Consider the following 72,089-nt stretch of genomic DNA (forward strand, 5'->3'; position numbering starts at 1 on the left):
TCTGGAAGATATTGACCCCAATCTAAGACCAAATATAGGTTGACCAAAGCTAAGCCCTTACCCTCAACAAAGTCCTCTACTATGAAAAAAAATATCTGTTACAGCTTATAAACAACAAGGACCACCAGAGATGAATAGATCCAACTGACTCCTTCATGGGGCATTTTCTTTTGAAAACGCTGCATTAAAGATAACACTCTTGGAAAATGTTTTTTTTTTATGCAGACATGGCTCTCAGAATCCGTGGAATGTATTTATTTATTTGGACCGTGGTCCAGTCGGTGTACTGGGAGGCTTTTAATATTCTTTACAGTACAGTTGTCCTCCATAAGATATTACATTTAATCTTTACGACAAATTATATTTGTATTATGCAGTGTAAGAAATAGATGGTGTCCTTTAACTGGGGGAAAAAAACATAGTTTCTCAAAATGCTCTTAAACATGTTACCCCATGCAGTGTGTAGAATTATTTTTGAGCTTGCTTGTACTGTTGCATGGTGATTATATGCTCTCTCAACCCAATTGTCGAAACCACGGGTGCTGCACAGGCAAAAGGCGACTGCTAGATTACCTCACATTGCACTTCCGACTATGTCCTCTCATAGTGACATATTACCACAAAAACACACAAATCAATTCTGCTGACAGGCCTAAGAAGCAAGGACAGATGTGACCCCATAGCACTTCTCCTGCCATCCCATCTGACCTTTTGTCCTCCTGATGTTTAACCTGTCAGTTTCAATCCGTGACGTTCAACTGCATGGCCTTGCCCTGCATCGAAGAAGTAGCACAATTAATCAGTTTTTCTCTCGTCCAAAGTTGAAACACCACTAAAACAAACCTACTTGATGCCAAGTGCAGCTGATGATCTGGAGAGCAGCAACCTGCCTGGCATCCTGCCCTGTACAGCTTGTACAGCTGGGCTGTATTCTAACCAAAGTTTTAAAAGTACATCATATATTGTTTTTTGATAAGGATCGATGGGGTCTTCCAATTAATTCTACTCTATTTTCTTCTAACTTGATAAGTCTGCCTTAAATGTCGGACATAAATTGTGTCACAAATCGAAAGCCATATTTTTGGGGGTTAAAGTTTCTTCAACAACATATTTGTGTTATTATTAGCAACATTGATATAATGCATATTAATGTTTTAATCTACATTGCACAGTAGTCTGTTGTTCTTTTAATGGGCAGTAATACACTTAAATGCAGGTACCTGACCAACTGGAATTATTTGTTCAAAACACTGAAGCAAGAACATTTTATGATTTACAGATTTGTTTCCTGTTGGAGTTTTTAAATGTTCAACAAAAATAAGGCCTGGATTTTTGCACGATGCAACTATGCATTACATTTTAGTTTTTAAACCTGCTTGAGAGGCATGTTGGCAGACATGAAGAGTTAAATAAGATTGCAATTAAGCAATTGTGAAAAAAAAAAAAAAAAAGGAAGCATGCGTTCTTACCGCTACCTTACATCTATTTAGTTCAGTACAGCAAGTTCTGGGACGCAAATGCTACCATGCAGACAGTTTTATCATATGTCATACTCACCTGTCACTGTTATGACCCCTGGCTACAATGGTACTATTCATTAGTCTGGCCTGAGGTTTACGGGTTTATTTATGATGTGACAAGATTAATTCATTGTACTTTACAACATGTTCACTTTACCATGCACAACACTTCATCACGAACCAAGGAAGAGTGAAATAAAGCATATATAGGGGTCAGGAAAGTTGTAATATATGTATGTACCTCTGTGTGTGCAGCTAGTTTTATTTTTAGATTTTATAATCTGACAGCTTCACTCTGCGTGCAGCGTGTGTTGATTCACCAGCCCATGTTTGTGCAGTACTAGTTGTGTTTGTGCATTATGAGTATAGTTTGCTGAGAATAGCCTCTTTCTTTCCCTTGGGATTATACAACCTAAATATAGAGAGGGAGGCCTGATCTGCCAATGTGCTTTGCATTAGGACTGACGCAACAAAAAGACGGTGAGTTAAGGTCAGCCATGTGTCAAATGGTAGTATGGGCAACATTGCTCGCAGGGGCTGTATGTGCAAGGAATCCTGATTCACTATTAAAGGCTTTGCAAATGAAAATCAATTTTTGTTCTTATATTTTGATTATAATTTATAGTTATCTAACTATAAGAACTTGGAGTTTTGGTTTTGTTACCAATATCCACTAAGTTTTGTTTAGCCAGAATTACTTTTCTTGTGGTAAAACTACCCTACGTATAAGGTCCTTACCGAGAAAAGCATATGTATTTCGTAATTCAGTAGCCCATGAATCTTCATAAATAGTCATTATACTTCAACAATTAAATTAAAACAATGTATTGAGCGAAAGGAAAACATACTGTGATGACTTTTACAACAAGCGAAAAACACCACATCTCAAACTTATTTACAAACAATAGATTTCAATAAAATAAGTAAACACGTTGAAACTGTCCTTTGACCCAGTAAACAAGGATTAAGAGAAACAAGACACCCAGACTAAATCTCATACCATCAGTTGAAAGCACAATGCCAAAGGGCAGCAGTTTTTAAGGGCCTGTTGTTGCACAGAAGTTAACTCTTACTATAAGCTTTCGTCACTATAGTATGGGTAACAATTACGTTAAATGACTTGGAACAGATTGTCCTGAAGGGAGAGCTGTTGTGACAGACAGACGTCCTGACAAGCGCTGCTGTAAATTAACTTGTCATGGGAAAGAAAATATTTATGTGATCTAAAGGTGTGAAGAATGTGCTGTCGGGCAGAATCCTACACATTTATGTAACCCTTTCACAAAGCCTAAAGCCTCCATATAGTCAGTGTGCGAGTCAAGCGTTGTAAACAGATCGTTTTTTTCACGGGTTTTTGCAGACTCTAGTAAACGACACGTTTCAAAAGAGGTATCACTTATTCTGCAACAGCTAGCTAATTGGTGACAAATATTTTGAATATTCTTTGCAGCTGAGGTTACCAATGACACATTTTCTGTTTTGAACTGAGCAGGTCGAGCTAATTTCTCAAAAAGACGATGCACCTTTAGATCTCCTAAGTCCAGCGGTATGTGTTTGTTGGTTGAAAGAGTTTCTTCCTCATGATCAAAACAGGTGTCAAAGGTCGAGTCTTGATAGCATATAGAAAAGAGGTGCATGTTTGTGACCTTTCTGCATAAACAACCCTTGCATAAGCCTCAGCGTGAAGGCATAAGCAGAGTTGTGTTTGTGTGTTTGTTTGCGTGCATGTGTTGACTTTGGATGTGCTGGGACATTTTGTGTTTGAGTTGAATGCATGTGCGGAACAAAAAGTTTATTTTTATTGTGTGCATTTGCGTGTGAGCGCTCTCCCCTTATTCCATACCATAGCAATGGTGCGCCTCCAGCATAGCGGGGCAGCACTCTTATCCAGGCCAAGTTACTTTTAACCTTTACGGCCGCAACTGTGGCTTCCCTGAAGCCGAGAGTTAGATTTCAATGTTCAGCTTTCTTCAAAAGCAGTTTGCGAGGGAATGGGATGACCACAACACTGCCTAAAAAGGCAATGAGACTAAATTAGGAAAGATAAAGATAAAGACAGACATTATTGCTGAAAATGCTAGAAATATTTTTACTGATTCTGAAAATGTCTCAAATGTTCACGTTGTCTTCTGCAAAGATTGTTTCCTTCTACAAATGACGCATTGCACTCAAGTGAACTTTTGTTATCCTTCTGATGTCTTTAAGAAAAGTATGTACAATATGTGCTCCTTGCTTCGGGATGAATGTTTGCTCCATGTAAACCTGTCAAACCCGTCATATCTGTTCTATGAGCGCCTCACGCTCCTCTCTATAGTAACGGTTTGTTATCTCTCTTTCTATCGAGCTGTCAACTGGAACCAAGCAGCTGGGAATGTTGTTTAGCGATATGCCTCGGGAAATCGACACCTCAGAGCTTCAAAGATCACCAACACCACTTGATGACAAATGAATAAAGATTTAAAGATGCTGTAGACATGCACGATAAAGAGTGATAAACGACACTGATAGCATTAGCATAATACGCACTTGACTCAAAGCTCTGAAGACATTTTATAAATAACTTATGAGTTATTGAATGATTACGTTGTTTGCAATGCATCATGAATATGAGGATGATAAAAAATAAATGCTAACCTGTCTATCTTAGATATTGTTACATTCTCTAACATTCGAAAGCAGAGGTTCGCAGCTTATCAAGCAACATTAATATTTGCCTGCAAGCATTCATGTGGTGATGTGTTTGGCAGTTAAATACCAGTGTAATTGCTCTGGAGTATTAAGTGAAACATAGATTGAAACTGTTTAATGTGTGTTGACACGTTATTTTGCACCTTGGAGATGTGTTAATATGTGGCTTGCAATAAAACGTGTTATGTAACTCATAAATGCAAAGTGTGACCGGCTCAGCGGGAACACATTCGCTTCACCTTTATTCCAATTAGTTTAATGCATTGCATGGTTGAATTAAAAAAAAAAAAAATTGAAAACAATATTATGTTTCATGTATAAACTGCGCATTTTAGTACTACAACTTGGGAACAGATAGCAATGCTCAGACCAATAAAGAACATCACATCTTCTTTTATTGTCAATGTTGCTTCCAGATTCAAACGTAAAGCTTAAAACTCATAAATCATGAAGTTAAGTATTCCAGGAAGGACATTCATTGAAAGTTATTATTTTCCCACTGATACATTTCTAACAAAACACACATTATTCTACAGTTAATCTTATTTTATATGCAGTCTGAACTTCTAACAAATACACAGAAGGGCCATCCATTCATCCATCTCATTTGTATCACTGTCAGAAGTTTAGTTCAGTCTTTGTCACTTCTCACCGTCAGAAAGGAACTGTTCCTATGAGACCAAATATTTAAAATTGCATTCAGAAGTGCTGAGTACATGTCTCTGCTCAGGGTAACAATTGTAGCACAAAGGAAAAACAATAAAAGGGAGACACAGACAGTTGTCAAAATGTTCAGACTCCATGATTGACAATAATTATACGTTTTTAAAATGTGAAAAAATGTGAAAACAATACAATACAAATCTTACTTATGACATTATTCTCTGCAATACTTTTTTGATTTGATTTCATTCGTAAAAAAGAACAGATAAGGCATATTCTGTATATTGGAGCTGCAATTGTTTTTTGTTTATCTTTATTTGTAAATGTAATGTGCAAATGTGCATTCATATATTAATTAAGTTACTCTGCACATGTTTATTTCCCCTTAAATTTAATTCTGAATTGTAGTTGCAAAATAAAAGAAAGGACGATTACCTGCCTAATCCTGAAAAGCAAGAACAACTTTAGTTTGGATCATTAAATTCACCTGTGGGGAATAACAACAGCAGTACAAAGCCAGCTAACGAAACAGGGGTGGCCTGATTAGTAATTCAGAAAAAAGAAACATTATCGTGTAGCTGCCAATATGGGAACATAAAGATTTGGCCCACTAGCAAACAATCGTTTCTGATCCACAATAGCTGCACACAGCTGGGGACAGGTTAAATGGCTGTAAAGCAACCCCTCATAAAGTTCACAACCCTGGAAAACCGCAGGAAGGCAATAAAGCATCAGAGAACACGCTGTTCTGCCATCCAAAAGTAGCTCAGAGCAGGACGGGACAGGTGTGAACTTTGCTCAGACTCACTCTGTTCCCTCGCCAAGCGTGCAATTATATGATTTCATTATATCTGTTCATGTATAGACCCAATGTTAAGATTCAACGCAAACTGAGGAGCAGGGTGTACAAAAACAGGGATTTGTTATTCTTCCTCTGGAATATCACACTGTGTGGTAATGAGCCAACGTTGGAAACACAATGCAATTAGATTAGATTAAATGTGAGGTTATGTGTGTAGATATTATTTTAAAACATTCAATAAAACTATTTTCTTACGATAGTGAGTTCCACTTTTTTGTATATTAATAATAGTCACAATCACAGCAATGATAAAGATAATATGTAATTCTGTTATCAGACGTGTGCCTTTGTGTCTGTTTCTAGATTATTTTGTGAACTTGTTTGTGTCTAATGTTTCTGAAGAGGAGACTGAAGGTTGGGCAATGTTTTGACATCACCTGTTTGACTTGCATGTTTCCTCACGTTCACTTTTGGGACGTCAACCCGTCAGACACGATAAGTAACTGTTAAGATAAATGGTTTTGTTCCTCACGTGTCTGTTATTGGCCCTTTGTGTTCATGTAACAAATGAAAGGTTGAACATATTGCATTTGTAATTTTTCAGACATATTTGCGCAAGATGAGTTGAGAAATGTAAAAGCTCTGGGAAAAGGGAACATATGCTGAGTCAGCCTGTTTTTTTTCCCCTTTCAAAATATTTCCCTTGTGAATTTCCAAGAAACCAATGTGGAAACTGTTGCCTGCTCACAAGATCATCCACCATCTGAGCGCACAATTTCAAACTCAATGAGAGCAAGAGATCACATGACACGCTGAGCACTTATACTGTATAAAGTAAAAATGTTTTCCTCACTCCATGTCTAACTGATTTCAACATATATTTGTATAACGTACATGGACAATTTGTCTCTGTGATGCATTGAAGACAAAAATACACTTCTCTGTACTGTCTGAAACAGAACAATGGTTTATTGTGTTTATTTTTAAATACAGATACATGTTGTAAACAATACAAAAATAAAATAGAAATCTTATCAATAACTGTTACCTCATGCAGGAATCCAAGATTAGTTTGTTTATATTTTTGCTAATGATTTTTTTTAATAAGTGGCTGCCATTTTGAGCTCTCAAACATGCTCCACTGTCAGACTGTACGCCCTTTTCATGGCAGACATTTCATACCAGGAAAAACACAGATGTAATTAATCACATCTCTAACGACTTCATTGCATTTAGTTGCGCCAGTTTCATTGGCCATTCAATGGATACCATTTAGATTTGATAAATTAATTATAAAGCACAGTTATACGACTAAAATGTATACATTCCACTTCATTAGTTCTGTTTGTGAGCCCCTGTATAAGACACGCTGTCACACAGCCATGACTTACTGGGAAACAAAAAACAGGGCCATTGTTCATGTTATCTGTAACACCGGTGCTTAGTGACAAGTCTAATTGTTTTCCATGAAAAATGCCTATTGCATTTCAAAATAACGTCATTGGCTGAGGTAACAATGACGGACACACATAAAAAATGTACTTGATAAAGTGTGATGGAAAAATAACGTTGAGATGACACTTACAGAGAAGCATGATAACTACTTCTTAGTATTTCTCGGGCAAATGAACATTGTTGAAGAGCAAATGTTCAAAGTGCACATTACCACAGTGCTGTGCATTTACTCTGCTGGCTTTGCATGACATTGCCTGTATTTATTTTTGCTTGTTTATGTTTTTCCGTACCGTATGTATCACAACTAAGGAAGGAATAATATGCAAACTCTAAAAGGAACAGTGACAGTATACTGGTTTTATCGTCATCTGTTCTTGTTTTGATATGCGTGCCCTGTCCTGCCATGACTTGCTTGTAAGGCCATCTAGCCAACTCCCTTCCAACTCCACCCAACAGCACAAAGAGGTTAAACCTGAATTTGGGAACATTGTTTTGATGTCAAGAAGCTATAGCAGCTCATGCTGCACAAGAGGGAAGCAATACCTCTTAAGCCACACATTAAAATGTAACAAATGTGTCAATTGATGCTGTCAAATGTGATCATCTAAAAGCCTGTCTACCTCAAGGATCATGACAGATGGTTACCTATAATGGTCTTTTCATATGTAACAGTTAATCTTCAAAGCTTTTCACATAAAACATGCAATTAACTAATCAATTTTTTAGTCTGTGTTGGCTTTAAGGGAAACCCCCTATCAGATAACACAAACAAAAATATACTCCCAAGGTTATCTGGAGTTCCTTTCCTGCCTTGTTTACATCTTAAACTTCCTGCAGCCCACTGAAAGTTCTCTTCAAGCAACAACGAGCACAGAGGATGAGGGATGTTTACCACACAAAGGGCACAGTCACACAAATAGACCACAATAGAGAGGGAGGGTTGCATGACTCCTGAAAAACTCAAATAGCTGTCGTGGTAGTAAGTAACCATAAACATGTCGCAGTAAACTGTTCAATAAACTCAGTCTTAACCAAAGTATCGCTACAAAAAAACACTGCAACATTTTCATTTGTTGCTATTTTACTTGCATTTTTATTACATATTTTATTGCATATAAATATGTTAAATATAAATGAAGAGACTGCCTGTCCAGGTTTTTTTTTTGCAAGTCTTGAAACATCTGCATTACATAGTTACCCTTAAAGAGTACAATTGAGCCACTTTGGTTTACAAACACTTTCAAACACAAATCCTAGCATTAAAATGTAATGACTATATTACAGGAAATCCCCTTCAATATTGTCTTGATATGTCAGAAACAGTCATGGGAATAAGCTTGTGATGGTTGTCCACTGTTATGAAGGAACATGTACACTTTCATTATTACACAAGGTATTGAACCATCTCCCTCTTGACCCTTTGTTGTCACATGCTTGTGTGGTGGTCACCCAGCGGGGCTTTAAATTATGTGCAGGCTCTTGCTGTGCAGCGGTGCCATGAACCGGGGTATCACCGTAAATCCGAAACCAGTGGCCCCTGACCCTTTGTCCTTATGAATAATATGTCCTGGGTAGGCTGCATTCCTAAAGAGGCTTTGATCCGTTGGGATACAAACACAGCTTCCATCATCCAGAAGAAAAACAAGATGTTCCCAAGGGAGCCTTCACCCTAACCGCTATGATTCCAGCAGTGCTGTTTCATTTTCCTCTCTTATGTCCAATTTCTCTGAAAAACAACCAAATCATATTGAATATGCATTTTATTATGATCATGGAAAAAAGACCCCATATCATACATTTTGAAATGTTGGAAATTCAACAATTTGTCACAGAATAACTGTCCAGAACAAATGCATAATTTATGTCTTGTTCATGTTTTGGTTTGTTTTGGACTATTTTTAGTCAGTATAATAAATCAAACCGACAGCTTGGATTAAGGTCATGCTCTTCCCTCATTTAATAAACATTTTAGTTTCACATGTTTTTTCCAGAAGAGTGACAAACTCCAGACACTTGACCCACATACTCCCTTACGTGTAGTTCTGGTTCATCCGGTGCATCTTCCTAAAAGTATTATCAATGCCACTTATTTAAAATGTGAGATGTCTCAAATTAGGGATCATTTGTGACCTTCAAACAAAGAAATGTATATTAAAAGTTGAATTATTCAAATATCATGTCAACAAAATGAGAGGAACCAACTACTATTGTTGCGTTCACACTTGGGTATGTTTGGTAAAAACATGGCATAATGAGCACTTTTATACGTCAATCTTTCCACCAAAACCACACACAAACAAACCTTCTGACCTCATTTAGAATGTTGACAACTTTGAGGATCCTGTTAGGTCTATCATGTGGAAAAATAGAATAAAACATGTAAGATACACAGCCACATCAGATACACAAAGGCTTAGCCAAGGATAAGTGTGATTATGAAAGATAAGGCATATCCATCTTCGTTCTGTGGTGCAACAACGTGTCTGTGCACTGTTTGTCTGAGGAGGTTACAGAGGCAAGAATTGTGTCCGCTAAACATCAAATGGGTGAAGAAGTCATAAACAGGCAGCAATGAATAAATAAATCTGGCTGTGCTGAAACTAACTCTTGCATGAACTTGTGCATTGTGTTTTGTTCGTTAACCCTCTCTTCTTAAGAGGTCTATGACTTTAAAGAGGTCACATTGCCCTGTCAGCAGATAAAATAAGTAGTGTTAAAGAATCAATTAAGTCTTGTTTTTAAGTGTGTAACATGCTGTGACCCTGAAGCTATAAGTTTACTTATTGAGCGAGTAATCATGGACCCTTTTTCATGTTATAAAACCATGTGTCATAAACAATTCTATTGACAGGGTTATTTGGAAAAAGCCGAGCAACTTCGCATTAGAGGAAATGAGCAATGCAGGACATTGCATTAGAGTATAGTCAATGGCTCAACTCTGACATTTGTTTCACTCAGCTCTTGCTTTAATGTTGACATGATAAATACACCGACATTCAAAAGAACACACAAGTTGTGTATGTCTCCGTGAAAAGCAGTCAGACCAAATTATTCCCCTGCATGCGATCCCAACCACATTAAGGCAGGGCTGGCTTATCCCAGCACAACCCCTGAATTTCCATCCGACACAGATGTTCTATTTGTTTTCATTGCATAACACTAGTAATCCAACAAAGACTCCTCTCTTGGCTGCCTGGTTTCAAGTAAGCTCCAATCTAGAGTTTATTTCCACACCTAGGGCTCCTCCCACACGTTTAATATTTAACTTAATGTGAAGTCAGATCTTCTGTTTTTTTGCTTTCAAGAAAATCCGGCAGTAACCAGAAATGGGTGCATGTGTTCAGACGTTAACAAATGAATGAATGTGAACACATCTTGTACATTAGCTAGTGAGCTTTTTACTAGGGTTGAGATCAATGTTTGATTGAGGATACTGAGCAAAACATGTTGAAAATGGGCTTATATGATTAAGAAAATATGGTTTGAAGTGTTGTGTTTAAATGTTATAGTGTGGTAAGAATAGTACAACCAAAATAGTGTGGACCTATATAAGATATAAGACTATGACCTCAAAAACAACTTTAATATGAGAGTTAACTGAAGGGGACAAGGCGTTGCCAACTACGTCCCATTTTCCTGATGGGGCTCCAACATGACAGTTTTAAATAAAAAGCCACATGCACTCAGTTATTCATGAACACACTGTTCCTTAACCTCTCCAAATATAGAATGACAGGACACGTGTTAAAGCAAAACACAAAATCAACTCGAAGCCTTAATTGTCTTCAGTGTGTTGGTGAGCCTCTATTTTGTGGCATGTACATGCTAGCTGTGCAACCCAGATCATATTTTCCACTGTCTTTGAAGCTGCATTAGCTATTAGCACAAGCATAATAAAGCTGCACTACAACTTTCTGTTTATAAGACCCTGCAGCCTCTTTTTCTTGGCACGCACAAGGTATTCAGGTGTCTGGATAAAGACTGACTGAAATTATCTTGTGCAAAAGAGCCAATAAACGCCTGTCACTCTCCTCTACATTAAACAAATGTCTTTCTAAGTCAATACGCTGACCATCCTGCCTGCCTCTAATTCAATGCAGCAAGCATTTTATAGCAGCCTTATTGAACACATACAATCGGTTGTTTTGACACAAAACACCAGGAGGGAGCAGTAAAAGTGAGCAACAGGGGAAGACACCATGTTTACGATGGTGCTTTTTGATATGTGGTGGTGGTTTTAAGGCCTGGCTGAGACTCTGCTCTCAGCGAAGGATGGATGAGAGCCTGCTCCACCAGGGAAGCCGCAGCATATCCAGTTACACTCAGGCAGAACTGACTGGCTGCCAGTCCGTCTGAAGGGAAACCAAACGGGGACAAACTGTTTTCTCACTCTCATTCCAATCATCTGGCAACCATCTATTATTACTTCACTGTCATTAGTGGTCACATGCTTTTTTGACTATGGAAAAAAGTTTGTTTACTTTAGTGTGTGTGTTTTTCACATAAGTCAACAACAAAATATATTTTCTATGTTTAAATTATCTTTTAACCAGAAGAGCCTCATGCCTATCTACAACATGTGATCCATTTTACAAATCCAAGCCTGACCTGACCTGTGACATCATGTCTAAGATAACTTTCAAGAGTTGAGTTTTGCGCACAGAGAATGTGATGTTGAGTCTGAAATTAAAGAAAGGGGTATTTTGCAATACTTTCCGCACCAGAAAATCGAATCATCATGGTTGTTATTGCAGTCTCATCGGTCTTCCCTGACTGGATTTCCAATGAATACATTGGTCTACTGCAGACACAATATCTAACCTCAAATATACCACCATAAGGGAAAAGGAAAAAAAATAAGGTCTGGAGTCAGTGGTTTTCCCCTGATAAAGCTTCTGCAGAAATCTGTCCTAGCATTCATTAAATCTCCCTTTTAAACAGTGGGCTCTTTAGGTAGGAGGTAGTTACTGTGTATTTATAATAAGGTCAAATTAAAACATTAGATAGATCATTAGAAGGTCTTTCCTGCACTGAGTTTGTAATGTTGTAACATACACATCATAAAGCTTTCATTTCTTTGGACCACACACACTATGTGGGCACAGTTGAGGAACAAAAAGACAACATGCGTCAACGTAATGTATAATGTAAACACAAGGTTTATTGCAAATGTGCAGTTGTATCCAAACACCATAGTGAAGAACTTTTTAAGGATACTTTACAGCAACAATACCGTTATCTTTACAAAACACGTATACACTTTAGCATTAGGTACAAACAACACTTCTCCCTGTGACGTTGTACACATGGTCCTGGTTGCTTGGCTTCTGTTGCAAGACCAAAAAAAAGAAGGCAAAAAGTCTTTGGTAGCTAGAACACAACAATAACAGAGCTCTTTGAGGAAATGTGTTCCTCTCTTACTACGAACAGGCACTGTTGTCATGCCATTGTTTTCAAGTTGGCATCCGAGCGAGAACGTAAGAAACAGACCAGATACTGGACGACGCTGCTAAAATCAGGAGTGCATCTGCTGGCTCTTGTGGTTGCTCACCATCTCCACTGCTCTTCCTCCTGGACGTTTCAACTTTAGGTACATTGCAGTTACATTTATCTTTTGCTGTGAAGAGCTAGGCGTACATGGTGGGCAGATATTCCTGTCCAGTATTACAAAATAAATCTGTACAGTGCCTTTTTAGAAACCACTGATTTTTGTTCGGAATCACAAACAAAAACAGAAGATATTGCAGAATTACATTTCCCCCATAAGCAGCAAGCCCCAACTGCAGGCAATACAAGATTATATTTCATGAATTATTACAGTATATTCAGTGTACTGCAGCGGTCCACCAGCTCTAACAGGCTATACTGCATTAACCTCCACCTCTTAGCTTATCCTGTTGATTATTCTTGTTATGCTTAGATGTACATGAATACATGAGCAACACATTTTAGGCACAAGAAAGGTCCCTGTTAAGGGGCTGAAATATGCGGTTGGGAGTCCTTCAAACTTGTGTTTTTTAGATCTGAATCCACCTGATGTGGCTCTTCTTGTTGACACATGGAGGACCGTCTCAGGTTGGGTCTCTTCCCCAACACCTTTTCAAGTTAGCACCTGCAGGGCTAGCCCAATCCACACCTCTTCACTCCCAATTGCTAGAGCAAAGGGTGTTTGTAGGAAGGGTTTCGGCTAGGCAGGGAAAGCCCACCCTGCCGTCTGAAAGCAAGCGTCAGCCCTCTCTATTCTTAGCGCTTTTGTCTACATAGAGAGACTACGACAAAGAGTTTGAAGGTATCAGAGAGCGGGCCTGACTGGCACACCAGACAGAGCATCTCAAGTTCTGTGTTGTGCTGATCAGTGTCCTTTTGTGTCCCATCGATCGTTTACAGCCCCGGTGCTTCGCCCTTCATTTTCACGAAGGGTTGTCGGTGGCAGCAATTTCTTAACGATTAGGTTCAAATGGAGGTCCATTATTGTAAAGAGACGGTGGCTCTGCCCGCCCCAAAGCAGAGCCACTTATACAGCAGAGCCAGCGATGCGAGTACAGGGCAGATGCTGGTCTGGGGTCAGCTGGGCGCTCAGGTTGTCCAGCGGTAGCAGCACGTCTGTGGGGATGCGGGACTGGAACTTCTCCATCTGCTCTGGACTGGCCAGGTTCTTCAGAAGGTAGTTCTCCCGCTCCAGCTGGTTGTTCTTCTCTGCCAGCTCTTTGATCTGCTCTTTGAGGACCTCCACCTCCTCTCGCACGGCATACATGAGGTGGTTCTTGACAAGATCCTGTCATAATAGAGAAAAATAGTTGGATCAGTTTTGATATAAAAACATGAGGAAATGTTGAGGCTGATGTGCTTGGCTTTGCAGGTAATCCATGCTAAAAATATATGGCGTTTGCTGTCAGATAATTTCTGTATATCATATTTTTTCATTTACTGGCATAAAAGCCTTTGAATCAAGAGTGTTTTTAATTATTTTGTGCTGCAACAATGTTATCAATCAGTTGTTGTTTTTTTACTTATTGCTGTCATTTTCTGCACTTGTTTTCTGTGTTGTCATTTTAATATAATAAACCGTATTCTTCAAGAACATTCAACAAGTGCTGCTTTTGTGCAGAATGTATAGCATGTATTATAACTGCTCTGATAAACATAACAGTTTCTTTCAGGACAAAATCCAATCTATGAACTAGGATTTGAACACTAAATATATACATGTATTGTATAGTATAGTATAGTATATTGCAACCCATTCTCAAGTGTTTGTCTGGTGTGTGTGTTTGTTATCTGGGCTTACCATCGCCTGTTCAATCTTGTTGTCGATGGCCACAACGCTAGCACCAGAGGCACTGCAGAGAGAGAAAAAAAAGAGCCATAAATGAAAAGTTCAAAGCCACAACTGCCTCACTCATTGAAAACACTCAACACAAAACTTTTAAGAAAACAAAGAAATGTTGCTGTTTCACCCAGATAGCAGGCCTCTGGGAGTAAAACAGAAAGTGTGCAAAACAGAAAGGAAAACTGTTCAACCTGCTTCCATGAAATTCATTTTTATGTATTATTATATTTGTTTTTAATATAAACTGCAAGTGTATTGCTTTGAGGTTAAAATAGCTTTTTAGGTGATAACGAGCACACATATTGTTAGGTGAGACAGTAGTTTGGCAAAATATGTTCAAAGTCCAAGCAAATAGCAGCAGAGAGAAATATATTTGGGCACAGGGCATTAAGGCATTTTGTAAATAAAAACTTCATCACACATTGCACACGATGTGTTTTGATCCGCTTTATGAAAATACAGTACCGTTAGTTGGAGGCCTGCAGTAAAGTTTGAGTAAGTTAATTATCCGATTTATAACTAATCTAACGCATTAATTATAAATAATGTATTTTCTAAGTTATTGCGGCTGTGTCAGATATTTACCTGTTGTCAAGTTTGACCGATACAACATCTCCTCCCACAAACGAGGAGAAGAAGGAGATGGAGAAGTTGTGCAGCTGATACACGGCCACCTCCATGTCGGTTTTACTGAACATCTCCGTGCTCATGTTGAGTACCAGACTCGTTTGGATTACGCTTCTCGCCAGGTTTGCGACTGGTTGGTCACCTAAGTGATATCCGGAATAGTTTCGTCAATAGTATCGATGCACTAACTTGCTGCTGCTGTTTAGGCGCAGTGCTGTGCTGTGTCGGGTGTGAGCTTCGCCGGTAAAAACAAGCGACTGTCTGATGCTATTTCTGCCACCGGCTGATATTTGTATGACTTGCCATCTGACGTCATCTGACGCGTGCATATTTTAGTCAGGGTTGGCGGGTCGGATAGTAAGGTGCCTTTGAGTGCCGTAGGAAAAACTACATTCAGGACCCGGACCTTTATAAAAACATGCCACATTAACTTCTCACACAAATCCATGGGAGATTAACATAAATTAAGATTAGTTTGATTCAGTTCCTCTAGTATTCAAAAGGCTGATTCTGGAAACATTTGGTTATTTGGAGACTTTTACTTTATTTTACTTTTACTCTGTGGAGGCTACTAGAGGTGATTTTTCTATTGTGCTTATGATATAATGCAGAAAACAGATTACATGTAGGCCTAACACATACATGTAAAACCATATCATTTGATGCAATATAGTATACAACCTACAACTAATTTAATGCATTAATTTTAAGAGAACTGCTTTGTTTGAAGACTAATAGTGTGGGCGTTTGATTTTACCATATATGTTGTTGACACACAACTCAGATGCTACAAGAGTACTGCCATTACTTGAGCTTTATGCTTTTACTTTAATTGAAACTTTAATTCGGAACTATTTTTGTCATTAATTAAAATCTTATGGGCTCGGAACAGTCTCATAATACACACATGCACACAGAAGGATTCACACTTGTATTTCATGATCCGCAAAATGATCCACACTTGTGTTTTTCAATGCACACACAAATGTGTTCCGTTTCATATACATGTAAATACAATCCAAACACAGAAAAAAGTTTTACATATGTATTTTTGATCCACAAATATTTGTTTTCCGTTTAAATCCTCTGAACCTACAAACACAAACCGCTTTCTGTGCATGGATCGCTGTGCATTCGTGTGTGTTTTTTTTTAGACTCCCCTGACGGTCAGCCGATTCGTACTTGTAATTTCTATCATCTATAGCTAATCAGATGTCTCCTCCAGTCTAAGCCAATCACATGAGCGCGCTGCCACGAGGGTAGATTTCTTGCATTCATGACACTTACGCATTTTGCGCTGTCCGGTCAGCTCGCTAAACATAGGGCGGAGCATCAGGTGATCATGCAGTGCTGCGTGTCTCCGTCAGACTCAGCAGCTGATCTGATCTCTCTCTCGCGTCCGGTTACACTTCACTCGCGTTTATGTCCATATCGATCAGATCCAGCTCTCCTGATCAGCCTTTATAGAGAGCACCGATCAAACTATTTAGAGTGAATATCGGCCGATAATGACCGGCGGGGCTCCCCCCGTTGACAGTTCACTGTCTAGCACTGGCTTCGTAGTGCACTGATCGATTAGGCTAAGCTAACCTGTAGCTGCTCCCTCCACACTCACAACAACTTCATACAGACATAAATAAAGCAGCTGTATTCGCCATACAGGAAACACAAATTTAAAACGGTTTTGCCCGCCGTTTTTGTGTACACACAAGCATTCATCAATGGTTCGGAAAGTGGCGCTGTAACAATGTACTGAGAGTGGAGGTGTCCTGAGATTAGCTCCATGGACCTGTCAGCTCCGGACTGCGCAAAATGCGTACATGAAGCGCTACGTCATGAACGCAAGAAATCTAACCTCGTGGGGGCGCGCTCATGTGATTGGCTTAGATTAGAGGAGACATCTGATTGGCTATAGATAGAAAAAATTACAAGTACGAATCGGCTGGACGTCAGGGGAGTCTCAAAAAACCCACACACGAATGCACAGCGATCCAAGCACAGAAAGCTGTTTGTGTTTGCAGGTTCAGAGGTTTTAAACGGAAAACAAATATGTGTGGATCAAAAATACACATTTAAAACTTTTTTCTGTATTTGGATTTTATTTACATGTATATGAAACGGAACACATTTGTGTGTGCATTGAAAAACACAAGTGTGGATCCGGAAATACAAGTGTGAATCCTTTTGCGGATCATGTAATACAAGTTTGAATTCTTCTGTGTGCATGTGTGTATTATGAGACTGTTCTGAGCCCATACAATCTTATTTAAAATAGAGTTTCCATCACTGTGTTAACAAATACTACAGATTATACATATAAAAAGGGATATTTCTAAAATGAGATATATATTATATTTATCTATAGATATAAGGGTTTGATTGACAGCTGAGGATTGATCAACAACTAATCAAGACAACAAAATAAAGAATTATTAATAATAATTACAAAACATATAATAATATAAAGTGTTAACAGTCAACTCTAAGTATCTTTCCATTTTTTTTCAGGCCATGACAACGGTACCATGAAGTTGCATAAGATATATTATTAGTAAACAACATCGACGCTTGAAAGAACGAGTTGACGGGGAGCATTTGAACGCACCATCCCTTATGCCCTGCTTATGAACTTTTCCTCTGCCATTGCCACATTGGTTTCTGCAGTTAACGGTTAACGGTTAACCCACAAGACGTAAACATATTCGATGCAACAAACAACATCATAACAACCTCCAACACAAATGTAATTACATGGTCTGCATGAATAGGTCACTCGTATATTGCCTACAGAAGTCAATATGTCAACCGAGATGATGCATGCTGCAATAATTTGTATCATCTGATGTTCACGGGAATCAATGAACTTGTCATAGAAGCGATTGTGTGCAATCTAAAAGGATTAGTTTAATAGTTTTGTATTTGCCTGGTGTACAGTTTCACAACTCAGAAAACGTTTGCAAACTATGCTTATTACTTACACTGTTGTTGTAGCAATCAAATACATTTGTTCCCATCACTTTACTGTTGTTTGTTACTGTCTGTATGCTGCACACGGTACTCTGCAAATGTACTTTTCCACGCTCTCCTGGTACATTTCCCCTCAGTCTATGTCTGACCTCTATCGGTCTCTACTGGTAGACCTGCAGAATACACCGGCCCGTTGGGGAAGTTATTAATGACTATAGGCTGTTCCTGGACACAGTGTTACCGACGGAATTTTCCGTCACCTTTTCCTGCCTTCAGACATAAAAAAAAATCCAGGTTGTTTTTATAGCTTGGACAATTATGGAACATTTTCAATGGGCAATGTAGACTCGTTCTTTTATTTATTCATTAACAGTGTTCACATGTTTTTAGCGTAAGGCTTGTTTTTTTAGTTTTTTTTTTTTTATCAAATTCATTGATGTAAAGTGTCTTTAGTGAAGGGTATTTTTATTATATGTACATATGTACATATGTACGTATATGTATGTATGTATGGCTCGACCAAAAATCGTTTAAAAATGTGCTATATAAATAAAACTTGATTTGATTTGATTTGAAATTCTAGATCACCCTAATGTGTGGAATAGCAACAAAGCAATTTAGGACTTTTCTGGGTAACACAGATATATATATATATACCACCACATATAGTATACAGTTTCAATATCCATTGATTTGGAGGGCATACAAGACCTACGCAAAACATAAAGCACTGTTCTCTTTTTGTATGAGATCTTCATATTCACATAGTCTATTGAACTTGCAACATTAATGAGCATTCTGCAGACTGTTATCAACCATTTGTAGTAGAAACCGACCTCTGGGAAAATACATAACTGCTGTTATCTTTCTTTTCACAGGAATTTCCACTGAGTATTGGCAGCTCTATGGAGCAATAGATGTTGTTTTCAGTGAGGCGTTCATGCAGGTTTTATTAGCTTTAATATAATTGCTCGGCGCCTCTTAGCTGTCATATTACGTTCCATTTTGCTTTTACGATTATCTGATCCAATACTGATAATAATCCAATTAAATTGCTATTAGAGAGCCTCTGTTGCACAACATTGTTTTCTTCCAAAGCACCAACAACATGTAGAATATTACCCGCTGCTCAAATGAACGTTTATGGAAATTCTCTGCTGAGTGGGTCCGCAGAGAATAGTAGCCATTAAATGTGGTTAATTGCGTAACCCATAGACTCTAAATACACAATTATTGGATATATTGAATTATAGATTTCATAACACAAATACATGTTTTGCGCATTTCCTAAAGGTCACACCACACAGAAACATTAAACACGAACATCAAATGACCAAAAGCCTGCATCTTTCTGACTCTTTCTCGAGCAAACTATGTTGTACCACATTTTTGGAGTGTTCCGTTGTGTAACAAAATAATTAGAGTGGAAAGGCTGACTTTTAGTAGGCCTAACAAGCCTAAGCAGAAAGCACATGGACTGTGCATTAGGCCCCATAGTGCCTGTCGTCTCAGATTTTGTACTGTGAAAGTACAGCTGCCAGGTTTAATATCAAGCTCTGCTCTGGCGATGAGAGGCTGGTGAATTACCTTACCCTGCTGTGATAGTCCCACTTAGGAAGGGGAAGTCACACCGATTGCCTTTGGCTCTGCTGAGATGCACAGAAAGAAACTACAGACAGTGGGGAGCCTTCATGCACGGTACAAGTAAAACATACCTAATAAGCCACATGTTGTAAGAAGACAGTGTAAACTAGAATGTACACAATCTTTCTACCTGCTCTATTTACAGTTTAAATATTGCTCCAACAAAAATCCTAGCAAGTGTCGGACATTTTCACAGAACATAAGCAATTAGTATCTGTATCTCATAGCTTGGCCAGTGCCACACTGTGACCTACGCCGTCTTTTCAGGAAATAAAGCCCTTTAGATTTCTGAGAAACTCATTCTGCCCGACCATGGAGGGAACGTGCCCAATCCTGTGAGTCACTGCAGGGCTAGGCGATGGGCCACAATTTATATCCCAGGAGCCTTTATAATACTGTGATTCATCTGCACCATTGGCTGAAGAGAAACGAAGCAAAGACATGCAGCCAATGTCTCAGCTTTTGTTGTGAGCAGATGTTGAGGGTTTTGACACAACAAATTCAACATGAACACATTATAGCTCAAAAACAAAGACACTGGTCATCAAATTGTGATGATGGTTTCCTTTTCTTTTTACTGCAAGTGTCCCACATGCGCTCTCAGAATTAGGAATACATGGCGTGTATGAGAGTGTGTCCTGAGAACACGCAGCCCTGCCATAACCTGCAGCCAGAGGCCGTCTCAGAGGAAGCTGTCGGTGAGGGCAACAGGAGCGGTAACAACCAATGAATACTGAACACTATACACACACGAGGACACCCAGAGGCACTCATTATTATCACATCACCTATAAGTCTCCTGAGTGAATCGAGGCACATGGCCTTGGTCTTGCTCCTGAGGTTTTTCAATAAATGTAACAGGCTGTCAATTCCTGCCCTTGGATTGCATGTATAACCTCATGTGATAGGTGTATCAAACATTAAGTGCATGCAGAGGATGTTGACAGGACTGGCATTGTTATTCAAGGGCAGCCTGCTTTCAATCCTGCAGCCAGCAATCATTAGAGATGCAAAAGTTGTCTTTCAACAACATGATCATCAAGGTTATTTGAGAGAAAATATGATATTCAGTGACATAGCAGCTTGTTAAACACAGAAGCAGAGATGTTACAGCTTCATTTCCTGTCCTGTTTAGTTCTCTATTTGGCAAGATTGAACATGATGGAAAACAGTTTCACCGCTGCCATGCATGAATTGTAATCCAGCCATTTCGTGACAAATACTCCACCCACCACTCTACATCATTCAGACGCTGACACATTGCCGTTTAACATCCATCTTCTCCTGAACTGTCTTTAATGTGCACATTTGTCACTGACACTCATCACTGTCATGGCAGATGTCTTCTCGCACACAAGATAAACTCTGACTTTCCCCCACTTACCGCCGATCTGGCTTCTTGAACAGACTCGGTGAGTAAGGTGGCGAGTAGCTCATAGCTCTCTCAGGATAGCTGAAGTGCTGGTAGTGGCAGCAGAATCGATGGGGCGGTTCGGCCAGGCGGAGGGCGCACACCGTCCTTGGAGATGGTGGCAAAGCCCCGATGGGCACACATGCACTGGGACGCGACTGAGAGTGTCCCATCTTGGCTAACAAATGAAGGGGACTGAACAGCACAGAGCCCTTTGACTGTTTCCTCACGGTTCTGCTGTTGTTTGTTCTCAGCTACTGTGTTCTCAAAGCACAAAGAGACGATTGAGCACTGGCAATACCTCTGGATATGCAGTCATAACTGTGGGTGCTATGCTCTGACTGGCACTCGTATGATGTGTGTCCAATTCAGTGGAACACAATGTCCAAGAGGCACAATGAAAATGACAGTTTCCTGTAAAGGCGCCATCTCAACTCTGTTGAATTGTCTGTTTCAAGCAGATAGAGCAACATATCTTTCTCAAAGTGTACCTGAAAATCAGCATGCCTCTCTCCATAGCTCATTCTGTGGTAATATGTGTAATAAAAAACATAATTGGGCCATTGTTCATGATGCTAGCAACTTGTTCTCCATAGTATGACCTTATTCGGCAATAGATTTTCCAGGTCATTAGAGGCAGCAAAATAATAGGAAACTGAGTTTTTGCTCAGGTTTTATAGCTCCTTACAGCAAATAAATTATTTCACCACTACTTAGAGCTTGTTTTTAAAATCATGCCTTGACAGATCATTTAGTTTAGTGGTATTGTATGCAACAATTCAAATAGAGTGTTCACAATCCCTATACACTTTTAAACTGTGATTAAGTAGGTTCGTCAGTTTCAGTAAGCCTGCTGTGTCATGAGGGTTGTAATTAATCTACTAATGTTTAAAGAGCTTTTGCTGCTGGTTAAGGTGTAAGCAAAAGTAAGCCACCCACACCCGGATTAAACTGCTATCAAGGTTGACAGTTCTGCCTTTATTTGTCGCTTCTCTGTCTGCATTTAATCCATCTTTTTGGTAAGTGATATTTTGGGTTATTGAGTTTACGGATTGTGTTACACAGATGCAGTGGCGAGCCGTGACTTTTATACCTAGGCCCTCTGACCGCCAACCCTTCCCTCGAAAAAAAAAAAAAAAAGAGTTATTACGTCACATTGTATACTTCAGCGGAATATCAAAACAACGGCCCGGGGTGCAAAACGCATCAATGACAGCGATGACCCTAACCCTAATACCACACAAAACAACACCTGTAAATAACCCAATTTGTGTTCTTTGAAATTGAAAAGGATGTTGCATTGTGTTTGTTACTTTGGTTGCAGTTGTATGTCTTAAGTCTAATTTGGCATGCTTTTATTTTTAAGGCGAGTTTACGCTGTTGACAGGAAGTTGTTGTTGCTATGCCTCACAATGCCGTCGTGTGTAGCCATCGTATTATAGTATGATGACACCGAAATTGCATTTATTGCACAACAAAATCATGTAAACATATTATAAATAAATTGAATTTAGGTTAACTTCCTGTTTTATTTAGATGCTTTTATTTTGAAGGCGAGTTTACGCTGTTGAACGGAAGTTGTAGTTGCTATGGAAACAACATGACGGAGATAAGTAATATCTTCTAATCTACATATAAAGACGGAGAAATTAAAGAATAAAGTGTATGTTTAAATGTTAGCACCCCCCGAAGAGGCACACGCTCTTAGGTTGAGTCTGGATTAATTCTAAATCATCAGTAAAGTCTACGACCATATTTTCGTGTGTGGTTCGGGTTCCATCGTGTGGTCTATAGGCATCGTACTTGCTTCGGCTGTTGCTTGGCTTTTGACCAAGTTCGAGGCCATCTTCGTGCGAAATTCACAATTCCTTTGCTCATTGGCCCTTATCACTACAAATGATTTGATGTAATATTTGGTGCCATTAAGTTATACATTCAGAGCAAAAACTAAATGTCTGCAGTATGTCAACTAAAAACCATAAAGAGCCTTTAAAAAGGAGATTCTAATTTTACCTCTGGAAGAATACGAATATTTATAGAAAAATATTAGATTCATAGCAATGTAGGTTTTACATGTATATACAATTGTGTTGGGTTTATGTAAGCAGACACCCTCGAAGTCAACACACTGTGATCTATTTTATCTTGTAGCTGTGGAATTGAGGGTGCACTCAGTTCAGTTTCTAACAATTACTGATCACAATCATAAAGCAGTGTTATGTTTTGGATCGGTTCAGCGTCATGTCAGTAATCTTGCACAGAATTGCTTTCACTGGGCCTGTTAACACCCATCATGTCAGGAGCACTTCATTAAAAATGTATACCAAACAATCCTTTTTTTCCCGGTTGGTCATTTAAACATTTAATTTTCCCTTTTTTATTTTCTCTTCTTCTCAAATTGACTGAAGTTTAAGTTGGGAAAAACATTCATGGCCTATATCCTATTAATACTTGTCGTTAGATATCTAAATGGTTGACATCATAGATACTGTATGTCTATTTACAGATACTGCTAACCAAAGGGAGTTTCTTTTTCTGCCACACAAGTAGTACTTATAGTGACAGCAGGAAAAAAACAAAGTCGCTGAGAGGCTGAGGCCGGGCCTGTTTGCTATTGTGTGACACGCTACCAAAAACCCCCCTTGAGATCAAAACTCTGTTGAAATATAATTTAATGAAAACTGGGATGATCAACTTATTATCCTTAGACATTGTTTTAATAATCAAAGCAATCATTAAACTTGCGGTCAACAAAAAGTACAACGAACCTGTGTCAGTGTCACCCTCTCTTCCACACAAACACACCTCACGCAGGTGAACAGGATTATAATGAATGCCGCCCATATCCATGTGACCCAAGCCAACCAATCAATAGTGATCATATTGCTATACACGCGTCATGTCTCCTACTGTACTTATGTTCTCACACATGTTACCAACACTGTCTGAACAAACAAGGGAAGTCACATAACACACATCCAGGAGAACTGCAAGTGTACTGTAAGTGACAAGGCCATTCATGGTGTTATTATGTGGTTTGTTTATTTACTGACGTTGTTTTCCCTAAATCTGAAGAAAAGAAGCACATGAATGAAGGGTAGAGAGAAAAATGTCTGTCATACCATTAAATGTTGGCAGAGATGTTGTTTATGATTTGCATTGCAGGAAACATAAACATCTCTTCCCCTGTTCTGTATCCCTTAAGTAAGACATTTAATTAGTCCCTTGATGAAGGATCTCCTTTGCTAGGTTTTAGTATCTTCATTTTATTCATTTAATTTCAATCTTTATAGATTAGAACAGATAAAAAAATAAACAATAACAAATGTGAAAAACAGAATAACGTATTGTTAAAATACAGTATTTATCCACATTCATGATAATATTTATATATTCAACAAAAAAAGTTTTCTTATGAATAATAAATCATATATTTCCGAAAGGGAGAAGGAGGAAGCAAATGCTTATTAATTCCCACCCCTTACTTGATCAATGATTGTCCTTTAAATCATTATGCAAGTTATTCCTACTTACATTCCTGTGTGACTTGCTAAAATGTTTTCATTGCGAAAATAAGACAGGATCTTCTCCTCACTTGCCTTCATTTCTTTTCTTGAGATAACACAAAGGACCACTTTAATGCTTAATTTCAAATTAATTTCAGTTGATACAAAGTGATACGAGTTCACTTACAGTAGCCTTCACTGCACTTAATAGCAGTTTACAGCAGGACAAGCAGTCCTGTAGCTAATGGTGCAGTGTGCAGTGAATTGCATTTAACAAGCTTGGGGACCATCTGGCACCAGGCTGTAATTCAGCAGAAGTCTACCAGCTTCAGGCCATAATGTAAAGATTTACCTTGTCCTATAACAGGGAGAATGTCCTGGTTAAATTTACTGTGAAAATACTGTAGAGCAGAGACCCAGAGGAGTGTGTTAGGGGAATATCTCAGTGTGGTGAACCCCTGTCATGCTAAATTCATCCCTCAACCCCACACCCACCTAAGAAGAAATAACAGTATGTTCTACGTCATATGATTCCCATCTGTGTTTCAGTGCAAACATGTGTTCAGGAGTTTCTCTGCTATGGCTGTTAAGGGATTATACTCTCAGGATGTATTTAAGTGGTCTCACTAATGGCTCTGTGGATGCTCTTCAAAAGGTCAAAGGTGGACGCAATTGGCCATGCAGTGTTAAAAAGCTGTGGACTTTTTATTAGCTGTGTCAAAGCGCTGACTATACGGGTCACCTAGTTAACCACAATCTTTGAAGGGAAAGCTGTTTGACTGCGCATCATTTTTGGTCGGGTTTAATACTGTAAATACACATCACCTAAAGTAAAACAGGGTAAAGCATGATGTGTTTACATACAAAGTATCTTTAGTGATACTCAAACGACTATCCAAAACACACATGTCTGCCACTTTGCATGACACCTGTGATAAATACACTGTCGGCTGGATCACGTCCCAGGACAAAATGTTACAGAGTTCAGTGCCATCTGTCCATGTTCACGTGCCTGTGTTACTTTAGCGAACTGTGGACTGCTCAGCTGTCGTAGTTGCTGTTGATCCTCTATGTGTATCTCTATGTCCAATCTGAGTCACTCAGCTGTGGAGTGTTGACATCCCACCAGGGTACATACTGCCCTGAAATCCATCAAACGACTGTCATTGCAGAGAAAAATGAAAAATCTACTGTATGTGCTGTGAAGTTGTCTAAAACACCAAATTGGCAAAGCAGTGGGGTGGAAACTGCAAGCTGTGGCATCTGATGATCTTTAATATGCTACAATTTTCAATGTCATAACAAAAATGGTTTTGGCACATCACTAAGAAGTTGGCAGTGTCTGAGCAGTACATTATTTATTTATTTTACCTTTATTTAACCAGGATAGGTCTCATTGAGATTAAAAATCTCTTTTTCAAGAGAGTCCTGGCCCAAGAAATTAATATCAGTGCAAAGCAAAAGCTGTTTATAAGGCATTGTCTGTGCTATAAGTAAATACAGTTTCTAAATGAAGGCTGTGCTTCTTTTAAGCAAATGACAAAGACAATCCACAATGAAAAATAACTTTGAGAATATATTTTAGAGCAAAATAACAGTGTGATGGATGAATCAAAACAAATAATAAGCTATTTTATTGCTTCATTTATTTTGGGAACTACTAATAAAATCCCCTTGCGCAGTCTTTGAAATATGAAAGAATCAGGATGATTATCTCGTTGTTTATTATTAATATCACCTCTTTCTGTATTCTCTCACATTTCTCTTCTTCTCCCAAAGAAAATGTATTTCTCCCCTGTCAACCTCTCCCTGTTTCCATATCCCCACCCTCCTCGTCTTTTTGCAGCCGTGTGCCTGGCTGAGCTTGCAGCTGTGTGACCCAAGTGAACGGCAACTGGGACAACACTGGAGGGAGCTGGACCCTCAGTCAGACGTCCCCTGATGTATGTTTGTGTGCTTGCTTGTGTTTTTGTTTGCCCGTGTGTACGTCGATGCGTGCGGTTCTCCACACACTCGCATCTCATGCACGCCTGGCCTCGTCAGCACGATGTGGATTTAACTGGATGACAGGCACCCTGCTAACTATCGCTGTCAGTGTCATCCAAACACAGAATCGTTCCCACAGACTCCTGCAGGCTCCTCCGCTGAGCGCTGAAGCGAATCCAAAGTCACCTGTGAGGTGACGATGGAACAACAACTCATTTCCCACGGACCATTGAAGACAAGTCATTGACGGTCATTGTTGAAGGAAAGTTCCTTAACAGCCTAAATGAGTTGAATAATATTACAATATGACCAAACTTAAAATATTTTAACTAAATTATAGTAGTAAAAGTTCAAATAATACATGCACAAATAACTAAATATGGACTATTTTGTCAAGCATTTCCTAATACATTTTGTAACTAATTTGCATTTTGTGCTATGTGTTAATCGTTTTCATAATGAATCATGCTCATGAAACATTGTCATCTAGTAAAAATTACTCTTTTTGAATCCGTTCAAAAGGAAAACTTCAAATATATCACTCATTTCTTGCAAAGTCACCTTCAGAATCGTATATGTTTAACATATGTGTGTCTAAAGCCTCAAAGTCAGAGATAGTAGTGGCCTGCGTTTCAACGAAGTTGCTCATTTTAGCCTGAGGACATTTCATCAGCTTCCACTGATCTCTACAAGCCAAGTGAATGGTATTATTCTCCTTCAACAAGACCACAGGAATGACTCGGATCATAATTCAATCAGCTTTCCTATTTCCACACAGCATGCTCTGTCTCAAGCAAGAGAGCTGTGAATCTGAACTGTAATGAAGGAATAACAATTGATCTACAGGGGGTCTGTATGCCCACTGCATATATAAAGCCACTCTGTAGTATTCGTGGCAGGTGAAACTATTTAGCGCCCTCAAATGGAAGCAAAATGTTAAAGGATATCATTTTTTGTAATACCTTATAGACTTTACACTATCTATAGGCACACACAGAGGACACTTAACACTGTGTTTAGAGACAGAATAGAAAAGTTAATAAAAAGTAGACTTTGACCGCGGTTCTGAATGTACTCTCCAGATCTAACGTCCACTCCAGGGATCCTGCCCCTGGTTGTTGTGTTTAAACTTGGGGCGACTATTGAAAACAGATTGATTGCTGCAGACACAGTATCTGTGCGGTCGGACATCAAGCGACGCTGCCTTCATATGTAAATATGCACATAAATTTAGCCAAGCTATGTCGTAATAAAACCATTCACAGGCCACTTTTTACTTTCTCTCAAAGAGGGACCTGATATAACTCTGTGAAGGGTTACATCAGGGGGCTCATGTATATTCAGCACCTCCAATAATTCTCCCTTCCAAATAGCATCACAAATGAAAACCATTCAAGTTGGAGTCTGAAAAACCACAGGGGGATAAGCCTGTGCCGTCCCACAGAGGTACAGTTTGGTTCTCATGCAAACAGAGAGGAGGGCTGGAGACGGAGAGAACACGGTGTACGCAGTGTTTCCTCACTGAAGATCCCCTACTGTCAGGGGACGGACGGAGACAGACTGAGGACGGGGCCAGATGTGCGGGCCCCATTCCACTGAGTCTCAAAAGGAAATATGTTGGCATTTAATAGAAGAATGCTTCAAGAAAACATTAATTAGAAAGTGCAATTAAGGAAGCCACATATTTTTAAGGAGAAACACTTAAATGTATATCCAGATGTCGGCCACCCCTGTGAAGACTGTAAACAAAATATGTCCAGGCTGTAAACGCACTTATTTGTTACAACCATCATAAAGTAATGTGATAAAGTCACGATCAAGCATTTCAACATTAAACTGTTCATTACTGTATTATCTTTACTTCACACTATATCAACAGGCATATATGGTTATGAAAATATTAATAGAGTAGATGTATGTTTTCCTGCCAGAAAGATATTTTTCATATTGTAATATCAAGTCAAATAAGTAAATCTTCTTGTTTGTCTTGAATTCTACGTTGATATCAGTTTAATTAAGCTTCATCAATGTGTTTTTTTTTCATTTCTCACACTTAATACCTACAGTAATAGTGTATTCCTACATCTGCCTTGTATCAATAGTGTGTAGGCTACTTTATGCGTGCCTGAAAGAACATCTTTAATTCATGATATGCAGTTGTATAACAAACTGTAGGGCCCCCTACTAGCGGTATGCTACAGTACATTTGTCACTGCATAGACAGTTTATGTAAGTTGGATCCAACAGTAGAGATTCCCACATGGCTTTTCATTAACTAAGATTCACTCCCTGATGTGCTGTAGAACTGTACAAAGTGTGTTATAATTAAGTTATGTGGAATGTACTAAATATATACACATATTCTAATTGATTTAGTGTATGAGGCTGTAGCCATGTATCCCTGATCATCATTAAAGATTCTCCAGACCTCATGTATCCAGCTCTTGTTATTGCTTATGAATGGCATCAGTTCAGCAGGCCGGATCGTGCAACACAAGAGCACTATTTCAGGATGGGAGTCAGCAAGGGGAAGGATCAGGATCAAAAGCTGTTGCGTGATCCAAATAAACCGGGAACATGGTGATATCCAGCACCGTCAAGTGCTGCGCCGAGAGGTTGTTTGGGAGTGGACAGGAACCCAGCATATCCTGCCTTCAAAAGGCCCGAACGCCTTCCCCTCACACAAAGACGCAAGTCTCATAAGCTTTACTGATTGGTCCTGATGTTAGGGTTTTTTGTCAGTTTTTTGGTCATGCTCCATTTGCGGACGTGCATTAGGGTTAGGGAGAAGGAAACAAATAGGAACTTTTCTTCGGGATGTTTGGGTTAGTCAAAGAAATCGTACAAATTCAATGTGAGACAGAACCTCACATTGACTAAGAAATCATGTGAATAAAATAAACATATAAGCAGTTTCACAAAACATTGCATTTACTGGGGTTAGAGAAGCCACTTCCATCAGTGTAATTTTCTGGCTACTTTGAGAGCGACTGTGAAAGAAACAAATGAGTAAAGCTCAACTCTTTATAAAGGCATTTTTCTTGAAAACACTTCCCAGCATCTGCAAATTGAGAATGTCGCTTTGTAATAAATGCAAATGTTTGAACTGAGCAAGTGCTGTAGCTGCTGAATAATGACACTAATGGTGTCACTTTTTTGCAATTTGCATAAACAAAGTGGTTTTGAATAATTGCACATTTGTTGTGAGGTTGCAACAAGTCTCATAGGAAAATGTTATCTGCTTGTTAAATACAAACATGAGTTAATGTGAGGGATTAAAGCCAGTATTAATTTTCACCTGAATTTGATTTCCATGAATAAAATATTCTCTTTAAACTTAAAGTTTGTTCAGAAGACGAATAGCTGAACGCAAAGATAAGGTTCAAGATCCCTTCTGAGAAACAAACAGGAAATACTTCCACTTGAAGTGACTCTTGAACTTGGAGTTACTCAGAGTACACGGGACAAATTGTCTTTTTTAGATGTCATTTTCCTGGTTTCCAAGCTGCACAGAAGAGTGAGTAAACACGACCTGCCATCCCAGTCATTGTATAAAGGCTCGGGTAAACAATGTAGGCCAAATTGGCCTCCCTCCAACGTGTACCTAAGAGGTCCAAAGTTCACTTATAAAACCACAGTACACTCACGTATCTGTTCTGCACGCACGCAACACTCAGGTGCAACCGTTCTTCCATGCAAGTAAAGAAGTGAATTCAAGCGTGGATTACTGAGAGACCCATAAGGGCATGCAAAAAGGACAAACATGCACAAAAATATGTAGATACAGAAACAGAAACTGATTTGTATGATATTCACACTAATTTGCTTCCATTGACGTAAGAAGGTGAAGCATACACACACACACACACACACACACACACACACACACACACACACACACACACACACACACACACACACACACACACACACACACACACACACACACACACACACACACACACACACACACACACACACACACACACACACACACACACACACACACACACACACACACACACACACACACACACACACACACACACACACACACACACACACACACACACACAAGTACTTTGTGCTCTGTGTTTTTGTCTGTCCGGACGTGTCGTTTTACAGCATTTGGCAGCCACTCACATTCTTCTTCAGCTTGACACCTTTTGTAGGAATGATCTCTTTTTACAATGGATTAAATACAATTTAGAAGGAAAAGTTATTGGAGATTTAAGAATTAGCACTGCTAGGAGCTGACGTAAAAGAAAAATGGAAATTTAATCAGAAAGAAGTCGTTCTTTGGTATCAATCAAAACAGCCCTTTAGCATCTGCATGGTAAATGAACAAGAACAAGATGATGGTTATGCTTGTGATTTGTCTAATGGAAGCTGAGGGTGACTTCAAATCTGTAATCAGATCTGGCATTTTGACAATGAGACGTGCACAAGAGCTCTTTATTATTTTGCAGATGGACAGATTTGCTGCTCACGTAAGTATTGTTTTGGAGCCAGTGAGATGTCATCTTATCTTGATACCCGAATCACAGAGTTCATCGAAGGAAAAGGTTCCCACCAGCTTGGTTACAGATTCAGCTTTGTATTGGCACAGCAAGGTGAGGGAGTACAAACTATTCAAACGTGTTCCTTTGGAAAGCAATTTTAAACTATCAAGAGAATATATTAGAAAGAGGAAGCGACAGATGGAGGTCAATGAGGTCAAGAACTCAGTCAGTGCACTCCGGAGCAGCATACAGATCTGCGTTTGTTTTTGGCTTCCACCCTGCAATAACACAAGAGCACACTGCAGTGCATTTAAAACTGGAGGAGAATTCCCAGCTTAGCTTTGTTGTTTCAGACTTATTGCACACAACAGCAGCAGGTGTCAGTGAGTTTGTTTTAGAGTTTTGCTAAATCTTAATAAATTATCTGCCTGCAATCAAACTGTTGATCATTCTGTCATTCTAACTGTGTTGTAACAAAAGTATTTTGGCCAATTCATTTTATATTGCCACATTTCTTGGGATCCAGGTCGTTTAAATGTCACAATGTGAGATTTATCGTTATCTTTACAAATGCTCACAAAGATAACTGTATTTTAAAAAACAAAACACTTTTTGCATCTGGCCTTCTTTGTTATTAAAATTAATTAACCTGGGAATCATAAGTGAACCAATGTCAGTTGAGCTATACACGCTATTTTGAGGAACTATTTAAGGATTTGCAGAACTGAAACTAAAATTAAAAGTCTCATACACACAACTCCTGACCTGCACACACACCAGGTTCTTGCACACGGTTATTATCTTTGTTTTTCCATGAGACTGATTGTTTTTATCACACCAGTTTAATGTGGTGTGCTTTCTTGGTGAGACTATAATTATATCCCAACCGCTGAGGAAGTAGCACGGTGTGGCGCCTGCAAGGTACCTGCCAATCTTTACAACAGAGACATCGCTTCAAACCTCAAATTGGGAACATTATGTCCCTTAAATATTGGAGTTGATCATATCTGAATGTATCTTGCCAATGAGGGGGTTTTAGCCGTGTCACTTTTGTGTCTTGCCTGCCACCTTGTGCACAGTCATTTGTCCTGCTATCCGTGTCATCTGTCTTGTTTGTTTTGGTTCTCTCACTCCCTCTGTTCTTCTTCTCTGTCTGCGCTGCACGCCTCCTCCTCTTACAGAGGTTGTTATTCCTGTCTTTCACATAGTCTCTGCGCAGTAAATCGTATTTGACTGGTGTTCTTCAGGGCAGCCCAACCTGGCACGAGATAGTTATCCTGTCTCTGACCTCCCTCATCATAAAGTTGTTGTCTCGTACACGCCTGCCTATATTTGGCACAGGTGTGGCTGTACAGAGCCAGTATGTTACTGAGAACTGAATCTGGATGACAGGTTGGTGGGGTGATTGTTAAACAACAGCGCCCTTATGCAAGATGAATTTAGATTCCTGTGTTTACTCTACAAGTGAACCATGGCTGAGTGCTAGCATAAAGAGAGAGTGCTGTCGTAACATGCCCGTACCCTATTGTGAAAGAAAATGAAAATAAAACATTTGGGAGGCATCTTCTTCTTTCTGTTGAGCAGATAATAGGCAACACACACACACACACACACACACACACACACACACACACACACACACACACACACACACACACACACACACACACACACACACACACACACACACACACACACACACACACACACACACACACACACACACACACACACACACACACACACACACACACACACACACACACACACCAACACACTCACACTCATACACACAGGAACTTATGTGACATTTTGTGTGACAAGCCATTGTGTAAGAACATATACAAATACTATACTGCATATGCCATGTACAGCACATTTATGACCTGTGTTCAAACTGATTAAAGACTTCGTGACACGCCCATGCCAGTTTAGGAAGTACTGCAAGAAATGTATTTTCCTTTAACTTGAAGATATAGGGAACCACATATTCAGGCAATATGTCCTCCATTTTGCTGAAGTAACAGTAAAGCAAACATCCTCAGAACTGAAAGCATATAGGAAAAACTTGATACTCCCAATGGGTGTCCAATTTCTTATCTGATAATGCACACTACATGCCCGTTGACAGATTCGAAGGTTAACCGATTGTAGGTTTAATTTTATTACTGCAGAATATTAACGATAATGTTTTTTGTTTATTTTTTCTATTTTCTCTCAGCTCTTATAACAAATCTGTCTGACAATGTGAAAAGTAAAACCACAGTCGGACATATTAGTGCAATAACAAGAATCACAATAACAAGGATCTAAGGTGTTGCCTTTCCTCAGTTCACCAGATACTGTGTGCCTGATGACAGCCCCTCTCTTTGTATCAAAGACTGAGCAGAGAGCTACCAAACACCGAAACAGGAAAATGCAAAAATGAGGAAGAGAAAAGGAGAGGAGGAGGAGGGGGAGGGAGGAGGAGAGGGCGTTCACAGCTGCTGTTAGTGTTTCCTCTGATACAAGCCTTGGCTGTACTCCCAGTTCTTTAGGTAAACTGTCAAAAAACATGGTTACCTTGAGTAATGAGCTTTGGCGTGCTGGTGTAATAAAGTCTTGATTTGGCTAAGACACAAAATCGAAATAATAAATGATTCTCTTTTGGCTTGGAGTTTACACAATCAGCACAAAGTTGTACCTGAGACTTTATTCAACACGTTCTTCTGGCAGGTTATGAAAATAAACATTACATTGTAATATAATATAACCGTAGAAAAAAGGAATAATAGTCTGGTGTGCAAGATCAAATCCGCAACTGTGTTTATTAGACGACACATTTTAAAGCTTGTTTGAGGGATTTTGTGCAGGAGAAACAGTACAGACATTTGCAAAATGTGCTAGCCTCTTATCATGGTGTCGAGATGACAAGCTAAATCTTTAACCCGTCCCACTGCACGTCTCATTGTGTTAGTGACAGCGATGCCAATGACTGTTTGGACTATAATTGCTGGGCAAAGGTTTTTAAAATTACTTTGTATTAGTGTTGTTACCATTATGGTCCCGGTAGAAACCTTTAAACTACATTCAAGATATTTGCACATGTAGTTTAGTATTGATCTTTTTAACATCACAAATCTCATAATATGGATTTCCTGAAGGATCATTCACAAAATGCTTGTTATGTGTTCCCATTCAAGTTGAACTATGGCGTTTGTTTCCATCCGCCTCAACACAATGCCTGTATAAACGCTAACATGAGAAGGTAAATGAGAGCCTTACCTACAAAGACAGGCCCCAGGAGACCCGCTTAGCGAGCTGTTATCAATGGCCTAGATATTACTGCACTCATGGGGACAAGCGCTGTCTCGTCTGAATCTGATATCCCCTTCAAGAAAGTATATTTGAATATGAATGGGAGGAAGTATCCTGCTAGTATATCAGTTCATTTTTTTTATTTTATATCCCCTCTTGCCGGCTGTCATAGAATAGCAGCAGGGGACGTTGTTTTTTTTCCAGGGTGTTTCTCTGAATATCCCACTGATCGGAGCTACAATAGCATCCTTTCCCTAGACGGAAGTGCATGGGCCCATGAACAAAAAGAGCCATAAATACAGCAAACCTCTCACTCTAACCACTAAATGGATCAGATAAGGCATTCGTTACGATTCAAACTGAGGATTCTGCTGATAAAATCCTGGAAAAAAGAATGAAAGGATTGCCTGTGTTGCGCCAACATTTCAACACTGTTGTGTCTGTCTGTTTGTTATGTAACCTTTGGTGAGAACAGGACATGGTCTTGGACTCAGGAGGAGCTCTAGCCTTTACAGTAGACATAGATTAGTCATGGTTGGAGTGTCAGAACATTAACCTATCGACCGCTACTACGCAGACACGCCGCTCATCACCCATATGTTAGCTGGATTTACCCTCAGGCACTTACAGTACGTGAGACGTGTTGGGAATCCTGATCCATACATTACGTGCCATGTACTTTTATTGAAAACAAAGCCCTCAAGCATCCCTTCATTTGCTTTAAATTTGCTTTACTTGCGTGCAGTTGTATCAGAACACATAATGAAACTTAAATCCACCATATGGCAAATATGCAACAGCAGTTGTTTTAACTTTATCATTTTATCCCCTCAATCCTTAGAAAAACCCAACATGCAACAGGAAAATAAAAGTTGAGAAAGTTATATTCTGTATGTGAACTTTTTTATCTCCCACACATCATAAGAAAAATAAATGTTTAAATTATGCTAAACAATCCTGAGGGTGATGCATCAGTTTGAACATTAAGGCCAGGCAGAGCGTGTGGAAAAGACAGATGGAAATATTTAGGTGAAGGAGCGAAAAGAGTCATGCACCTTGCAGATGATTTCCTGTTGAATTCCTGCAGATATGAGCTACTACTTTGGCAGCATGGAAAATTATGAACATGTGAACTGCTGCTATGAGCATTAGTAATTATAAGTTTAAAGGTGGACCTTCTTGAAACACTTTAATCTGCTCTAAAATCTCTCGACTGGATACTATTCTCTTGACTACTTCAGGGCGTCCTGAGCACTGAGCTGTAATTTTTTAAGTGAAGAAATCTATCATATTTTCTGCTCTCGTCAAACTTTTCTAGTTATAGACGCCTCTACTGAAGCAAGAAAATGTCTTGACCTCAGCTAACTTCCACACAGTCGGCTCACATGTACTGAAAGGTTGTGACCCCGTCTGTTACATAAACTCCCGTCCTCTCTCTCTCTCTGCAAGAGCGAGGCAGGCTCCACTTCCCTTACATGACACCTTCTATGCAAGCTAGAAATAAATAGGCCTTTGTGTGCATACAGGTCCCTGAAAGACTGATGACAGGATAGTCGAAGGCAGCCTGGATCTCTGTGTGTGTGTGTTTATATGTGAGTGGTATGCTGGAGTAGATGCCCATGAGGATGAGGCCGATGGGAGGAATGAAGAAAAGGGAGGAAAACAGAGTTTCAAACTTGGTCAACAATCCTCCCAAAGTCCAACTCTTTCTTGATTTTCGCTGCTTCCTACGCCCAGTATCTGTTACTTTACAGCAGAAGCATCTAAATGCTTTCAGGCTTTCCGAGGGCCGCTGTTTAGCCTAATCCCAGACTGTGTAAACACCCCAGCATGCAAACATAATGATGATCTGTGCCTCATTCGTCCCGATGACACCATCCTGGAAGGAATGCAGAAGGAGGTCCTTTAATGTCACTGGTGCTAATTGCTCCTTCTGATGGCACAGTTATATGGCAGGGGATTGAGGCATAAAGCCCCATCAGATACTTGAACTGGCCCGGGCTGCTCCATGGTACGACTGCCTCTTTTAATCCCAGTGACACAAAGAAGTGAGCTCTTGGACAGGAAGCATCTTGTTATTTTCACTCAAAGTCACCCTCTCTGGCTCCCTTTTCTCATTTCAGTCTCGCAGGCACTTGTCTGCCAGAAATCCACAGAGAGAGGAAGAGCTTGGTAAAAGAGCTCCACCTATTAAGTTTGCCACTGGGACCAAACCGGTCCTCAGTCCGCCTCTCCTTTTTCTCTTAAAGTTTTATTGAGGAGAACTGAATTTATTTTGAGAGGTTGTCCGCAAGAAACTGCTGACTTGACCAACTCTGTGACTCACCGTGATAACTCCATTGTCATCCTGGAAAATTGGTTAATCTGGAGGTTTTTTGTTTTTATCTTTTCCTTTTTTGGGTTGTTTTGGACTTTTTCTGCAGTTTCTTTCTTTTTTTCCTTTCGTTTACAGTCCGTCTTCAGTTCTACAGGCACAGTTGAAGCCAGTGAGAGTTTGGAAATGTGGACGCAATAGTAACAAACAGGAAACCCTATTCATTTCACTAAAGTCAGAGTTTGATTATGGTTCATGGGGATTTGCCAGTCATCTGGCCTTTTCTGGATCATGTATACTGCAAACTATAATTCATAGTGGCAGTTATATTACATTTAAGTTCTGCCAAGGTCTGCCCACAGAGTAAAAATTAAAATGTTTTCTTGATTTAGCAAGTTTATTGCATACTTGGATTCATCTGATGAAAACATCTGACTCATTGCACCAAGACAAAAGCAGGTTGCTTAAGATGTTCTCCACTCAGTTTCCCAGCTAGACAGCTGTGTGAAATCTTTCGCTTGTTTATTTTTCTCACATTTTTAATGTTGCGCAAAAGCAACATTTAATGATGCAATTACGGATGACAGCACAGGGGTTTTCAGAACTGGGACAGGGCGGGGGTGTAGAGGTGACACGTCTTACAAAATGAGGTAAACACTTCAGAAAGCTTTAATTGAACTAAATGTTAAAACAACACTCAGGTACTGTAGATTAAATTAAGGATTTTGATTGTTTGATGGTAAACAGATGTCAGAGACTCCGGTATGAATCCAATTACACATTACATTACTGTAATGTTTAATTGGGCCAAAACAGCATAATGCCGCTTAACTGAGCGTGACGTGCTCCCTGTCTGTTTTTAATACCAAACTCATTACGGCCATTACATGACAGGAGAGTATGGAAAAATAAATAACTCTTACTCTCTCTAAATTACACATCCACCCCCAGACCTTCAAATTGTTGAATGAACACAGACACACAGCTATTTAAAAAACCCATCGTGTTGCCACTGCAGATTTCCAGTAAATTCAAAAATAGAATATGTGATTGTTCGTAGTGTGTAACCTTCCCTGTGTTTGTCATGTCATCATGACCTGCGGAAGCCTCGAGATGTAATTGTTTTCTTTCCCAAAAACTCTAGGAGCATTTCTCAGTAATGGGCTGTAACTCCGTTGCTACAGTATATCTCTAGATCTCCTTGCAGGGGAAAGTGCATTTTGAGATGGTTTCTGTAAGTTTATGTGTGTACTCGTGGATAATTGATAAGGCTTTACACGTATGTCTGGGTGTGCTCTGAGCAGAGAAGATATTTTTTGATGCACATTATACATTTCCTCCACTTTTGTCCTTTTCTCTTCACTGTGCATGCGTGTCACTTTTTTAGGGATTACATGGAGGTCTTGAGGGGGATGAGGGATGACGGATACACTGTCAATCTGACAATAAAAACTGGTGATTTACTGCAGATTCTCACAGTGTGCTATATCGAGTCATTTGCCACTCATGAACACTACCTTTACTAGAGTTGTCTGTGTGTGTGTGTGTGTGTGTGTGTGTGTGTGTGTGTGTGTGTGTGTGTGTGTGTGTGTGTGTGTGTGTGTGTGTGTGTGTGTGTGTGTGTGTGTGTGTGTGTGTGTGTGTGTGTGTGTGTGTGTGTGTGCACACCCAGGGAAAACCATGTACCCAACCTGCGTGTGAATAGTGCCAGGGGAGAGTAAGATAGGCTAATGAAAGGCCTGGCTCAGACCAGCTTAACAAAATCACTGTCTGGCTGCATTGTGTTGCAGACTATTGTGGTGAGAAATAAATGTACTCAGTGTAGGACGAATGCACTTTGGACTCTGAAACAGGCATCCACAGAGAAACTGATGATAAGCATCGGTATGAATCTGAAATAAAGTCTGGGTCAGCCAGTCCTTTTAAGGCGTGCTCCAAGAATGCATTGTTGAGTTTCTATCCCTACTCTTTCACTTTGGATACATATTTAAACGTCAGTAAAGCTTTTGGATATTCAGCCGGGTGAATCTTTTATTCATCGTGGATCATGAGAAGGAAACATTTCTTTCCACTCCAGATCTACTGTTCCTCACCTCAGCCAACCTTTAACTTGGCTCTTAGTAACAATGTGCTTAACCACATTCTTACTTCTCATGCAGTTTGAGTTTGTTAAAAATCGGGGGAAAGTGGGAATCCCAAGCCTTCCCCAACAAAAATAACACAGAGTGATTATTTTACTGCCCTCCAACCAGCAGCTTATAACCCTTAGTGGTGGTATGGAGAGTGCATTTCTGAAAACATAATGTCAGCTCCCTGCATGAACTATGGAGACAAAACTAATATTTTCCATTGCCTGACTAAAGGTGCAGGTTGTTGTGTGCAAGCTGAAAAGACAAACCAGACAAATACTAACCCGTAAAAGCAAGTATTAAGCAAGCTGTGGTACTGTCTAATGCCTATTTAATGAGTGTAATTATAACAGATTGACTGTTTAACACTATTAGTCACTCCCAAATACAGGTCTGTTTACGTGTGGGAGTGTGTGTGATGGCAAGTGTTGACAGGCTGTCTTATTATCTAAGTAGGCGCCATAGCCATGGTCCAAACAGATAAGGCTGCTGGCACAAGCCATGGTCACTCCAATCCGCCCTGCTCCCTCCGACTTACATAAGTTTAACGGTTGCGAACTAGAAGAACCGAGATGGAGTGATTGAGAAAAGAAAGAAGGAGAAGAAACAGAGAGGGAGGAACAAACAAGGATAAGAGGGCAAAAGATGTGGCAAATAAAAGAGGGAAGGACAAAAACTGTTGCGCAAACATAAAGCATTAAAGAAGAAAGGGTCTGATTCGATGGGTGGAACTGCTTCTCTCTTTTGAAGTATTTTTGGGATCCGTTTTTTAATACTTCCTTCTTTTTGTTGTCCAAAAATTTGGCCTGATTTGAACTTTCCAAAGGTATCTGCACTCAGCTTCCCTGCAGGAAAGGCCTGATGTCGTTTTTATTATGTTTCCATACTACATAGATTTTTTCCTGGAAATCTTTGCCACAATTTTAAGTCATGTTTATATGGCAAGGCTGACATGTATTGGCTTCTGTACAGAGAGTTTTCAACATCACCCACAAAATTATTCTGGACACATTTTGCTTAATGACCACAACACAAATAACCCAGTATAACACTTGGAGGTTGCATATATATGATTAAGAACCACAGCATAAAAACAATCTTAAAATAGACATAAAGCAATCATAAATTACACTTTGATTTCAATATAATTAAATTGTTTGGTTTAAAGCTCAACTGCCACATTTAGTTGGTTTAGGGTAAGGGTAAGTGAAGGTCTATTTACTGTATTTCCTGAAAGCATAGTTAGTAGTAACATTAAAATAAGTTAATTATTGTTGAAAGCACCTTTGTGAAACCTGTTAGGTCTCTTTTTCATGCATCAATTATGACTTTTGTTTTCCAGATCTTACGTTGACAACTTGGATAGCAAGCTTAATATAGTTTTACTTATATATTTCTTAACCTCTCTGCTACATACTTGACTCCACGCTCTGTCGCACATGAAAAAGGAGCTTAGCTGGGTTCTATGCTGGTGACGTATCATCAACAGCATAGCATTGTGGGTCACCTGCATGTATTGTATACTGTTAGTGTGTTCATATTGATGTGCTTGTGTTTGTGTTGCCAAGGAGTGTGTCTTATTTTCTGCAGGCAGACATATAGATGAGTCATTCCTGAGCCTTGCAGCTGTCATTGAAAACATAGGTTCATTATAAGATTAAAGGGTTTATTTATTAAAAGAGGTATTTGCTTTAATTCTCTTCATCAAGTCTTCCCAGCCAATCCTTAAATAATATGGCAGACTGTATTTTTCATTAATTATGTGCAGTTTTCTACGTGTTTAGACTTCCCAAACTGCCTGCATGAACACAATACTCACTTGTTCTGACTTTAAAAGCACAAAAAGAAAACGGTTGTGAACATACAGTTGGATTTTTTTAATGATTTCTTAAAACAAGTATGAATAGTTGTTTCTGGCAAATGTTTCTCAACCGAAAAAAAAAAGTGTGTTTTGAGGTCTATTTTCACTCCTATAGCCACTATTTACAGCATTCGGATGGTGTGTGTTATCATTTCAAAATTAACCACCATGCCCAAGGTCATTGTGATGAAGGAACATGTCAACCATTGCAAAACTTAAAATTAGTTCAACTTGTCATTTTCTAGAAAGTGATTTAGATGGAAACCAACTTTTGAAGCGATCAAAAGAAGTGCACAGAGAATAAAGCATGGTAAGAGATACTGTAACTGCAATCTGATTAGCATGTTATGTTTATTGTGTTGCTCGGGGCAACAGAACATGGAACCACAGCATGTTGGTAAAGACAGGGCCGAGTGCAGGACGTTGCATCAGCTTCTGGCAGCTGCAGGGTGTGGCGGAGGATTCTGAGTTGACACACACTGATGTCTGAAGGTTGCATTCGGGAGGTAAATGTATTGCACTTTCTGGAAACTGTGCATTCACCAACAGTTTAATCACCACTTTATAGACAGAAGACAATGTCTAGTCCAGTAATGAAGTACTCTCTACATATACACACAAGCAGACACATATACAGAAAAGAACATAAACTTGTACACAAACGATTGAGCAGTGGTTCCAGGCATCTACTGGCACCGCACCAAGGGCAGCCTTTTCACACAGTCGCGACACAACAAGTCAGTAACTCAAGAGGTCCATTAAGAAGACATTATTGTACATCCCTCCTTAAATTGCTCCGTTGGTGATAAAATCACACAGAGGCCTAATTTGTTGGGCAAAAACACCAAATACATACCATACACCAAATGTGTTTGTTTTCCAGTAGTTTCCAATATTGTGGATCAATCTCTTGCTCCCTGAGTGTCTTTTTAACATAGTCACGATGACTAGTCACTCAACATAAGTCCAAACCTGTGTATGAGGAAACCCATAAAAAACCAACTGTATAACAAACACTTGTTATGGCTTTTGACTTCCTGTCAACAGTAAAGAATGACTTCCTTAAGTTATAAAAAAAGGTTGAGACTTTCACACAGACATCAGCAGTCTACCTACATATTAGAGTTCTACCTAACGTCAACAGCACACTATTTTTAACAAGTCCTGTCTGTGTTTTGTCTTTGTCCGGCCTCCTGTTGGGCTGTTTGTCTACCCCTGACTCTCTCTCTAGCTATCTCTCCCTGTAGCTCTCCCTCTCTTTCCCCAGACATTGCTCAAACCTCCCCTCCGTGGCCTTTGTTTGTCAGGTATTGGCTCCCAAGACTTCCAGGAGGCCATGAATCTGTTTTGCCAACGCGACATCCTTCCCTTTGTCTACTCGCCACTAATCCGTTTTCTGTTTACATCCATGCCTCCTGCAACCCATGACGTTGTGTAACGCTCTTCGAAGTTCTGAAGGACACAGCGTTTTTCCATTTTACCAGAGCCACCAAGTTGCACTGTTTATTTGTGTTTCAAAAAGGAACTTGAATAAAACAAATATATTTGGATAAAGATTCTGATGTCAGCAAGGATATGACAAGTGTACCTTCTATGTGGTAAACATAACCAATGGGAAGATTTGTTTCACACTATTTTGCCTACCTCATCCTTTATTGTTGTATATATACGCTATATAGCATCTTACATGATAATTCATAAGCAGCGGGGCTGTAATTGTGCTGTATGTTTGTTTTTAGTGTCCCCTTTGCTCTGGAGATGTTTTTCCTTATATAGCGTTTGTTTGCCACTTTTATAGTAGCAGAGAAATCAGAGGAAGCAGTGTTTCCTTACATCTTTTCATTTAATATGGATTTGCGTGCTTCCATACGGCCACAATGTTATCTGCAGACGTCTAAATACCTAAGCAGATGTTGTTTATTTTAAATATCATAAGGTGAATGTGTTCCAGTTTCCAGGTTCTCCTCTCCCCACCTTACACGTTAAGGAAACTGGATGCACCATTATTTCTGTGACATCCCCAACTTTTGGGCCCATGTTCAGCTCTCTTTTAAAAGTAATTCAGTATGACCGGCATGGAAATGAATGCAACATGTCACTGTCCAGTCATTTACGAGATATAGAAGGTATTTACGTATTGTAAAGAATTGATCCACTGCCATGTAAATAAAATAAAACATGAAATTGTCTTATCATACAAAGATGCAAACTGAGAGGGCATTATTTATTTGAGTAAAAATGCTTCTACTAGTTTCACAGACATGTGTTTCGCATAACAAAGTCGCTTTCCATAATCTCAACAGCAGATTACTAAATGTATGTTTTGCACTTCTTGCAAAGTTATTTTGTGGTTTATATTTTTGATCAGTTTCTAAAGCGCAGTCGGATCTCTGATACAGCTGGATCCTGTCTGCATTTTGAGAGTGGTTGTGATGTTCAGTCGTAAACTGAAACGAAGCCAAAGGCCTGTGATCGTCTGAGGCCAAAGTAATGAACTTATACCACTGTAGGACTTGGCTAGTAAGAAAACAAAGTGCTAATAGGTCAAATAGCTGTGTAGGAGCAGGAAATCAGATCCAGCCAGAGGTTGTAACTTCTCTGTCAAAATACTTTGACTTCCTTTCTTTTCTTTTACATTTATCATTCAAAGCACAACCTTCGAGTCTGGGAATATCACCTCCTATACGGAAAGTAAATTCATCTTTACACATTCTTGCCTTCTTGCCTTCTTGCCTTCTCTTTTCTCGCTGGTTTCATGTCATTTGAAACACTTAACGGACTAACTTTCTTACCTGGTTTTCAAAATGTTATCCTTTTTGCAGCTATGGGCTCCAGACTGGGACATGGAAGTCTGCAAAAACATATTATTTAAAACAACTTGTTCCATCGTTAAAGATTTAAAGGATAGATCATTGTTATGATGTCTATAAACCTGGAGGGGACCTCTGTGGGCTGTCATGTGCTTACATTAGTGGCTGCTGCAGAGAAAACCTCTTTCATGAGGTCTTTGACACTTTGTGAAATCTTTTGTGCTGCCACTAAGTTCTTTATCCTTTCTACTTTGACTTCCTGGCTGACTGACTGGTCACAGCCCTGTGATAAACCTGTGTCACCTCACTCCAGGCTCTTCACCCTGCCATGTATGGTGTTTAGTGGCTGCTAAGTACTGACTCAATGCCCGGGGTGAAGGTGTGCAGCCAGGCCTCTCCCATTTCGGTCAAAGTTTGTCTATCTAAGCCTTAAAGTAAATCAGCACACTTTCTTCTGGTTTTATTCTGTGAAAATTACCGATCGAGTCCCACCCACACACACTCAGGGCTCCCTGGCTCTGCCTCAAACACCAAACACGACTTAAGAGTTCAAATGTTCCACTCTGCACATTTCTCAATCATTTACATAACAAGTTTAATTGCCAATGCCTCTTACTGATACTCAACAAGTCCAACAAATGTTCTGACATGTTTCCTCAGGCTATGCTGAACATTTAATTGTGTTAACAAGTGGCAAAGGAGAATGATGGCTGCTCGGAAGATTGACCACCCAGGGTGAGGTCACAGTATAAACCTCAGCAACGCTTTCATCAGAAGCCGGGCCCTCCCGAAGTGAGTACTTAAAAAAATGTATGAGCTTCTGCAAACCACAGCTTAGCAAGGCAGCTTTCTTGTTTCATCCCACGGGATAGACTGTGAGTACATGTGTGAATGAATGAGTGTGTTTGTGTTTTAATACTGTAAAGGGTACACATTTGAAATCAATGATTAATCCTGTGAGAAAGCCAAGCCACCAAAGCCACATGATCCGTGTCTGTGATTCCTTCCTGAGAATGAAAGGTCCAGGAACAAAGTGTCCTGGCTAAAGGCTGTTTGTCAAGCAAACAGTTGAGCTGGCCCAGACCGATGCCCCCACACTTTTCCTCTGGACCTGAAAATATTGGCACTTATAACCAGTTTATTTATTTCTTAACTTTTCTTTTTTTTAAACGAGATGCCAGTTCAGTGTATACATTCTCATCTGAACTACACATACTTTTTTCACATGAAGACATAGGGAGGTCAAGATTTCAATATTGCTTCATTTTCACATGGCATAACTTTCTTTTGTTTCTATGAATATTCAACTATACAAGGGTAAGTCCTTGGTTAGTTTAGAAATTAGCTGTGTGATTATGACTGCGTAGCAGCAAAGAAAACAAATATTGTGTAACACTTTAAACAAAGCCCTGCCAACAGGCATTATTCAAGCTGGTACTGTAAACACTGAATGCAGTAACCAATAACTCAACCAGTGGCGTAACTATCGACGTTGTACCGGGGCCCCGAGCCGGCAAGGGCCCCAATGGCATTGACCGGTTCACGCATTCTTCAAAGTAACCAAGCAACCTAAATTAATTTGTAATTTGTCTGTCCAATGACCTTGCTCCGTTTCATGTCATGTGATACCTTGCGTGACGAGCGAACCGTTTAATCAACCTATACTGTACTGTACTGTAGCTAGCAGCAGCAAGTTCGGCAGCATTATACAAAATGTAATAGCTTGCATTTATAATGTACAGCAAACCAAAGCACAAGAGCGTCGCTCAAAAGACAAAGGACAAGAGAGAACATGGAGATGTAACAGCTAAACTGACCAAATTAGACCGTTTGTTTTGTCATACATCGTCCTCGAAATCGAGCGCTAACGTTAGCAATGTTGACGTGCAGCGGCAGCCGGAGCCGGAGGCTAACGATAGCTCACCACCATCATTGCCATCTAGCTCCACAAGTGAAGCTGTATCCGTGGCCGTGCAACCTTCTTCTCCAGCCAGCCAGGAGGAGAGGCTGGATTTGGCTGTGCCCGGCGGTGGTCCAACAGTTCCCCCAAGGGCCCCAACCGATAGGGGACTCTATGGAGCTATTGAGACCCCCGACGCCAAGATCAAAAGCTATATTATAGCAACCGGTCTATGTAGGCCTACCGGCCCATTCCACGGAGACAAACATCAAGGAAACAGGTTTAATCCTCTTCTTAGTTCGCTGTGCCGTTGTCAGGCTGTGGTGGTCTGAGGCCAGGGCAGTATAGTATAACTCAAACTTATTGGTATGAAAAGTATTGCTTAGTGAAGTTAGTGTGTGGAGGTTATAGTCTAGAACTGATGTGATGTGTTATTCAGCTAGAGGTAACCCCTTTTTTTCAAACTGTAATGTGTCAACATTTCATATTTTCCAACTCTCTGAGAGAAGGCACTGATGTGTTTTTACAGACATAAGATCCAATTCCAGTTAAACCCAGTTAAAGTCTTATCACTAATGTCATCAGTTGGCGTGCACAGTAAATGTGTTTACCTCTATTGTACGGTCCATACACATGCGTTATTAATCATCACCACAGAAGATAAGAATGGTCTGTAGCATACAAAAAAGTTAAGCCAGGTTAAAATTTAACTTTTTGGATATTTTCCCAGCCAGTTTAGCTTCTGGAGAAACTTGATAAAGTACTGATAATGGTTATTGGCGGAGAACATTGCTGATATGATAACATCTGCAAATAACTGAATCAATGATGATAAACACCAGTGCCATGTTCATGTCAGGTACATCTTATCAGCATAAACATTTCCACAGATATTTTATCTTACAAAAATGGGAAAAACATTTGTTTCCAACTGATTAGGGCTGATTAATGGCACTCAATATAAAAAAATGTTTTAGTAAAGGATGTTTATTCCAAAAAGGCAACTTATGTTAAAAATGTTATAAAAAGTATAGGACTTGGTTTTGAATCTAAAACCAAAGCAAATATTAAATGTTTACCCATAAAATCTTAATGGAACAGTAACTTTGTTTTTTAGTTTAATGAAAGGGAGATGGGTTTGCATCATCAAGAGTCTGTAGGTTTAAAAGTCTGTCTGTAATGTTTTTGTAAATATAGTGACAGAAAGAAAACAGCCCTCTGACAAACGTGGTAAGACAGGGGCGAAGGCCAAATTTGATATCAAGATACCTGCTGTTCACCATCATAAACATAACTACATTATCAGACATTTTTTATCATATAACATACGTGTCTAACTATATGTCATGATCCTTTGACATATATCTCTGTTTTACTGACTCAAATGACGACAACCTCAGAGTATAACATTCAAAGGTGGCTCTTACGCTGATAACAGGTTTGTGTACAGTAGCATTTGCTGCTATTTCCCAGTAGATCTTTACAGACATACCATACGTAATTACAGCTTTCTTAGTAAACACTGCAAAGTAACTTCTGGCTCGGGTTCAGGAGATCAGCATCGGTCAAAACTGCGGCCAACTTGGAAGATGGCAACTGTTAATTTGAGGCTGAATTTATTGAGCAGGAGCTGCAAACTAAACGAACTGGCAGCACAGTAGTACATTCTCTTCCACACAAACAGTGTGGGGTGAGCTGCCAAACACTGTTTTATAAACAGCAAAATCAGAAAAGGAATCAAGCCAGTTTATTTGACCCTTAGATATAAAAGATAATTTTAATTGAATCAATGTGACTTCAATCTGGTAGAATGAAATTGTGTTTTTGTTAGCCGTTATTTTAAGATTCAATTTTGTGTTCTTCCGTTCTCTGGATTATGTTTAAAGTGTAGTTGTTTTGAAGTGATAAGCTCACAAATAAGCTGCACTTATGTCATGGATGTGTGAATGTAAATAGACACTGTGAGCTGCATAAATATTTGGACATTGTTGAATGTTTTTAATCCATAATTAATTTGCTTTCAATTGGAAGTAAGAAAAACACATACAGTACTGTAGTGCTTTTAACAGAGAGCAGTTATAACCTGATAATCTACATTTTATTTTTGAATACTTTGCTCTACATTTAGTTGTGAAGTAAGTTATAATGTGTTCTAACAGAGTCTCATCTGAAACTCATTTCTGGAACACAATCAATATGTACGCCCTCATACTATCCTCAACTTAATCCATGACTATAAACGCTGATGTCAGCCTTATTATAAGAAGTGCTGATCCAACAAAACATGATTAGCCACTGTTCGTCATCGGTTTCATTGAAGCAAAACAAGTTCCTTAAGCCGCACTCTTTTTGTGATTTGATACATGGAGTCCCAGACGGAAAAATGTGGACTTTGTACCTGATGTAAATAAAAACTTTCAGTTCTAGTTTCATGTCCTAATGACATAAGCCTTTCTATTCAGTCGAACCCTTATCAGATAAGCATGAACCTGTCAGCAAATAACAGACATACCTGTGAAAGAAGAGCAGGATGGACAGCATGGTCTGGTCAATGTTGCTGTTGCAGATCCCCTCATTGAACAGGAAGCAGGGGTCCCTCACCACAGATTCCAGGGAGTCCTGCCTCATGATGTTGTTCAGCTTGTCTGTGTTCAGGTTCTGGTACATCAGCTGGTTGCGTAGCTGGCGAAAGTGACTGACACTCGGGCTGGTGGGGCTTCCTGGTAAGCCTCCTGTAGAACCGAGGCCCTGAGCCATTGACTCATCACAGCCATTGGCCAGGTCCAAGCAGCAACTGCAACAGTCCAGGCCGATGGGCGACAGGCAGTCATATTCTGACATCTCGAATGACAGGTAGAGGAAAGGAAAGACGCCCAGTTGAACAAGGGAAGGTGCAGGAATCTCAGTAAAGGATGACAGACTGAGGTGTATGAATGAAGTGAAAGAGGAAACAGCTCAGTGACCGACAGGCTGGTCTATCTGTAGTCTAGCGTCCTGTCTTCACTCCGGGACCAGAAGGGCTAAATGGCAGGTTCAGTTCCTCCCTGAGAAATGCAGTCACGCTGGGCTGCTCTGCCTTCTTTTATCCCTGAGTCTCTCCTCCTGTGGCTCTGCTGTGCTTAGCCTTTTGTTCGGGGCCGGTGCTGCTGCAGTGTGTTGCTACTGTGGCAGGAGAAAAAGTAAACGCCCCAAACACACACTCCCTCACGCCAATTCAGCAGGAGTGCGCTTGAAAGCAAAACCCAGAAGCTGCTTATCACTTTTTTTTCCCTGCACTTTTTTTTCCCTTTGGTTGGTGTGCCTAGAGACACAGGGAGGGAGTGAAAAGGGGAGGGAGTGAAAAAGGGAGGGAGACAGAGAGGGTGGGGAAACCCCTGTGATTGGTAAAATAGCATTGCTGGTTGACAAACTGGGCACTCCTCTTTTATTTTTCAGCTTAGCCGTGCACGAAATAACACAAGGAGGGGAGCGTCAGAACATGCCGGAAACATGTGCAGCTCCGTTGGCTCCACCCTGCCATGCTGAGAGCTCAAGCAGTGTGTGTGGGAGGGAGTATTCAGGAACACACACAAACACTCGATAACACGTCTGACTTGCTAATTTGTGAAAATGTGTGATTGGAGTTGCCAGCATGGCATGGATGTCTGACTAGCTTGTGTACTTTAATCCATTGTACATGCTCCTATTGATTGAGTTTTATATTTTGGAAACTCAGGCTTTTAGATAATGCAATTACATACAGTTAAAGATGTCTTTACTCAACAATAGACAGTGAATTGCTCACAAGAATCACAACGCTTATCGGTAGAGTGGTCATCTACCAATTGGATGTTAATGTATTCTAAAATACTTAACCCCTAATTGTCCCTGAGCAGGTGACACCTTGCATTGAATGGCCCTGCCACCTTACAGCAAGGAGGTCAGGGGTCGGACCACCCAACAACTGGCAGGGGCCTTAATCGTCTCCCTTTGTCAGCTTGGGTTTCCTTGGGGTGCTCTGATGAGTTCAACTCTAAATGTAATGGATGTTATCTGTTAGCCCTCTGATGGACTTGTTGACCTGTCCTTCCAGCCTCTCCCAATGTGTGTGAGGAGGAGTTCCAGTCCTCTTCATCCTGCACAGGTTTAGATAAACAGATAATCGTTGGCAATGATTACAGAAACAGTAAAAAATTATGAATAATATAATGTAATAAATACTTCATTCCTAAAGCATTGAGTCACGTTGTTTTCATTGTGAAGTGCACGTGTTTAGTGAGAGACAGACCAACTGTTTGCTCTCAACTTGCATGCAAACACAAACCTTCACATCTTATCAGGCTTACACTGTTTGTTTACGACTTTGTCAATTTCCATATCTGTTCCCAAAAGGTTTTTGATTGGCCAAGAGCGTGCTCTGCCATTGTCCTCCAGACGAGTGTTTCACAAGCCCTGGTAAATACCAGCACCATGTCATTACAGCCCTTCAGACAGCTCTGAGAGGAATGCACTGCTCAGCCCCTGACCTCGGCCGCTGACCAACAAGTGCTACCAACAAGTGCAACAAGTGCATGCTGTCTACAGATGGCCAGTCATGTAAGAACAGAACAACAAGATAATTACAAATAGCATGTCTTACTCTGAGGCATGCTGCTGTTCCTGCTGCATTAAAACATTTCACACCACACGTTGTTGGGTAGCAGTGGGATCAATTAAGCAGAGAAAATGACTGACTATTGCTTTATTGAGTGTGTAATGATGTCCTCGGGCAACGAGGTTGCTACAGTTTTATGGTGGAAGGACTGGACTGAGGCCTGATTCGGGTAGAGGCTGCCCTCTAGTGTGGGTTTGTTAGTATAGTCATTTAGAAGTCAAGTTGAACTCCATTCTCTTGCCATCATAATGCAAACACTACTATAAGAAAGTGACATATACAACTATTCCTCCTCCCGATACACCACACTTTAAAACATTCTACAGACTTTAACTCAAACTGTTGGATTCAAGTTATGCTGATTTACATCTTTTAAAGTAAATAAACTGAGCTCATGTTGGTTTTCTTTATCTGTGGTTAAAAAAAAGATCAGGTGTGGAAGAGGAACAATTGAGCTGCATGCGGAACATGACCCCACTAATGATTTATTTTCTTTTTTGCATTTTTTAAATGATGATGTTCAAGCAAACAGAAACAAAACAGGCTAAAAGTAGACTACATCGTATTTGCAAAAATCTCAAATCAACAATCATGACAAAATATCAAATAAAAGATTAAAACTATGGACCATGTTAAATGGCAACTGGTATGGCACAGTTCAAGTATTGGTTGCTAGTGGCAACAAAAGACTTAACTGAAACCAGGTGCCGGTGGCAGGACAGTCCTGGCAGCTGCTGAGAGATCTGAGGACATTTCTAGGTCATAGTCTATTGGAGAGAGACAGCTTATCACACAGACTGTACATACATTCCCGATTTAAATATATTATCAGGGCGCCACTCATTGTTTTATGATGAAACCAAAGGTCACTGCTCATGCAAGAAATAGTGTGTCGTGTCGGTGAAAAACTGTGGTATATCTCAGAGTTCAATTTGAATAACGAAAGCAATAAAAAAATCTTTAAACTTCTTAATTCAATTTGTCTTCAAAATAAGTATTGTAAAATGTGGAATTAAATCAAACCCTCTCTCATGGCTGCAGGGTTTTACAGTGGCAGTGGCCATGTTTTTAAACATGTGAGTAATGTGCTATTTTGGCACATAGTAATGAAGGCCAAATCTACCTTGATGGTAAAAAAAAAGCTCTTTGTGGGTATTTTTCGAAGGAATATGCAACTTGTACTGCCCTCCACAGTATATGAGCTGTCTGTTGCATTTTGGCCAGGCCCAGTCAGTGATGTCCCAACAGATGTTTTGAAATCTGATGGAAAACACATGGCTGGGGCTCTTTCAATCTGAGAACGGTGTGCAAACAACACCTTTCCTCCAAACTGTGCACTGGGCATTGTGTCTCGTTAGGTCAGGGGTGGGGAACCTTTTTCCTCTCAAGGGCCATTTCAATTTTTACAACATCCTTCGAGGGCCGTACAAATTATTGAACTCAACGTTTGCTTAAAAAACTAAAATCAAAGTCCATTCATTTCACCTTTCTTTCATGCTGTGCAAAGAAAAAGCAACCTCTTAATCCAGATATTTGACCATGACCCGCGCATTCATGCACCGTGGTATGACCACCCAAACAGAAAGATATGGACACAAGATGTGTGCAAATGTATTTAGTTTCATATCCATGTGGATTTTTTTAAATGTTGAAGTTAAAAGCATCAATCTGGTGCACTTTGAGAGTAAAATTAATAGATCTATGGATACATCTCTCAACACCCATATGAAACAGAACTGTAAGCAGATTTTTTTCTTTATGGATATTTTACAAATCACACCCTTTTAAACTTTATTCTTGTTTCATAATAATAACTTTTTTTTACTGTCATATAGTATTTTATACCTGTTTACTTTATTTTCTTATTTTTTATAACTGTAATGATCATATAAAGATGTGCCTTTACCTCACTGGTTGGAGAAAAAGCTTCTTATATTAATTAGCATAGCTAGCTAACCAGATGCTAATAATAACAAAGTTATTGACTGTATGATCAGTATGACAGATGAACTGATCGCCATTGGGCTTTCAACTAAAGGCACAGCCACGCAAAAACTGCGGCATGTGTACGTCTCCTTATGGGTATTGCAATTTGTGAAGTCCCGGAGCCGCGTTCTGGTGCTCTCCGTTAGAACTAAACCCCTGTCAGACGAGACATATACCACGTGATGACACGTTAGGCTCGTGTTGTGTCAAGGACTCTGACCTTGGCCAGGAAAAAAAGGCACTCGCTTGTTTAATTATTTTGCGGTCTAGATTTCTTGAATTTTTTTATTTTTTGCGTGTTTTTATAAATTACCTTGAGGGCCGTACCAAATGGTGTCGCGGGCCGTATATGGCCCGGGGGCCGGAGGTTCCCCACCCCTGCGTTAGGTGGATGTACATTTTAAAAAGATGTGCATTTGTTGCTGTTACTTTAAGGAAACAAAGTTACACATTTTTGTTTTTAATACACATTTTGCTGTGTTCGTCTCGGCTGAAACGTCCCCCTGCTTTAACATTACTGATTTTGGGAGCTCCTACACTTTATTCACTAGCTAGCAGTAGCTGCATGAAGACTCTATACTGGCCTACTGTGTTGGATCAGGCCCTTCCTATTCCCAGAACATTGTTAAACCATACTCTCCTGCCCACTGTCTTTGCTCCCCATCGACCAATAGGCCTGCTGCTACTCCCTCATTGCAAATACACAAATCATAAATGACATCAAATAAAAGTGTCAGCTTAATCAAATGAATACAATATTGGTAAATGTGTGTTGCCTATAGGGTTGCGTCAACTATAGTTACATGTCCTATCAGTGGCGTTTTCTCCTGGAGTCCAAGGGAAGCCAGGCTTCCCCTGTTTTTTCGGATTGTAGTTATAATTTTAATAAATAAATAAAAACACTTCGTTTAGTTTCGGAAATTCTTTGTTGTGTGTTGCTGCCGGCCCGTCTCTCCCCCATTCTCATTGAGTATTTTAGAAAGAGTGAAACAGCGCCCCTCTAGATGTTATGGTGAAACAGTAGATTGCACACTCTGTTGCGAGAGGAGGCCAGCCGAAATTGGCTTCCCTTGGTGAAAAAAAATGGAGGGATTGACCAATCAGACAAGGCTCACGTCATGCCCCTGCCAACCTGTGATTAGTCAGGGCCATGCCGTTGCAGTGACGCGTCATAAAACCCGCAAGTAAACTGCGCTCGGTTTCCTCATGGATTTATATGACAAATCGACAAAAAAAGCAATGGGATTTCTCCATAGGATTTTGGAAAAATAGCTCGAAATAAGGTCAGTGGAAAACTAACCTGTTAGATAAATGCATGTTTTGTTCAGTCGGATAATATCCACATGTCTGCCCTACTTTTATCATTTTCGAATCATAAATCTAATCGATAGAAGATCGATAGTGTCACTGCACCACTCTCACCGCCGTTAGAAAGTAGCAAACAACTGAAGCAAGTGCAATTATGGAGGGTTGAGATTTGGAGTATTTAATCAAAAATAATTTTACTAAATTTCCGCTACAGCAGCAACAACAAATACAATCTGATGACAGGCCAATGCTCAAACTGGAGCTGTGCACAGCGAGGAAAAAAGGCGCTAATCGGACGTAAAACGTTAAAGGTCTCTTGATTTAGTTTGTGAATGAATGCTTATTAGAGTTTCGGCTGGAGAGTACCTGCGGTCTATGGTGCGGACCCGTCGGTCACAGGCGTGTGTAAGTCTTGCATCTGTATGATACAAATGTGTGTAAAATGATTCCGGGTGCTGTAATCACTCATCTGGTTACGTTATTACATTATTACGTTATTACACCCCCGACCCAAAAGAATGGACGTGTTATTGGCATCCCCTAATTTTTTTCCCACGCCACGCTACTGTGTCCTATGCACAACGATGATAACGTTAAGTCCCAGGCTCCTTCAACAAGGCATCATAAGATATGCTTAAGTCAAGAAAGGAAATAATGTTTTTGAAATAATGCAAGAAATGTGCATGCATAACATTTACATTTTCATTTAAAAAAGTACAATATGGATTTCATTGATACTTTTTTAGATTCAATCACAACATATGTTTGCTGTTTTAGGCCCCGGCCCCACGAGGACGCATACGGCAAAACGCATAGGATTAACGCAATCGCAAAAAAGCTTCCGTCCACACGCAATATTCACCGGATAGTTTCTGTCCACACGAGACAGCTCCGTTTAGCTCCAACCGCTGGAGAAGCTGCCGTACATATGCGGAGCCTGTATGTGGCGCTGTAACTTCCTCCACAAAAGCATCGAAGAAGCATGGTTGTCATGGTTACCCTTCAGTTTATTCTCCGCGGTGGGGTACGAGGGAACCGGGCAGGGTTTTTTGCCAGTCAACGTGTATTAATTAAAGTTTAAATCTTCCGGACAAAATGATAAAGCTGCCGGTCAAAGGTCTTCTTTGTTATTCATTGAGCTTTAAAACAAATGAATAACGACTCTATATAATAATAAAATACACGGAGCCTCTCTTTTTCCTCCCTCTCTTCTGACAGCGTCAGTGTCATGCAGTAGCTGATCCAGTAATGAGTGATCAGGCCGAGAGTAAAAATAAACATATTTTTAACTAGTTTAGGTAGTTTGAGAGGTAATTAAAATAGCTAAAGGTGATGATCTGACTAGAAGTGTGTGTTTTGCTCCGTTCACCGCTGCATCACAGCGGGAGGAGCTGCAGGTGAGCAGAGCTGCGTGTCTCTCTCCTGTCAGATTAGACGTCACTCGCGTTTATGTCAATATCGAGAGAAAGATAAATAATCTGAATTCAGTGTGTGCAGTTACTTTGACGCGGGGGTGAGCAGCAGTTGTGGGGAGAGGCGGGGCTATATCGCAAAATGATCGTATAGGTCCTACACACGGAGCCGTTGGACCCCCCAGAGCGTTCCGTATGTCGTGCTATCCACCTTGGGACCCGTTATCGTTACCGCAGTTGTTTACTGTCATATTCGGTCGTCCTAGTGTGGCAGAACGGTCTATATGACACTAAACAGTAACGCAAACGACCGTTATCGTCTTCGTGGGGCCGGGGCTTTAATGTCGGATAGCAATGTTTTCAATATATTAATATGAAGGGATTCATTCATTTCCAGAAATACAGACTGAGCTAAATCATGTGGACAATCTGTATAAATTATTAACTCGAGTAGAATTGCCTTAAGCAGACCGACTCCCCCAGCTGTGTAAACTAGGTCAGTGAAACTAGGATAGAGGAAGCTCATTGCTATTAGTAGCACATTCCTAAAATCTGTCATAATAAATCGGTCTAGTCAGGCCACGAGACTCATGACCATATTTATCTCTCGTATGCAAACAAGTGATTAAAGGCTATGGATGATGATGTTGTTATAATAATAATGTATTCATAGCTGATCATTCTAATCCAAAAATATATATAAATAATGAAATTTCTTGTTTCCAATAATCTGAATGCAATCACTTATAGATTCTTACTGAGCTTAACTAAAGCACAATGTAGTTTAATGAACATACAGTATAGGCACTAGAGCAGGGGTATCAAACACAATTTCATCTCGGGCCATATTAGCATCATGGTTGCACTCAAAGGGCCAGTTTTATATATAAGACTATATAAAAAGACATATACATATTTAATATATATAAAATAATGTATTATATTACATTATTGCCTAAATAAAAGCCAAAATCCCCCAAAACAAGTGACATTTTGAAAAAAAAATAACATTTTGAAAAAAAAAGTCAGATTCTGAGAAAAAGGCCAATTCTGAGAAAAAAGTCACATTTGAGATGCATTGTGGGACATGTAGTTTATGGGCAACGTGCTTCTGTAAATCGGCATGTAACCGTATAATAAACATATTATATTCTTTGCAAGCTCTTGTGGGCCACATAAAATGAAGTCACGGGCCGGGTTTGGCCCCCGGGCCTTGAGTTTGACACCCCTGCACTAGAGAGCCTCAGCTTTGGATTTTATTTTTTTGTTTCTGAACATTAATATATTCCTAATAATCAATTAATCAGGATATAATACTTCATAATTTTGTCCACATTTACCTTTATATTTCAAATAAACCTTTATATTTTTTACTTTCTCATGTAAAACATTTGACAATATTAAAATGACATTCAATCTCAAGGCTATAATTAACAGCTTTTTGTTTCAACAGCTATTTGGTCTTTGAAACACTCATATACTGTTAGTTGTTTTTGACCTTTTCCAATATTTAATGTTTGTCTGATTATATTTTGTGTTAAATTAATTTCACACTGCCATTCCAAAACATCGGGATGTTGTTTCCTCTGCCTGGAGTAGCAGGAACCTAACTGAGGCCTGCCAGGGGGCTTCATTTGAGAGGAACAACTTCAGCTTGTATGTGTTGGCACAAACGTAATCCAGGTAAACTCACATTTTAGTCTGCAGCAATGGCACAGAGTTGGATTTGGGTCCTTTCCCAGTGCTCATTTCCCAGTTACTTATGAGAAGTGGAATTATTGTCTGCTTAAAATTGTTTTAAGTTTGGCCTCAGGGCAATTCGGATAAATCTGATCCATCCTGATCCAACTTTAGCTGAATATTTAAAAAAAAAAATGGATTCCTCTTTGCTTTAATAAGCAATTGTTCTGCATGTGTTCCTGCAGGTGCTGTAACATTAGCGTATTGGCAATAATACAGACTTTTGTTTAATGCAACATTTTCAGACCTGCTGTCTTTTATTCATTACAAAACAAAGATAACTTTCTCATTTCCAACCAAATCAGGGGTAATAGAAGTTTAAGTGCATGCAAGTAACATTCTTTGTTAAATATATTTATTATATTAATATACTTTTTATATCCTGGATGCCTTTTATTTCCTGAGATTTGCAAAGACAATATTAGATAATCTTCATGGCCTATTATGACATAGTCAGAGAATCCAGCTCCTTTATGTAATATGAAAGGCCAAAGGTTATCAAGTTCAGCAGCAAACAGCTCTGTGTTCGTTGTGGGGACTGAAATTCACACATTGTTGTGAGGCTTACCCTCTACATGGCTGTGTGAACCATCTATCTGTCGCTGAACGGATGGTTGATTGAGTTGTGTGAGAGGAACAGGTGGGGATCTCCTGATGCTACCCGGGTCATCTGCCTCTAATGCTCCCTCAGAGTTTATCTTAATAACCCCAATATCGACCATATCCTGGACTGGGTTGTCCTCAGAGAATAAACATTAAATGTTTTAAAGGTCACCTATTATGCAAAATCCACTTTTTCATGACGTTTCTACATCAACATGTGTCCCCTCTGCATTAAGAGATTCTGAAAGTTTCAGGAAAAAATATTCTCTCACTTTTTTTCCTGATCCATTTATATAAAAACCTGTCTCAAAATGTTCTGTGTTTCTCATTGAAGATAATAATAATAATAATAATAATAATAATAATAATAATAATAATAATAATAATAATAATAATAATAATGCATTACATTTTTTATACTATAGTTACTGCCCCAGCTACAGGTCTACATACAACCCAGTCTCATGGCATTTCGTGTACACCAACACGATTTTTAATCTATTGATTCGTGTTCACCAACACGATTATCCCCTTTTTTTTTCGTGTTGCACAGCACGATTTTAAAAGCAATGTATTTCTACTGGCAATGTGTTAAGACCGGAAGCTGTTTGGTTCATAAAAACATGTTCTTAGGTCCTTACTCAATATCAAGCCACAATTATTGGTTTTATTTTAAATCGTATAATTTCTGACTTTTGTTGCCGTCTGTGAGGAAAATAAATGGGGCTCAGAGCCTGAGGATACTGAAATCTGTATTTTTTAAATCTTTTTTTCCTTCTAATTTGTTATTCTTTTGAAAATAACACACTGTTACAGTATTTATTCACCAATAACACACAATTATCCTTGTTTTTATTTATTTGTTTAATTCCATAATCTCTGGCTTTTTTGGCGTCCGTCAGGAACTGAATAACAATAATGCAATTAATTATTAATTATTGCGTGATATAATTCATGTTTTTTTAGATAGAGACTCTACTGTAGTCAAACTACTACTTAATATTAAATTGCTCTTATGTTCCTGAAGTAAATATTCATATATTCAGTTTTATTCATAATTTTCTTTTCGATTTTTATTATAGAGTAATAGAATTTTTTTTATATTTCTATTATTCAGATACTCTTTTGAGCTACTGTTGATATGAATATATTTGTTTATGCTAATTATTTGTATTGTATTTTATATTCCTCCTACATATCTTTAATTAATTTGTAATGCCCAATAACACTGGGCTGCAACGAAATAATTTCCCAATTTGGGATGAATAAAGTATCTATCTATACACTATTAGTTTAGTTTAAAAGCACGACATGTACATATGATTTAAATTATAAATTACATAACCATATAGGCCTACTCCTAAACTCACAGTTTATGTGGACCGGATCGTGTATCGGCTAGCCGCGGCTAGTAATGTCTGTTTAAATATCAATGGGACAAATATCTGAGCAGACGTCAGATTGGCTCGAAGAGTGAATATAAGCTTAAAAAACCAGAAATACTGATCTGGATTCAGTAAAGTATTATGTACGATAATCACCTTAAACAGGGATACCAAGTGACATATAAGACTTACAGATGTATGCATTAACATGCCTTTTCCCCAAACATGATTTATAAGAAGTAAATGTCCAATCATTTGGGATTAAATCAGGTTGACAAATGTGTTTAAAGCGGGTTCAGTCGGCTACCATTACTTAACACTAACACAGTCTGTTTGTGTGTGGTGCTGTCACAGGCTAAGTAAAAAAAAACTGAAGAACCATGTCATAACATGATCAACTATGTTACTATCGATTGATTTTAAACTGCAACAGCTCCGTAAAACAATAGACGTTAGCTAAGGCTAACATCAATGATGCTAACTGAGCAGTTTACGGTTTACCTAGCAAATAATTTGCACGCGTAAGCTTGTATGTCGACATACGGTGCTGTGTAAAGTGATGCAAAAGCTGAAATCATTTAAAAAACACTGTAAATGTCTGTATTAGATTACAGAAAACGGGTTTACCTCGAGGAACTCCGTGTCAAGGGGGGCTCAATGTCGTCGTCTTCTTCTTCTTCTTCTTCTTCTTCTTCTTCTTCTTCTTCTTCTTCTTCTTCTTCTTCTTCGGGCCCTTCTCACTTCGGTTAAATTGATTCCTTGCGTCCCTCACTTGCGTCGTTTCCCTGTGACTAGTCCCTCCCACCAGGGAAGCATGGAGAGACGCAAGAGCCTCATTCAATACCCCTCCTCGACTCCTCTCTTCCCTCCGGGACTCATACTTGCCAACCTTTCCAAATCCAAAAGAGGTAGGTTTGCGCGTGGCAAATGTGCACGCCCAAACGAGGTAATCAGAAGAAATGGAACCCCAGTAATTACATGTATAAACCATGTATTTAACATATATTGCATCATGTTATGCATTTTTCAGAAAAAGTGGTAGTTTGGTAAATAGTGACATCAACGACATGTCTGGTCTGTAAAATGCCTGAAAAGTAAAAGAATGGGAGATAAATATCCCAAAGTCTCCACATTTGATCTTATTTTTAATGTGTTTCTGGTCCTCTTTCAGTTGAGACAGTGATGAAGAATGTGTCAGGATGTAGAACTCTTGTGTGAACTTGGATAAAGCCAGGTTCATATTCTTGTTTCATGTTGTTGACATATTAGAGTCAAAGTTTTGCACAGAGCGAAATATCTTTGTGTTGCGCCATAAATCCGAAAATACTGCATTAAAAAAGTAATTTCCTGCATTTTTCTACTGATAAAGTGTGATATAAATAATGTACAGGCTTTCAGATTGCTGTAGTTCACTAAAAAGAGACATTAACGACATGTTTGGTGTTGAAAATGTCAGAAAATGTGAAAGAATGGGAGATAAATATCCCCAAATCTCAAAATTGTATTATATTTTGTGTGTGTTTGTGGTCCTCTTTCAGTTGAGACACTAGAGGTTTCTCAATACTCAAATTCCCCCCTCCTCGACTCCTCGGTCCTCCGGTAGTGACCTGGAAATGAATTTCAGCGCGCCATGTTGAAGGACATCTCATTTCTCTAAATGCACTTCGGGAAATTTGAGTATTGAGAAACCTCTACTGTAGGATGCTTCCGGAAAATACCAAACACTGGATGTCTTTCATGTGTTTTCGAGACACTGATATTAACGGGAAAATCCTGCAAGACCCAAATGCCTCGTCGGGGGTAACGCTGCCTTACCCCCGGTCTGCACGTTGTTTCTCTTTCAGAAACACAGAGGACTGTTTGTATGATGCGATCACACGCTGCAAACGGTGTCCGCCAAAAGTGGAGTCCAGTGTCTATGGAGTGTCATTTTTATTTGTTATAGTTTGGGAAGATTGAAAATCGGTAGGGAAAGCCAGCTAAGTCGGTAGGCAGTAGAAACATGTCAAAAGCGGTAGACTACCGCCCAAATCGGTAGGGTTGGCAGGTATGCGGGAGTTGACCCGGAAATCGATCAAGACATGCCATTTTGAAGGACGTCCCAATAGCTGAAATGCACACGGAGGAGTCGAGGAGGGGTGAGGGAGGAGGGGTGCGGGAGGAGACGAAAGGGAGGATACACGCGAGCAGACTACGCGGAAGTGTTTTCACCACTCGCGTATCTAAAAGCCCCGCCCCCACCTTCACAGCTGGTCCATTTCAACAGAGGAAAACCGACAACTGGAAGATGAGTAGAAAAGCGTCACATACTGTAAATGTATAAGAGCTCACAGCTCCGTGGGAATTATTATGTGCAATTCATTTCTAAAAGGCTTTCACATTACTATAATTATATTTATATATATGTAACAGGGACAGTTATGTCTCATTTGTATATAATATATTATGTAAATATGTCTATATAATTACACAAAATCTGTGTTTATTCTTGTTTCATCTTGTGTTAATACCTGACGCAGTAGGACTCACATCAGTATGTGGAACTATAATTTTAGCGTGTACCCCTACGTTCCTTATGTATGTGACACTGTTCCCCTTTTTTTCGCGGGGTTCATGCATCGTTCTCCCCTTTTGATACTGATCTCTGTGGGAGAGGTAGGCGGCTCTTCAGCCAGAAGCAATTTCCGTGTTTTAGTGTCGACTTTATGCACTTTAAGTTACTTTTTATTACTTATTTTTGTTGTAGTGTCTCACGGGTGTTCACAATGTATTTCTGTGTTGTTTAATTTGTATAGGGGCACGTTAAAGAGAGTACTGACTGGAGAAATGTTTTCTTTCTGTCGCTGTTTCGTCAGGTATGTTGTGTTACTTTTTACGTTATGCCCTTTTGATACTGATCTCTGTGGGAGAGGGGCACGTTAAAGAGAGTACTGACTGGAGAAATGTTTTCTTTCTGTCGCTGTTTCGTCAGGAGTGAAAATAAATGTACATCCTGAATGAAGCTACACGTCTGGGTCGTCGTCTTTCTACACAACACAACGCAGAGTCAGACACAGCCGGTTACACTTGGTGCCGTGACGACCCGTTGTATCCGCGACCAGCGCCGTCTGGTCCCCGGGGTAAAGCTGCTGCCCACCGGCGGGAAGAAGGAAAGACTGGAGTGTGTGTTTTTTTTTCCTCTTTTTTTTTTTTTTTTCCCCCTCTCTTGCTGTGACGGCAGGTGCGTTAAAGGGACAGTGTACATATTCAAATTGAGAGATGCACTGAGTCTGAGAGGACACTTACCACTGAGTATATCTGTCTATCTGTGTTTTATCATTTTATTTTATTTTAGTGTTTTATCTCTTGTGGGTGGCTTTAAACTGTGTTTTGATTGCTTTGTGGGATTTTTTTGTTGTCATTAACAATATGGATGTTAGTGGGCATGATGTCACATTTGGGTTGGGGAGGGGCCAGCGACTTAAAGGTAGTGAAAGATTTGGGTTCGCTAGTGATTTCAACCCGACATTAACACCTGCTGCAAGCTCCACACCTATTATGCAGCCAGACCGTAAACTTACACAAGTAGTATCTGTTGAAGCTTTTGGGGAAATGATAACAAGTTTGGCTAAACAGATAGGTGAGAACATATCAAGCACCATGCACCAGCCCAGTGCTGCCCAGCCTCAGTCTCCCACCAATCCACACCCGTCCCACCAGGCTGATTTGTCTCAATTGAAGGTTGTGGTGCAGTCAGACACCAAGGCTCCGCCTTACTTCAGGGGTGATCGTGCTGATGTATTTTCTATTCATGAATGGGAGGACATGATGAGATGTTACCTGAATAGAGTGAAATGTGACACTCACGTAGAAAGGTTTGATCTGATTATGTCAAGACTAACAGGTAAAGCCAGGGATGTGGTGAAAGTGTCAATCCGCAGCCGACCTGACTTGAGTGCGACCGACCTGCCCACAGCTGTGTTTGACATATTAAAGGGTAACTTTAGTGAGCTGTCATACTCTAACTTGCCCATGAAAGATTTTTACGGCACTGTTCCACGTGCTGGTGAAAGTGCTATGGACTATTGGATACGCCTTAACAAGTCAATAGATGCTGCGGACGAGTGCCTCCGGAGGCGAGGTAAATGTGTAGATGACCCCAGTGCAGAAGTGGTCTTGATGTTCATTAATCACTGTCCTGACCCCAGTCTCGCCATATCATTCCAACTGAAGGCACCTGAGCGGTGGACCACGGCTGAGGTTCAGGAGCGTCTGGACGCCCATATGAGAAATGTGAGAAAAACAGCAGCGCAGTCTCATAATGTGGTGGGTCTGTCAGTTTATAGTCAGAGCCCTGTGACTGATTCTTTTCGCCCTGTCAATCTGGGGATGTCTCAGGCCTCATTAGCGCACCAACCAGACCCCCCTCCCAACTCTCTACCGGCCACTGCCCTTGCTTACAGTCAGCCTCAGCCAGACCATGCTAGGGTGAGTCCCCAAGTGTCCCCCTTATCCCTGCCTCTCTCTGCTGTCTCTGACCCAGCCCCTACCACCGTCAACCCACCTACTACCGACGCTGGTGTTCAACAGGTAGTTGCAATGTTTGACAGAGTTCTGGCTATGTGCAACGCTTCCCTTACAACCAGTCAAAGGCCAGACTACCATCAGCCAGGCAACCACCAACAAGTCCACCGTCAGAATGGTCGACCCCGTTACCAGCAGGCATCTGAGTCCTTTCCATGCAAGGTTTGTGGCTCCAGGGACCATTCAACCCATGCACACTGCAGGCTTTACAGATTATGCCTTAACTGCTTCAGTCCTGGTCACATAAGAAATCAGTGCCCACAGGCCTCTCCTTCCTCAGCCATGCCACCTTCTCCCTCCAATGCTGGTTTAAACTAGCCCGCCCGTGCAGTGAGAGGGATAGCATGGGCGGCACTAGTGACACCCTCAGTGAGGAAAATGACTTAAGATCAACATATGTGAACTGCTGTAGTAATCTTCCTGATGACAAAACTGTGATTGCTGTGGGTTCACATAGAGTTGAAGGAGCCAATGACTTGTTTTATACCCCAGTGTTAGTAGGGGGTCAGTCAACTTTAAGGGGGATGCTTGATTCAGGGAGCATGTCATGCACACTCAGCGAAGAGGCAGAGTCCAATCTTAGAGCTGCTGGTGTCCTCCCTTGTCCTCAGCCTGTGCCAGAGAAGGTGGTCCTAGTTGGCTGTGGTGGCCTTATGACACAACCCAGATGTATCTATGACCTGGAGATTGAGGTTTACGGTTCTAAATTCATTGTGCCAACTTTCCTTGTCCCAGGGCAGAGAGACGAACTCATTATTGGTAGCAACGTCATCAGGCCCATATTACAGAGGATGAAGTCTGATGAGAAGTACTGGGAGCTCATCCAGTCCAACACCTCAGACCCCGACTGTGAGCAGTTTCTTCAGTTGCTCAGCTGCATCACTCGTTGGTCTGGTCCTGAACTGCCTGACAAGGTTGGCACGGTCAAGCTACGGCAAGCTATCACTCTAGCACCACAGAAGGAGTATCTGGTGTGGGGAAAGCTACCTGGCAGTGTTCCTGTGTCCCCTGGGAGCACTGTCATTGTGGAGCCCACCTCCTCCCGTTCAGCCCCCAAAGACATTATTGTGGGACGGGTTGTGGCACCCATGTGGGGAGATCGTTGGGTCCCTATGAAGGTCCTTAACCCAACCAAGAGTCCCGTGACACTACGCCGCAATGCTAAAGTGGCCGATGTGTTTACTTGTGTCGCGATGGAAGACCTTCCCCTCTCTCAGGGTGTGAATAGGCCACAGACCAGTCAGGCAGCTGACCCTCCTCCCAACTCAGATGCCAGCTCTACCCACACTCAGCAGCTTAAAGACTGTGGATTGGCAGACATCGACCTCGAAGGCTGTGCGGTGTCAGATGAATGGAAAAAGAGACTCTCTGAACTGTTGCTCACTTACCAGGATGTCTTCTCCAAAGACAAGCTGGACTGTGGGGAAGCGAAAGAGTTCGTCCACCGGATTCATCTCACTGATGATCACCCCTTCAGGCTACCCTATCGCCGTGTCCCTCCAGCACACTATCACAAACTGAGAGAGGTGCTGTCTGAGATGGAGTTGAAAGGCATCATCAGTAAATCAGTCAGTGAGTATGCATCGCCGCTGGTCCTTGTCTGGAAGAAGTCAGGAGAGTTAAGGATCTGCACTGACTTTCGCTGGCTTAATGCCAAGACCGTCAAGGACGCCCACCCGCTGCCTCACCAGGCCGACTGTCTTGCTGCCCTTGGTGGAAACGCCTTTTTCAGCACCATGGATCTCACATCGGGGTTCTACAACATCCCCCTCCATGAGTCTGACAGGAAGTACTCGGCATTCACAACACCCTTAGGCCTGTATGAGTACAACAGACTTCCCCAAGGTCTTTGCAACAGTCCCGCGTCCTTTATGCGGATGATGATGAGTGTGTTTGGTGATTTGAACTTCTCCAGCCTCCTCTGTTATTTGGACGACCTGCTTGTCTTTGCTCCATCCGAGGAGGAAGCCCTGAAACGGCTGGAGACTGTCTTCTCGCGGCTCAGAGCCAACAACCTGAAGCTGTCTCAGAAGAAGTGCTACTTCCTTCGCAGGACTGTGGGGTTTCTGGGTCACGTGATAGACAGCAGTGGCGTCTCAGTCGACCAAGAGAAGGTGAGGGTCATCTCAGCTTTCGGGAAGGAGGATCTCATGAACGACGACGGTTGCACCCCATCTCAGCGGAAGGTCAGGTCTTTCCTCGGGATGGTGCTGTATTATCAACACTTCATTCCTGGCTGTTCTTCCATCGCAAAGCCACTCTACGCCTTAACTGCAGGGCAGAAGAGGAAAGCCAAGGGCTCTTTCGGTCGGAGAAGAGCTGGCACCTTTCGAGAACTGACTCCTCAGGATTGGACCCCTGCCTGTGAGAAGGCATTTGATGATCTGAGACACGCACTCCTCAACAGCGTGGTGCTGGCACACCCAGACTTTGATAGGCCTTTCATCCTCTCCACCGATGCTTCCCTTGATGGTCTGGGTGCTGTACTGTCCCAAATTTCTGCTGGTGAGGAGAAGGCAAGACCCATCGCCTTTGCAAGCAAAACTCTCAGTCGCAGCCAGCTCAATTATCCTGCACACAGACTGGAGTTCTTGGCTCTAAAGTGGGCGGTTTGTGAGAAGTTTAGCCACTGGCTCAAGGGTCACAGATTCACCGTCTGGTCAGATAACAATCCTCTCACATATATCATGACCAAGCCGAAACTTGACGCCTGTGAGCAGCGGTGGGTTGCTAAGTTGGCTCCGTATTCCTTCGAAATCAAACATATTCCCGGCAGGTTGAACGTGGTGGCGGATGCCCTCAGCAGAGACCCTTTCGTGAAACCTTTGAGGGAACGGTTGCTGCGTGAACCCTACTTGGAGCTACTGGACCAGGTCTGTGACGTCAGTGATGGGTCTGTGCAAGATGCCTTCCGCCTCACCTGCCAACCACAGTCACTGGAGGGTCCATCTCACTCTGACGCCATTGAAGGTTCAATGTCTGAGGATGAGGTCTCTTCTCTTCTTTCCTCCTTGGACGAGTGGGACTCTGCTCCTAGGGAGCGTGCAGCCTCCCTGGTTGATCACCTCACCACCTTTGAACCACCTGGCCAGGACACGTTGCATTCCCTATCTCTTTCTGAGCTGCAGTCACACCAGCAACAGGACCCAGTAATTTCCAGGGTCGCTCTCTATGTCGACAGGAAGCGCAGGCCTTCCAGACGGGAACGCTACAATGAGAGTCAGCCGACTCTGAGAGTCTTGAAGCAGTGGGATAAACTGACTCTTCTGAATGGCGTCCTCTACAGGGTCACGAAAGATCCCTTGACTAGACAGAAGAGGTCCCAGTTCGTGGTGCCGGAGTCGCTAAAGGCAGATGCATTATCTGGTGTTCACGACCATGCTGGCCATCAAGGTCAGCCCCGCACACTGTCTCTGGCCCGCCAGCGTTTCTTCTGGTACGACATGGAGAAGGATGTCCGCAATCATGTGAAGCACTGCCACAGATGTGTTCTCAGCAAGACTCCTGAACCTTCCGCAAGAGCCCCACTGGAGAGCATTAAGACCTCTGCCCCTCTGGAGCTTGTGTGCATCGACTTCTGGTCAGCTGAAGACCGTCACAACAAGTCTGTGGATGTTCTTGTGATCACCGATCACTATACAAAGTTGGCACATGCTTTCCCCTGCCAGGATCAGACAGCTAAGAGAGTAGCCAAGAAGCTGTGGGACAACTTTTTCTGTGTTTATGGCTTCCCTCAGCGCCTTCATTCTGACCAGGGAGCAAACTTTGAAAGTGAGCTGATTGCTGAGCTCTTGCAGTTGTCAGGGGTTGACAAGTCCCACACCACACCTTACCACCCTATGGGGAACGGCGGCACAGAGAGGTTCAACCGCACCCTGGGCAACATGTTGAGGTCTCTACCACTTCGCTCCAAACAGAAGTGGCCGCAGATAATACAGACAATGACTTTCGTGTACAATTGCACTGTCCATGAGACCACTGGGTTCGCGCCCTTCTATTTGATGTTCGGGAGAATCCCAAGGCTGCCAGTGGACCTTCTGTTCAGGAATGTACTTCATGATGTGACTGTGTGTGACTACAATGCCTACGTGAAATCCCTCTTGGAAGACCTGCACTGTGCCATGGCACTGGCCCAGAAAAACTGCACAGCGGAGCAGAGACATCAGAGTGACCAGTATAACAAACGGGTCAGGGGCCAACCTCTGTCTGTCGGTGACCAGGTGCTGCTGGCGAACAAAGGCGCCAAGGGAAAATGCAAGCTTTCTGACAAGTGGATGCCTGTTGTGCACACTGTGGTGGCCTCAAAACCAGCCCTCCATATCTACCGGATCAGGGATCCAGAGGGACATGAGCGTGTTGTTCACCGAAACCTGCTGCTGCAAGTCAACTTCCTTCCGCTGGAGGAGGCCTCGGATGGTGAAGATGATGCTCCTGTGCCCGCACCTACCCCTAGCATGACCGATACCGCTCCGGCATCTGATTGGCATGGGACAGAGGTGTCCGAGTTAGACACAGCAGCTGCAACAGCTGGGCCATCCCTAGCTGGTTCCCTCTCGGATGTTGACGGGGAGGATGGCCGCACCGCCTCATGGGTCCTTGAGCAGTCCCCTTTTGATGACTCTGTTCATCCAGACCACCCACCACCTCCTTCTGTGTTGGTCACCCCCGTTTCTAGTGACCCTGCAACTGCTGTAGAGACCCCAATGGCTTTCCCAGCTCCTCTGCCACAACGGCCCCCTGCCAATAAGCGTCAAGCATCACATGTAGATGGCCAGGTTACCTCACGATTCGGCAGAGTCATTAGACCTGTGCGCCGCTTCATTGAGTCCATGGCACAACTTGAGTCCCTTCTTGAGGGTTGAGATAAGGCCGCGTGCTGTTATTAATGTGTGAAATGTGGCGTGTTAGCCATTATTTGTGCTCTGGTGATATACTGCTGTATTGAGCCTTTTTTTATTTTATTTTTCGCTCATCCACATCGTTTGGCCAGGGTGTGGGGTGTAAACTGCACCTCACCTTGTCTGTAGAGTACTGTGGGTTCTTGCTGGGCCCAAGCGAGTCCCTCATTCTCTTATCCTTTAGGTAGGAAGCTCTTATTGCTGTTTCATATGGTTTTGTTGCTTGTTGTAATGGCCAGTGTGTTTATATGTGGATTGTTTTGCGACCCAGAATTCTGCATAATTCTAGCGGGGTGAGTGTAACAGGGACAGTTATGTCTCATTTGTATATAATATATTATGTAAATATGTCTATATAATTACACAAAATCTGTGTTTATTCTTGTTTCATCTTGTGTTAATACCTGACGCAGTAGGACTCACATCAGTATGTGGAACTATAATTTTAGCTTGTACCCCTACGTTCCTTATGTATGTGACACTGTTCCCCTTTTTTTCGCGGGGTTCATGCATCGTTCTCCCCTTTTGATACTGATCTCTGTGGGAGAGGTAGGCGGCTCTTCAGCCAGAAGCAATTTCCGTGTTTTAGTGTCGACTTTATGCACTTTAAGTTACTTTTTATTACTTATTTTTGTTGTAGTGTCTCACGGGTGTTCACAATGTATTTCTGTGTTGTTTAATTTGTATAGGGGCACGTTAAAGAGAGTACTGACTGGAGAAATGTTTTCTTTCTGTCGCTGTTTCGTCAGGTATGTTGTGTTACTTTTTACGTTATGCCCTTTTGATACTGATCTCTGTGGGAGAGGGGCACGTTAAAGAGAGTACTGACTGGAGAAATGTTTTCTTTCTGTCGCTGTTTCGTCAGGAGTGAAAATAAATGTACATCCTGAATGAAGCTACACGTCTGGGTCGTCGTCTTTCTACACAACACAACGCAGAGTCAGACACAGCCGGTTACATATATATGTAAATGTAGGCTACATTTTACACCAAAACGGAACACAAAAGCAGGACCAACCATCATACATTGAATTCCTTGACTAACAAGAGAAAGATTCATTCATTTAAATACATATTTAACCAGAAATGGGCCGGTTCTAAGGGGTTATTCAGTTAAGCCCGATGAGAGGGGATACAGCTGTGCGCATGTCATCATTAACAGACGTCGTCTAAGAGTGACGTTTGAGTGAATGAGGACATCCCAATTAATACCTGAGGACTCCTCTGTCCTCGCGTCACCTCCTCGGTTGCGTTCGGATAGTTTAAAAATCAGCTCCTAAATTCTAACCCTATCTCCTATTCCTTGACCTCTGAGTGAAACGTCACGGGGTTAAGGGATAGTGGATAGGAGAATTCAAAAGGACTTAGGAGAAGAGACTGCGGTACTTTAGAGAATCCCAATGCACTTTCACTATCCGACGTGTTTATGATGCGCCAGCGGACGTCATTGTGTGCGTCTGCTGCTGTGGGGAAACTATGGAAACTACAGTTTTCTATACAACGGACTACAACATGGATGTTTAATAAGAACGACGGACTCATCTAGAGACTCTGCACCGTGCTTTGATGCTGCTGCTTTATACTTTATGAACAACAGAGAAACATATTCTTCATGACCAAAGTTGGAATTGAAATAAAAAATGAAAGTGAAACTTATGCTCGTCACCCTCTCCCTCCAGTCCACATTAATACAAAAGATCCCAATACGTATGATTGTATGAACTATGAAAATATCTTAAAATCAATACAAATGTATTTATTATAAACGTTAGTCTTTAACACCTATATCACCATTCAAACATCTTTTAAAAGTTGAACAAACCCCACACAGCTCAGTGAAATGTTGACTTTATTGGATCAGTTCAGTAAAAACTAACGTTCATATTTCTCTTTTTGATTATAATACTGATGAACGTTCAAAACAAAGCACTTTGGCAAATTACCACATACGTTTTAAAATGCTTAATAAGCACCGTAACTTTCATGATATAATTTCTCCGTCATAATTGTTTGTGTCCGTGAACGGCCGACTGTTGTGTGACGTCAAATGCTGCGGCTGCAAGGCATTGTGGGGCAGCATTTTCTCCTCTCCTTTCGGTTAGGGAGGTCCAGTGGTTCCTAAGCTAAAGGAGGTTATAAAAGAAGCTTGAAACCTCCTTTCGTATCATTCTAGAGAATTCGAACGGCACTTATCATGGCTGCCACTGAGGAACTTCTGGGTCATTTCACTCGGTTAGGAAGGTTCCTAAGCTAAATGGACTATTCGAACGCAACCCCAGTGTCTCTCGCTCGCATCTTACGGAGGCGGAGCTAAGATGCAAGGAAGGGATGCGAGTGAGGGAAAGGAGGAGTCGAGGAGGGGTATTGGGATGAGGCTAAGGAAACCACGAGAAGCAGGGAAATGAGTTTTAAGAGCAATGGGACGTCCTTTCCTCCGGAGCGTCACGTGAAGCGACGTCCGTTTGTGATGACGCTGCACAGCTGATCGTCTGACAGCAGCCAGCTCTGTCCCCGTTATTTCCACACACACCCCCGCCTCTGTTAGGCCCTTTCTCATTTCATCAAATCCCCCTCCTCGACTCCCCGGTCCTCCGGTAGTGACCCGGAAATGAATTTCAGCGCGCCATGTTGAAGGACATCTTATTTCTCTAAATGCACGAGGAGCGTCGAGGAGGCTCTCTGGAGGAGCTATAACCGAGGATACACTGATGGGTCCTCCACGGTCCTCCACGGCTCCTTCGTGGATGCATTTCCGAGAACAGAGATGTTTCAAAGAGTCGTGACGCATGGCCGGAATTATCTCAGCCAATGAAAGCTCTGCATGCATCCCCTGGATATTATTTTTTGTTAACTGCTTTCATCGCGACGCGATGTTTACAGAGAGAACAGCTGTGAGGTCCGTGCAGAAAGCTGAGCAGTGTGTATAATATATATCACTCAGTATAAAAGGCCTACTCTCTTTATTTGCTTTAGTTTAGTAGATATCTACAAACAAAGAGTCGATATTTTTCTAAAACAATTTAGTGCTTCACATAATAAAATACACAACGACTGTAGCCTGTTTTAGGAGCTGTATGCGTGTGTGTAGTGTAGGTGTGTGTGGTACAGTGTGTGCGTAGATGCAGCGGACAGACAGGTCTCAGTTGGTTTGGTGTCCTCTGCTTACTTTTATACTTGTAAATAAAACTTTTGGCCCGTAATTTATTTTCCTCATTGTAGTGACCAGAGAGGGGAGAGGGGGATATATCCAGTCTCTGATTGTGTTACGTTATTATGAGAGTGCTCTGTTTGATTCTGAAATTGAATATGTGTGTGTGTGTGTGTGTGTGTGTGTGTGTGTGTGTGTGTGTGTGTGTGTGTGTGTGTGTGTGTGTGTGTGTGTGTGTGTGTGTGTGTGTGTGTGTGTGTGTGTGTGTGTGTGTGTGTGTGTGTGTGTGTGTGTGTGTGTGTGTGTCCGCATCTGTAGCCTGTAGCCTCATTATACCGCACTGTGAATGAATGAAAGTAAATATATTCGTCATGAACACATCTGTCCATCAGACAGAGTGCTGCTGTGCCTCCTGTCATCATTAATGGACGTCTCTTTAAAATGACCGCTCAGAGGAGAGGAGTTCTCATTTCTCTAACCGCCTGCTGCTTCCACTCCTCTCTCCTCGGTTCCCCTCCTCGGCTCCTCCGCTCGCATCTCCTGTGGGCGGGACTAAGGCTCGAGGATAGGAGTCGAGGAGGGGAGTCGAGGAGGGGAGTTAGAGAAATGAGAAAGGGCCTTAGTACACATTTACTGACACAAACATTTGTATCATCTGTTGTAGAGCCAAATAAATAAAATAAGAGCTAATTCTCAAAAAAGATAAACGCCATTCTTAAAATGTATAAAAGAACAATAATTTGATTAATATTGATTAGAGTGCGCAAAATAAATAAAATAATTGAGAGAAGAAAAAGAGATATGTTATCTATCAAAGCCCAGTTAGATTAACATTCATTGGATTGCACACTTTGTTTGTTTGTTTGGATATGTAGCAAATTAACATTTTAAATAGCACTTAATGACTGACTGAATGAAAATGAGAATAAATTAAAAAATGTAAAACGAAAAAAGCGATCATGAAAATGTTTCCAAAAAATGAATGAAATGATTTTTGCCCA

At 40.8% G+C, this 72,089-nt stretch overlaps 1 protein-coding gene across 3 annotated transcripts; it reads right to left on the reverse strand.

Annotated features, from left to right (window-relative positions):
* Nucleotides 1–12,264: 12,264 nt before the first annotated feature.
* Nucleotides 12,265–48,685, reverse strand: tsc22d3 (TSC22 domain family, member 3). Of its 3 annotated transcripts, none has more exons than XM_079668934.1 (3): nucleotides 47,925–48,685; nucleotides 14,417–14,468; nucleotides 12,265–13,903 (listed from the first exon to the last, which is right to left on the reverse strand). In XM_079668934.1, the coding sequence occupies exons 1-3, from the start codon at nucleotides 48,251–48,253 to the stop codon at nucleotides 13,643–13,645; spliced, it is 642 nt and encodes a 213-aa protein (XP_079525060.1). In that variant the 5' UTR covers nucleotides 48,254–48,685; the 3' UTR covers nucleotides 12,265–13,642. The 3 variants fall into 3 exon arrangements, with proteins under 3 accessions (XP_079525060.1, XP_079525061.1, XP_079525062.1); XM_079668935.1 differs by lacking the exon at nucleotides 47,925–48,685 and adding an exon at nucleotides 21,081–21,310; XM_079668936.1 differs by lacking the exon at nucleotides 47,925–48,685 and adding an exon at nucleotides 15,044–15,979.
* Between the last annotated feature and the right edge of the window lie 23,404 nt (nucleotides 48,686–72,089).

Source organism: Notothenia rossii (assembly GCF_949606895.1).
Source record: "Notothenia rossii genome assembly, chromosome: 3".
NCBI classification, from domain to species: Eukaryota; Metazoa; Chordata; class Actinopteri; order Perciformes; family Nototheniidae; genus Notothenia; species Notothenia rossii.

What these genes read in the sequence shown, in the direction of transcription:
- tsc22d3 (XM_079668934.1), bottom strand. Translation starts at nt 48,253, where the DNA reads ATGTCAGAATATGACTGCCTGTCGCCCATCGGCCTGGACTGTTGCAGT. An exon ending in ATCCTGCTCTTCTTTCACAG is followed by an intron (nt 14,469 to 47,924) that starts GTATGTCTGTTA and finishes CTCTCTCTGCAG; the next exon opens with TGCCTCTGGTGCTAGCGTTG. An exon ending in ACAAGATTGAACAGGCGATG is followed by an intron (nt 13,904 to 14,416) that starts GTAAGCCCAGAT and finishes CTATTATGACAG; the next exon opens with GATCTTGTCAAGAACCACCT.